General features: G+C 45.6%; 2 protein-coding genes, 1 long non-coding RNA gene and 1 other non-coding gene across 13 annotated transcripts in view; 2 read left to right on the top strand and 2 right to left on the bottom strand.

Moving 5' to 3' along the window:
• The first annotated feature begins 1,515 nt into the window (after positions 1 to 1,515).
• LOC102410880 lies at positions 1,516 to 31,722 on the top strand. Its single transcript, XR_006548355.2, has 2 exons — positions 1,516 to 2,087; positions 31,464 to 31,722. It is a non-coding gene; the product is annotated as an uncharacterized LOC102410880 (long non-coding RNA).
• On the top strand, positions 15,814 to 15,885 carry TRNAH-GUG. The gene has a single exon. It is a non-coding gene; the product is annotated as a tRNA-His (tRNA).
• On the bottom strand, positions 19,855 to 22,331 carry PVRIG (PVR related immunoglobulin domain containing). Its single transcript, XM_006046505.4, has 6 exons — positions 22,218 to 22,331; positions 21,402 to 21,617; positions 20,962 to 21,315; positions 20,753 to 20,876; positions 20,589 to 20,649; positions 19,855 to 20,487 (listed from the first exon to the last, which is right to left on the bottom strand). The coding sequence occupies exons 2-6, from the start codon at positions 21,460 to 21,462 to the stop codon at positions 20,149 to 20,151; spliced, it is 939 nt and encodes a 312-aa protein (XP_006046567.3). The 5' UTR covers positions 21,463 to 21,617; positions 22,218 to 22,331; the 3' UTR covers positions 19,855 to 20,148.
• A 1,867-nt stretch (positions 31,723 to 33,589) lies between the features above and the next one.
• Positions 33,590 to 60,948, bottom strand: part of STAG3 (stromal antigen 3) — a 29,804-nt gene continuing 2,445 nt past the window's right edge. For 4 of the 10 annotated variants that reach the window (XM_025275480.3, XM_044936201.2, XM_044936200.2 and 1 more), the window contains 32 exons: positions 59,638 to 59,740; positions 59,147 to 59,260; positions 56,264 to 56,360; positions 55,496 to 55,572; positions 55,011 to 55,215; positions 54,442 to 54,593; positions 48,134 to 48,207; positions 47,087 to 47,210; positions 46,497 to 46,595; positions 46,210 to 46,289; positions 45,780 to 45,887; positions 45,420 to 45,534; positions 45,162 to 45,267; positions 44,876 to 44,979; positions 44,549 to 44,641; positions 44,350 to 44,439; positions 43,893 to 44,093; positions 43,702 to 43,772; positions 43,522 to 43,609; positions 42,975 to 43,055; positions 42,797 to 42,904; positions 42,484 to 42,652; positions 42,239 to 42,375; positions 41,370 to 41,471; positions 40,708 to 40,856; positions 40,335 to 40,463; positions 40,078 to 40,235; positions 36,010 to 36,184; positions 35,658 to 35,759; positions 35,273 to 35,351; positions 34,182 to 34,241; positions 33,590 to 33,954 (listed from right to left, as the gene is read on the bottom strand). In XM_025275480.3, the coding sequence (XP_025131265.3) occupies positions 33,910 to 33,954; positions 34,182 to 34,241; positions 35,273 to 35,351; positions 35,658 to 35,759; positions 36,010 to 36,184; positions 40,078 to 40,235; positions 40,335 to 40,463; positions 40,708 to 40,856; positions 41,370 to 41,471; positions 42,239 to 42,375; positions 42,484 to 42,652; positions 42,797 to 42,904; positions 42,975 to 43,055; positions 43,522 to 43,609; positions 43,702 to 43,772; positions 43,893 to 44,093; positions 44,350 to 44,439; positions 44,549 to 44,641; positions 44,876 to 44,979; positions 45,162 to 45,267; positions 45,420 to 45,534; positions 45,780 to 45,887; positions 46,210 to 46,289; positions 46,497 to 46,595; positions 47,087 to 47,210; positions 48,134 to 48,207; positions 54,442 to 54,593; positions 55,011 to 55,215; positions 55,496 to 55,572; positions 56,264 to 56,360; positions 59,147 to 59,260; positions 59,638 to 59,740 (3,595 nt within the window). In that variant the 3' untranslated portion in view covers positions 33,590 to 33,909. Of the gene's footprint in view, positions 33,975 to 34,181; positions 34,242 to 35,272; positions 35,352 to 35,657; positions 35,760 to 36,009; positions 36,185 to 40,077; positions 40,236 to 40,334; positions 40,464 to 40,707; positions 40,857 to 41,369; positions 41,472 to 42,238; positions 42,376 to 42,483; positions 42,653 to 42,796; positions 42,905 to 42,974; positions 43,056 to 43,521; positions 43,610 to 43,701; positions 43,773 to 43,892; positions 44,094 to 44,349; positions 44,440 to 44,548; positions 44,642 to 44,875; positions 44,980 to 45,161; positions 45,268 to 45,419; positions 45,535 to 45,779; positions 45,888 to 46,209; positions 46,290 to 46,496; positions 46,596 to 47,086; positions 47,211 to 48,133; positions 48,208 to 54,441; positions 54,594 to 55,010; positions 55,216 to 55,495; positions 55,573 to 56,263; positions 56,361 to 59,146; positions 59,261 to 59,637; positions 59,741 to 60,948 lie in introns of all 10 variants that reach the window. The other 6 variants (XM_025275476.3, XM_025275475.3, XM_025275472.3 and 3 more) reach the window with 6 other exon arrangements.

Below are 60,948 nucleotides of genomic sequence, written 5' to 3'. Positions count from 1 at the left end.
ATCTTTAGGCCCCTGGGGATTGGATGATTGATGGTATCTTCCAGAATATATTCATTTGCAACTTGCCTTTTACTCTTGCAATATTGTGATTGATAAGAAATATATATTTAGTCATTCAGATGGCCAGAACATATTTCTCATATTTATTTGGTTTTCATTTACAGGTCCCCAAACCCTTTGTTTACAGAGCTCCCCAAATCCTCGGAATTTCCTGAGCCATAAGAGCAATAGGAGAATTTTTTGTTATAAAATTTGGTCTCTTATCCTCAGTTCTTATTGTTTCAGAGCCATAAAGGTGAAATGGGCATCTTGTTATTCACAACAAGCCCCTTTTCTCCATAACTGGGTTTGTGTTGATGAGGTGCCTTTTAGAAAGCACGTGAGGATGGGGGCTGGTTGCCAAGGGAACCAATCATGACCACATCCCTTGATTTCTGTGGCGGGCATAGAGGCTGAAGTTTGAATTAATCACCAATAACCAATAACTTAATCATACGTGTGTAATGAGGGCCTCCCTGGTGGCTCAGTGGTAGAGACTCTGCCTGCCAATGTACGGGACTCGGGTTCGATCCCTCATCTGGGAAGATCCCACATGCTTCGGAGCAACTAAGCCCGTGAGTCATAACTATGGAAGAACACAAACCTAGACACCATGCTCCCCAACAGAAGCCACTGCAAGGAGAAGCCCACACACCATCTCCTGGAGTTTAAATTTATGTCCATTGAGTTGGTAATGCCATCCAACCATCTCATCCTCTGTTGCCGCCTTCTCCTCCTGCCCTCAATCTTTCCCCAAATCAGGGTCTTTTCCAGTGAGTCAGTTTTTCCCATCAGGTGGCCAAAGCATTGGAGCGTCAGCTTCAATCCTTCCAATGAATATTCAGTATGTATATTCTTTTTCATATTCGTTTCCATTGTGGTTTATCACAGGATACTGAATATAAGTCTCTGCCATACAACAGGCCCTGTTGTTTATCCAGTCTTCATATAATAGTTTGCATGTGTTAATCCAAGAGGGCTTCCCAGGTGGCCCTAGTGGTAAAGAACCCGCCTGCTAGTGCAGAAGACATAAGCGATGTGGGTTAAATCCCTGGGTTGGGAAGAGCCCCTGGAGGAGAGCACAGCAACCCACTCCAGTCTTCTTGCCTGGAGAATCTCATGGACAGAGAAGCCTGGCAGGCTATGGCCCACAGGGTCACAAAGAGTCGGACAGGACTGAAGAGACTCAGCATGCATGCACAATCCCAAATTCCCAATCCTTCCCTCCCCCACCCCTTAAACCCCCTTGGCAACCACAAGTCTGTTCTCTCTGTCTGCAAGCCTGTTTCTGCTTTGTAAATTTTCATTTGTATCCTTTTTTGAGATGCCACATATTAATGATATCATACAGTATTCGTCTGTCTCTGACTTACTTTGTTTTTATTGGTATGTCCTTGACGGCTAGAGAGAAGAACATGTCTCATGTTTTCCCCCATTTTAGTTTTTTGTAAACTCTTTGTATTTATCTTGTTTATACTGGAAACCTAGGGTGATCGTTAGTTAGATTCACTACACCTGTAACCTGCCCTCACCGCTCAAGCTTCTTTAATTGTCGCTGCAGAAGGTTTGCATGTCCTCCAAGCTTCCCTGTAGCCTAAAGAATAAAGGTGTTTGCGTAAGTTGGTCTTTTAGTAATCCGGAGTCAGCTGTGTCCATTTCAAGCTTGAGCAGGTTACTAAGACCACTGACCTTCCAGCTGGGCATGTCCAGCGAGTGTTCCCTCGGGGACCTTCAGCCACGAGAGGACCCAACCGCGCCCCCTGCCCCCGCATGCTAACGCCACCATTTTCTGCAGGTGCCTCCAGTGAAGCCGCCTTGGCTTGACTGCGCCTGTGCAGAAGGACGATTGCCTTACCCATTTCTCTCCAGTCCCCTTCCGTGTGCTCCCCCAGCCTCAGCTTGGTCGCATCAGAATCCTGAGCCGCTCCGCTTCCCTTTCTGGAGGCAGATTTGGGATATTCTCCCCTCTGCTGGCATGGCTACCTCATGAATACACAAACCTCGGAGTCTCATTCTTCTGCCAGTTACCTGTCCAGCAAACAAACCAGGTTCAGTAACATATTTCCCTATTTCTAAATTGGGTTTGCCGTTCACTAGATATTTGGAATTTTGATTATTTGTTAATATTATATGTTACAAATGTCCTCTTCGGTCGGTGGCTTGTTATTTCACTTTACGTTTTTATTTGGCTGGGCTGCGTCATTGCTATGCACGGGTTTTCTCTAGTTGTGGGGAGCCGAGGCTACTCTCTAGTTGGGGTGGGCTAGATTCTCATTGTGGTGGCTTCTTTGTTGCAGAGCACAGGCTCTAGGGCAGCGATTGTGGCCCATGGGCCTAGCTGCCCCGAGGCATATGGGATCTTCCCAGATCAGGGATTGAACCCGTGTCTCCTGCATTGGCGGACAGACTCTTAACCACTGGACCAGGAGTAAAGCCCTTCACTTTACTTTTGAACTATAGAAATTTAAATCAGATCTCAGATTCATCCGTCTCTCTTTGTGTGTCTTGTAAGAAATTTTGACCGCTTTTAAGGTCATAAACACAACCTCCTGTACTTTGTGTTAAAGATGAAAGGTTTGCTTTTCATATTTAAGTTTTTCATCCAGTTAACTTGGTTCTTGTGTATGGTATGAAGTCGGAATTTGACTTTTTCCAGATGGAGAGCCAATTGTCCTGGCTATTTTCCCCATTGAATTATAATGCCATCTCTCTAATACATGAAGTTTCCATTTCTGGGCTCTTTTCTCATTGCTCTGTTTGTGCCAAAGCCACACTGTCTTAATTTCAATAACTTTAAGTCATATCAGTACGTGAGACCTGGTATTTGAGACCCTCATCTAATTTTGGTTCTTCAAAATCTCATTTAGTCTAGGTGTTTTGTTCTTCTGTTTGCATTTTAGAATCTGTTGATTTCCATGACAAGACCCATTGGGATTTTTATTGGGACAGTGTGCATTCATGGACAGATTTGAGAAGGATTGACGTATTTATGATATTGTTTCTATCCATGACCATGGTGTAAAATTAAATTTCAGTAGTTTCATACATTTTTCAAAAAGGTCTTACATATCTTTTGATTTATTCATTTTATTCCTATTAGCATTTTTTTTAGATAATTGTATCTTTATTAATTCAGGTCTGTCATGTAATTTACATAGAGTAAAATGTCTCTTTTTTAGGTGTTGCAATTCACTGAACTTTTAAAAGGTATAAGGTTCTGTAGCCAGGATTGCAGTCAACACATGGAGAACCCCACTACCCCGAGGTCCTTCCTGCCCCTGTGGAGTCAGTACTCTCCGCCCATTTCTAGCTGTTGGCAATCACTGCTCTGAATTCTGTGTCCGTACTTTTGCCTTTTCCAGAATGTCACATAAATGGAATCATGCTGTATGTAGCCTCTTGAGTTTGGCTTTTTTTCACTTAGCAAAGTACTTCTGAGATTTGCCCACATCTTTGGGTATTGGTAGTTGATGTCTTTTTACTTCTGACTTGTATTCACTGGATGTGCCATGACTTACTGACCCACTCACCAGTTGATCAGATGAGGGACAATCTTCCCTTCATTGTGATTAATTATGAGTAAAGTTGCTATGAACATTGGTGTATTTGCATGAGAACATGTTTCAATTTCCTGGGGTAAATACCTAGCAGTGTGGTTGTTGGGTCATATGATAACATGTATTTACATTTATAAGATATAAATGTAAATTAAATGTATTTACATTTATAAGAAATTGTCAAAACATTTTTCAAACTGGTTGTGCCATTTTTCGTCCCCATCAGTGAAGTATGAGAATTCTAGTTGCTTTGCATTCTCACCAATTCTTGGTACTATGGTCTTGTCTCATGGTGGTTTTATTCTGCATTTTCCTAATGACTTATAATTTTGAACTTCCTTTTATGTGATTGTCATCTATATCTCTTCTTTGATAAAATAGCTGTTCAGGTATTTTTCCAGTTTTTAAAACTTGGGATTTTTGTTATTGAGTATTGACTTCTACATGTTGTGTTACAAGTTCTTTATCAGATGTGTGTTTTATAAGTATTTTCTCCAGTTTGTAAGTGGTTTTTTAATTTTCTTAATAGCATCTTTTGTAAAGCGGAAGTTATTAATTTTGAAAAAGTTCAGTTTATCAATGTTTTTCTTTTATGGGCGGTGGTTTTGGTATTGAATCTAAGGAATCTTTGCCTAATTCAAGGTCACAAAGATTTTCTATTTTTCCCTCTAAAAGTTTAATAGTCTTTTTTTTTTTTTTAACTAGAACCTAAAATTTTATTTCTAGTTTTGATTAAAATCTAAACAAAACTCACTCCCACACACAGTCCCAGGGCTTTTCAAACCCATCAACAGTTCTTTGGCAACATTAGAGAAATGTGACTGCCATGCTAATTGGTATACTTTAAAATAAATCTAATCAAAGTCTAATGAAATAGGAAAATAACCAGAAATGTGTGAGAGAAATTCACTTGGAAATAACCGTCACACATTAAGCCTTGTAAATCTTAAAACCATAAACAAATGATTTTCTCTTATGATATGTGGAAGTTACGTAGCATTTTCTTCCAGTTACAGAAAGGCAACTACCACAAGAAATTTACAGGCCGTAAAAAGTAAAAGTATTACACGAGAAGGTACTAAAGTAATTTCAGTGTCAGTTATGAGAACAGATTAATAGTCAGATGTAGACGGCATTTGACATCAACAAACAAAGGACACACAGAATGGCGCTGCCCATGAAATAAGCTGCTGAATGAACAGTAGAAAGCCTGGCAACAGACCTACTTACGTAACCACCACCCCTCAACTCCAGATACGATACTGCTGCTGCTGCTGCTAAGTCGCTTCAGTCGTGTCCGACTCTTTGTGACCCCATAGACGGCAGCCCACCAGGCTCCCCTGTCCCTGGGATTCTCCAGGCAAGAATACTGGAGTGGGTTGCCATTTCCTTCTCCAATGCATGAAGGTGAAAAGTGAAAGTGAAGTCGCTCAGTCCTGTCCGACTCTGAGCGACCCCATGGACTGCAGCCTACCGGGTTCCTCCGTCCATGGGATTTTCCAGGCAAGAGTATTGGAGTGGGGTGCCATCGCCTTCTCCATTTGAACATCTGCTGCTAAGTTGCTTCAGTCATGTCCGACTCTGTGTGACCCCATAGATGGCAGCCCACAAGGCTCCTCCAGGAGATTCTGGGATTCTCCAGGCAAGAGTACTGGAGTGGGTTGCCATTTCCTTCTCCAGTGCGTGAAAGTGAAGTTCCTCAGTCGTGCCCGACTCTTAGCGACCCCATGGACTGCAGCCTATCAGGCTCCTCCGTCCATGGGATTTTCCAGGCAAGAGTACTGGAGTGGGTTGCCATTATACTACACAAAAGTAAAAAGAAAACTGTCAATTTTGATAATTCGGGCAGAAAACTGAATACACGGGAACTAGAGTTACATAGCAACCCACTCCAGTACTCTTGCCTGGAAAATCCTATGGATGGAGGAGCCTGGTAGGCTGCAGTCCATGGGGTTGGACTGCTTCCGAGGGTCTGCGGCCTCTGTCAAGGAGGAAGCCAGAGGAAGCCAAGTTTAATAGTCTTAAGTGTTTACATTGTCTATAGTCTGTTTTTACATTGTCTATAGCCTATCTTAAATTTTTTAAAATATAAAACGGAAAGTATGGGTCAAGGTTCAGTTTTATTTCTTTGCACCTGGACATCCAGTTGTTTCAGCACCACTTGTTAAAAATACTATTCTTAACTTAATTACCTTGGCACCTTTGTTGAAAATCAATTGAATATACAGTCCTTTGGTATCTGTGGGCTTTCCTGATAGCTCAGTTGGTAAAGAATCTGCCTGCAATGCAGGAGACCCTGGTTTGATACTTGGTTCGGGAAGATCCGCTGGAGAAGGGATAGGCTACCCACTCCAGTATTCTTGGGCTTCCTTTGTGGCTCAACTGGTAAAGAATCTGCCTGCAATGCGAGAGACCTGAGTTCAATCCCTGGGTTGGGAAGATTCCCTGGAGAAGGGAAAGGCTAACCCACTCCAGTATTCTGGCCTGGAGAATTCCATGGACTGCATAGACCATGGGGTTGCAAGGAGTCAGACACAACTCTGCGTATCTGTGGAGGTGATTGGTTCTGGGACCCACCCTGTGAATACAAAAATCTCAGGATGTTCAAGTCCCTTATATAAAATAGCATAGTATTTGCATATAACCTACACAATCTTCTCATACAGCTTAATCTTAATTATTTTATACTTAAATACAACTGACATACAATTTGTTTCAGGTGTACTACATAATGATTTGACATTTGCATACATTATGAAATAATAACCTTAAGTCTAGTAACCATCTGTCTCCATACAAAAGTTTTACAATATTATTGAAAGTGAAGTTAGCCATTTAGACACATCCAGTTCTTTGCGACCCTATGGACTGTAGCCTGCTAGACTCCCCTTTCCATGGAATTCTCCAGGCAAGAATACTGGAGTGTGGGTAGCTATTCCCTTCTCTGGGGGATCTTCCTGACCCAGGCATGGAACCTAGGTCTCCTACATTGCAGGCAGATTCTTTACTGTCTGAGTCATCAGAGAAGCATGCCCATGATTTATAGCTGAAAATTATGTGCCTGTTAATCTCCTTCCCCTATTTTGTCCCCGCCCTCAACCTTCTCTTCTCTGGTAACCATCAATATGTTGTTTGTATCAATTTGTCTTTCATTTTCTTTTTTTTTTTGGATTCCATATATAAGTGAAGTCATGTGCTATTAGTCTTTCTCTGATTTATTTCACTTAGCGTAATTCCCTCTCCATGCATCCACGTTGCTGCAAATGGCAAGATGCCATTTTGTTATGGCTGGGTCATCCTCCATTGTTTAAGTATACCACATCTTCCTTATTCATCTGTTGATGGACACTTAGGCTGCCTCCACATCTTGGCTACTGTAGCGCTGCAGTGAACCTAGGCATGCGAATACTGTTTCCAATCAGTGTTTTCATTCACATAAATACCCAGAAGTGAAATTGCTGTATCATATCCAGTTCTGTTTTTTAGTATTTTGAGGAACCTCCACCCTGATTTTTATAGAGGTTACACGCTTACATTCTCACCAGCAGTGCACAAAGTTTCCTTTTCTACAGCTTCCCCAACACTTCATTTTCATCTTCTTGATGACAGCCATTGTGGCAGATGTGCAGTTTTTTGTCATTTCATTGTGGTTTTGATTTTCATTTCTCTTATTAGTCATATTGAGCAGTTTTCCATGTGTCTGGAGGCCATCTGTAGGTTTTTCTTTGGAAAAATGTCTATTCAGGTCTCCTGCCCACTAAAATTTTTTCAATTGGACTGTTTGATTTTTGATGTTGAGTTGTGTGAGTTCTTTGTATATTTGGATATTAACCCCTTATCAGATGTGCCATTTGCAATGATCATTTCCTGATCAGTAGGAGATCTTTATGTTTTGTTGATAGTTTCCTTCTCTGTAAAAAAGCTTTTCAATTCAGGCTGGCCCCATTTGTCTACTTTTGCTTTTGTTTCCTTTGCCTAAGGAGACAGATTCAAAAAAAAAAAAATTGCCAAGACTGATGTCAAAGAGTCTACTGACTATATTTTCTACTAGAAGTTTTATGGTTTCAGGTCTTGCATTTAAGTCTCTAATCCACTTTGTGTTTATTTTCATACATGGTGTGAGAAAGTAATCCAGTTTGTTTCCTTAGCATGTTACTTTGCTGCTGAGTTTCCCCAATGCCATTTATTGAAGATTCTGACTTTTTCCCCATTGCATAGTCTTGCCTCCTTTTTGATATATTTATTGCCCATATAAATGTGAGTTCATTTTCTGGTCTCTATTCTGTCCCATTGATCTAGGTATCTGTTTCTATGCCAGTACCATACTGTTACTGCAGCTTTGTAGTATGGTTTGAAATCAGGGCATGTGATACCTTCAACTTTGTTCTTACTCAGGATTGCTTTGGCTATTGGGGTCTTTTGTGTTTCACTGCAGATTTTAGAATTATTTGTTTTGGTTCTGTGAAAAAAGTCATGGGTATTTTGATAGAGATTGCACTGAATCTGTAGATTTAGTCTGGTCATTTTAACAATATTAATTCTTTCATTCCATGAGCACAGTGTATCTTTACATTTGTGTTGCCTTGAATGTCTTTTATCAGTGTCTTACAGTTTTCAGAGTACAAGTCTTTTAGCACTCTGGTTAGATTTATTCATAAGTGCTTTATTCTTTTTAATGCAGTTGTAAATGGGATTGTTTTAATGTCTTTTTCTCATAGTTCATTTTTAGTTTATAGAAATGCTGCATATTTTGTTCTGTTTTGTATATTGCACTTCACTGAATTCACTTATTTTAGGAAGGTTTTTTTTTGCTATCATCTTTAGGCTTTTCTGTATATAGTATTATATCATATGAAAACAGTGACAGAGTTACTATTTCCTTTCCAATCTGGATTTTTGTTTTCTTTACTGACTTCTGCAGCTAGGACTTACAATATACTATGTTGAAAAAAAGTGGTACGAGCGGGCATACTTGTCTTGTTTCTGACCTTAGAGAAAGTGCTTTTAGTCTTTCAACATTGAGTATAAAGTTGGCTGTGGGTTTGTCATGTATGGCCTTTATTATACTGAAGTAAGTTCCCTCTGTACCAACTCTGTGGAGACTTTTTATTGTAAATGAATGTTGAATTTTGTCAAAAGATTTTCCTGCATCTATTGAGGTTATCATGTGATTTTTATCACTCTATTTGTTAATGTAATGTAACACATTGTAAATCAATGAATCATCCTTACATCCCTGGAATCAGGGATTTGGGGGTTTGATTTTGGGGTTTGATGCTTTTAATGTATTGTATTTGGTTTGCTAATATTTGGAAGACTTTGCACCTATGTTCATCAGGGATATTGCCCTGGAATTCTCTTCTTTGTGGTTCATTTATCTGGTCTGTGTATCAGCATGATTCTGGGCTTCCAGAATGATTTCAGAAGCATTTTTCAATATTTTGGGATAGTTTGAGGAAGACAGGCTCCTAAATGTTTGGTAGACTCCACCTATGAAGCCATCTGACTCTGAACTTGTGTTTGTTGGGAGAGTTTCTTTGTTTTTATCACTTAATTTCATTACTGGTAATCTGTTCATGTTTTTTATTTCTTCCTGATTCAGTCTTAGGAGATTATACTTTCTAGGAATTGGTCCGTTTCCTCTAGATAGTCCATTTTATTGATATAACTTGTTCATGGTAATCTCTTTTATGATCTTTTATATTACATATTATATCTTTTTTGCTCATTTATTTTCTGCACAGTAGTTTCTATCTTTTAATCTCTTGCTCCTGTCTTGCACTCCCCTCCCCCACTTCCTACTGGTAACTAATAACATCTGTGAGTCTGTTTCTGTTTTGTTATATTCATTTATTTTATTTTTTTAGATTCCTCATACAAATGTTAACACACAGTATTTGTCTTTCTCTGACTTATTTCACTGAACATAATACCCTCTATTTCTATCCACGTGGTTTCAAATGGCAGAACTTCATTCTTTTTTATTGCTGAGTAATACACTGTGATGTGCATGTGTGGGTGGGCTTCCCAGGTGGCTCAGTGGTGAAGAATCTGCCTGCTAATGTGGGAGATGCAGGTTTGATCCCTGGCTCAGGAAGATTCCTCTGGAGAAGGAAATGACAACACACGTCAGTATTCTTGCCTGGGAAACCCCATGGACAGAGGAGCTTGGTGGGCTACCATCCATGGGGTCACAAAAGAGACCCAACTTAGAGACTAAACAGCAACTGTTCATAGTATTCACGTATGATTTTTTTTGTGAGTCTCTGTAATACTAGTTGTTATTTCTCCTTTCATTTCTTATTTTGTTTATTAGGTCCTTTTTCTTGATAAGCCTGTGTAAAGGCTTATCAATTTTGTCTTTCAAAAAAACAGTCTTTTGTTTCATTGATTTTTTTTTTTTTCTTTTGGTCTCTATTTTATTTCCTCTCTGGTCTTTCTTTCTGCCAAATTTGGGCTATGGTTATTATTATAATTCCTTTGGATGGTAAGTAAAGTTGTTTGAGAGTTTGCTTGTTTCTTGAGGTAGGCCTATATAGCTATAAACTTACCTCTTAGAATTGCTTTTCTGTATCCCATGGGAGAAGGCAATGGCACCCCACTCCAGTACTGTTGCCTGAAAAATCCCATGGACGGAGGAGCCTGGTGGGCTGCAGTCCATGGGGTCACAAAGAGTCGGACACGATTGAGGGACTTCACTTTCACTTTCCACTTTCATGCACTGGAGAAGGAAATGGCAACCCACTCCAGTGTTCTTGCCTGGAGAATCCCAGGGACGGGGGAGCCTGGTGGGCTGCAGTCCCTGGGGTCGCACAAAGTCGGACACGACTGAAGTGACTTAGTAGTAGTAGTATCCCATAGATTATGGAAAGTTGTTCCCTCTTCATTTGTCTGGAGGTATTTTCTGATTTCCCCTTTGATTTCTTCAACCCCCCCCCCTTTTTTTTAGTAGCATGTTGTTTAGTCTCCATGTGTTTGTGATATTCCCATTTTTCTTCCTGTTATTGTTTTCTGGTTTCATACCATTGTGGTTAGAAAAAATGCTGATATAATTTCTTTACTCTTCAATTTGGACACTTTTATGGCCCAGTGTGTGATCTGTCTTGGAGAATGTTTCATGTGCACTTAAATGTTGGGTAGTCTACTCTTTTTGGATGTAATGTCCAATAGATAGCTATGAAGTCTAACCGGTATAAGGTGTTATTTAAGACCATTCAGTTCAGTTCAGTCACTCAGTCGTGTCCGACTCTTTGCGACCCCATGAATCGCAGCACACCAGGCCTCCCTGTCTATCACCAACTCCCGGAGTTCACACGAACTCATGTCCATCGAATCGGTGATGCCATCCAGCCATCTCATCCTCTGTCATCCCCTTCTCCTCCTGCCCTAATCCCTCCCAGCATCAGAGTCTTTTCCAATGAGTAAACTGTTCGCATGAGGTGGCCAAAGTACTGGAGTTTCAGCTTTAGCATCATTGCTTCCAAAGAACACCCAGGACTGATCTCCTTCAGAGTGGACTGGTTGGATCTCCTTGCAGTCCAAGGGACTCTCAAGAGTCTTCTCCAACACCACAGTTCAAAAGCATCAGTTCTTTGGCACTCAGCTTTCTTCACAGTCCTTCTCTCACATCCATACATGACCACAGGAAAAACCATAGCCTTGACTAGACGGACCTTTGTTGGCAAAGTAATGTCTCTGCTTTTGAATATGCTATCTAGGTTGGTCATAGCTTTCCTTCCAAGGAGTAAGCGTCTTTTAATTTCATGGCTGCAGTCACCATCTGCAGTGATTTTGAGCCCAGAAAATAAAGTCTGACACTGTTTCCAACACTGTTTTCCCATCTATTTGCCATGAAATGATGGGACCAGATACCATGATCTTTGTTTTCTGAATGTTGAGCTTTAAGCCAACTTTTTCACTCTCTTCTTTCACTTTCATCAAGAGTCTTTTTAGTTCCTCTTCACTTTCTGCCATAAGGGTGGTTTCATCTGCATATCTGAGGTTATTGAAGACCATTATTTCCTTATTATTTTTCTGTTCGAACAGAATGTCCATTGATGTGACGTGTTAAAAGTTTCCTACTGTTATTATATTGTCAGTTTCTACTCTTAAGTTTGTTAACATTTGCTGTGTATAACTGGTGCTCTTATATTAGATGAATATATGTTAATGAATGTTATAGTCTCATATTCATCCCTTTATCATTATATAATGCCCTTCTTTGTCTTTTGTTATAGACTTTGTTTTAAAATTTATTGTCTGATGTGAGTATTGCTACTTTTTTGTCATTTCCATTTGCTTGAAATATCTTTTTCCATTCCTTCACTCTCAATTTGAATGTTTTCAGCTCTGAAGCAAATCTCTTATAAAGAGCATATAGATGAGTCTTTTAAATCCAATCAGCCCCTCTTTGATTGCAGTATTTAGTTCACTGACATTTAAAGCGATTTTTTTTTTTTTTAGTTCTACCAGTTTACTGCTACCGACCCATCTCCCTCCACCCTCATGCACATGTGCTCAGTCATGTAACCCCATGGACTGCAGCCCACCAGGTTCCTCTGGCCATGGACTCTTCCAGGCAAGAATACTGGAGTGGGTTGCCATTTCCTTTTCCATAAAGTGGTTATTGATCTGTATTACTTACTGCGGTTTGTTCCTTGTTTTCTGGTTGTTTTTGTAGTTCTTCTGTTCTTCTTTTAGTCTCTTCCCCTTTGGCTGATTTTCTTTAGTGGTATGGCTGTATTCCTTGCTCTCTGGTTTTTGTGGATGTGTTGTAGATTTTTGACTTGTGGTTACCACGGAGTTCATATATGTTGACCTATAACTAGACTCACTTGTTTTAAACTGGTAGTCATTTAAGTTCACATGAATCCTAAAAGATCTACATTTTAAAAATTCTCGTATGTGGGAGATGTTCAGTGGGGCCCAGCAGCATGCTCCCCCCTGGTCACCAGACCTGTGTGTTCTGGGATGGCCCCTACGCACACTGCCCGGGCCCTTCCAGTGCGGCGAGAACAACCACTGCAGCTGAGCTAGTCGCGCGCATCCCGGCCCAGCGGCTCCCAGGCCCACTGGCGGGCGGGGGAGCCGTACACTGTGGTTGGCCCGTCCGCCTGGGGTGGGGCCTGAGACCCCCGCTGGCCTGTTGGCGGACAGGGCCTCGGCCCCGGTGCTCATAGGCTAGAGGGAGGATTCTGACATGGTGCCCGCCAGTGCGGGTGTTACCCTGGTGGAGTGAACTCCAGAAAAGGCGGCTGCCAGCATCTCTGTCCTTAGGGGGAGACCCGGTTGCCTTCGGCCTCTCTTTAGGAGGCTCGCCAAGATCAGCGCGTGGGACTGACCCAGGCTCCTTTCAAGCTGGGTCAGTTGTTTTCTGGTTGTTCCGTGTTTTCTGGTTGTTTTTGTGGTTCTTCTTTTAGTTTCTTCCCGTTGGCTGATTTTCTTTAGTGGTGCGGTTGTATTCCTTTCTAGTTTTTGTGTGTCTGTTGTAGATTCTTGTGTGTCTGCCTCTCTACTGGGACTCAGTGTGAGATTTTGCACTTGCCCTTTAAGAATGGAGTCTGTTTCCTACAGCCTTCGTGTAAGTCCACTGGTTTTCAAAGCCAGCTGTTCGGGGGGGACTCGTCTTCCCAGTGTAGGACCTCTGGGACTGGGTAGCCTGATGTGCGGCTTGGACCTCTCACTCCCTGGGGAGGACCTCTAGGATTGTGGTATTCCCTCCATAGGTGGGTTGTCAACCTGGGGGTGTGGGTCCTGACTGCCCTGCATGTCTGCCCCTCCTAGCCGTCTGTGTGGTTCCTTCTTTGTCTTTAGTTGTGGGGAATCTTTTCTGCTCATTTTCAGGTCATTCTCATAGATAGTGGCTCTGTAGGTAGTTTTAATTTTGGTGTATTCATGGGTGGAGGTGAGTTCAGGGTCTTCCTTCTACACCATCTTGGTCACCTCTCTCCTGTATAGTTTATTTTTAAAAAATTTTATTGTGATAATTTCAGATGTATAGCAAAGTGAGTGATTCAATTATATGTGTAAATAAATACCTATATTCTTCTTTTACAGTCTCTTCCATTATAGGTTATTCTAAGATGTTTCATATAGTTTCCTGTGTTATACAGCAGGTCATTGTTGATTATGTTTTATATATATAATGTGTATCTGTTAATCCCAAACTCCTAATGTATCTTTCTCTACCCTTCCCCTGTGGTAACCATAAGCTTATCTTCTGAGTCTGTTTTATAAGTGAGTCCATTTATATCATTTTTTTTTGATTCCACATACAAGCAGTATCGTATGATATTTGTCTTTCTCTGTTTGACTTCACATAGTGTGATAATCTCTAGGTCTATCAAGGTTGCTGCAAATGGCATTATTTCATTCTTTTTATGGCTGAGTAATATTCCATTGTATATATGTATGCACCTTTATCCATTCGTTGTTGATGGGCATTTATTTCGGTCGCCTCCGCGTCTTGGCTATTGTGAATAGTGCTGAAGTGAACACAGGGGTACATGTATCTTTAAAAGCATGGTTTTCTCCAGATGTATGCCCGGGAGTAGGATTGAAGGATCATATGGTAGCTCTATTTTTAGTTTTTTAAGGAAGCTTCATAATATTCTCCAGTTTACACTCCCACCAACAGTGTAGGAGGGTTCTTTTTCTCCACATCCTTTCCAGCATTTATTATTTGTAGACTCTTTGCTGTTCTATACTTTCTCTCAACCATCTTGGCCACCTCCCTCCTGTACACTTTAAATCACCTCTGGATTACTTATAATACCTCATACAATATAAATGTTATGTAAAGAGTTGCGAACATGTGGCTAATTCAACTTTTGCATTGTGGAAATTTCTGAAAAATTTTTTCCAAATACCTTTGATCCACAGTTAGTTGAATCTGCAGATGTGGAGGGCTGACTATAAACATACACGTGCGGGGGTCTATTTAAGACTATTCTGTTCCATTAATCTACATCTATTCTTCCCCCAATATTCCTCACTGGCTTGATTTAGCTTTACATAAGTTTTGAATTCAATAATATGAGTCTCCAACTTCGTTTTTTTCAGAATTGTTTTACTTTTTCCAAATAAAGATATAATTGCCATATGGTATAGGAATTTTACTTCTATATTTCCAAATACATTTTAAGTTTTAAAATCAGCTGGGCAGTTTCTACAATGCAGCCTGCTGGAATATCAATTCAGAATGCTTTGACTCTGTAGATACATTGCATGCTATGCTCAGTCGCTTCAGTCGTGTCCGACTCTGTGCGACCCCATGGACAGCAGCCCACCAGGCTCCTCTGTCCACAGGACTCTCCAGGCAAGAACACTGGAGTGGGTTACCATTTCCTGCTCCGGTAGATACATTAGGTAGAAATAATCTTTAAACAATGAGTCTTTTGATCTATAAACATGGTACATCTTACCATTTACTTAGAATTTTTCTTTCTTTCCAATGTTTTGCATATAATTCTTGTCCTTTCCAAAGATGCTGCCTGGGCTGTTAGGAGGCACTGACATGGCTGCACCTCATTCGAGCTCAGGCATCTCAGCTCTCTCAACTTAAGCGTTTATTGGCCCCTTATCACCCTTTCCCTGGGATGTGCTGCCATCAGTCTTCCATCTCAGTGAATGGCATCTCCCCCTACCTAGTTGTTCAAGCTGGAAAACTGGGCTTTACCCATAAGACCATCCTGATTCCTTCTTTCCACAGCCGGGAACAACCCTCAGCCTCCAAAACACATTTTTAATCCATCCACTTCTTTCCATCTACTTTTCACCATCCTTGACTCAGACACTCCATCTCCTGCCTGGATTATGTGGTAGCTTCCTAACTGTTCTCTATTCTCCCTCTCATGCAAGTGTTCTCTACCCAGCACCAGAATGATATTTGTATAAATGTAACTCTGATCATCTTACTGTTCTGCTTAAAACCCAGCAAGAGTGACTCCTGCCCTAACAATAAAATCCAGATCCCTTTTTTGGGTTTTGCTTACTGCTCTCTTTTTCGCCTTGTTTCCTGACCTTCCTTGGGCCATGCTAGCGCCAAGCTCTTCTTAACCATGGCGCCTTTGTACGTACTTTTTCCTGCCTGGAACAATCTCGCTACAATCTTTGCATAGAGAACTACCACTCGTGTTCAGGTTTAATTTTAATTTGGGGGGCAGGTGCTGCACCGTGTGGCATGTGGGATTCTAGTTCCCTAACCAGGGATCGGGCTTCCCTGGTGGCTCAGAGGGTAAAGCATCTGCCTGTGATGCGGAAGACCCAGGTTCGATCCCTGGGTCGGGAAGATCCCCTGGAGAAGGGCATGGCAACCCATTCCAGTATTCTTGCCTGGAGAATCCCATGGACAGAGGAGCCTGGTGGGCTACAGTCCATGGGGTCCCGAAGAGTTGGGCATGACTGAGCGACTACACTTACTTACACTTAACCAGGGATCGAACCTGTGCCCTCTTTCTGGGAATCGTGGAGTCCCAACCAGGGACCAGGGAAGTCCCTCAGGTTTTATTTTAAATGTCATCTTGCAAAGGAAAATGACTATGAGATACCACCTTAATGCCTGTCAGAATGACTGTCACCAAAAGGACAGAAAATAGCAAATGTTGGCAAGGATGTGGAGAGAAGGGAACACTTAGGCACTGTTGGTAGGAATGTAAATTGGTGCAACCACTGTGCAAACCAGTATGGAGGATCCTCAAAAAATTAAAGATATAATTGCCATATGCCCTCAATCTTTCCCAGCATCAGGGTCTTTTCAAATGAGTCAGCTCTTCGCATCAGGTGGCCAAAGTATTGGAGTTTCAGCCTCAACATCAGTCCTTCCAATGAACACCCAGGACTGATCTCCTTTAGGATGGACTGGTTGGATCTCCTTGCAGTCCAAGGGACTCTCAAAAGTCTTCTCCAACACCACAGTTCAAAGCATCAACTAGTACACCTGGAATTACCATAATATTGTTCCTCAACTGCATTTCAACTTTTCCCTTAAAAATGACTCATGTGGTAAGTTTTGTATATTTTGCCACAAGAAAAAAATTTGGGGAAAAAAGGTCATCCCAGAGGAGCCCTCCTCCTCCTCCTCAGAGCACCCTAATCTTTTGTAATGTCTATTTTATCCAAATAGCTTTCTGACCCATTTCATGGATGCTCAAATGAAGCTGCTGAGGGGTCACTAATGGAAATTCCAGATGTCATGCCCACCCTCAGCAGGAACCTGAGTGGAACCTGAGGTTGGAGGGCCTTCCCATCCCTGGCTTTGCCAGCAGACATAGTATCCTGTGCTTTGGGGCATCCCTGTGTTGGGGATGGGGCACAGCCTGTGCTTTCTCTCTGGAGAGTTGCTCCCCGGGGGCCTGGGAGAGGCCCAGAGACCAGCAGGGAGGCCAGAGGCTCCCCTGGCTCCTCAACTCTGGCCCCTTCCAGCCCCGGGCTCATCCAGACCAGCCCTTCTCTCTGGAGGTGCTGGGGCTGGTTAAGCCCTCAGACACCACGTCTGATTTCTGCTCCCTAGGTCCCAGACCCCTCCCTTCCTTTGCTAGGGTCAACCGCAGGTGGTGGGCGCCTGGACTGGACTGGGGGTGAGGCCACAACGTTGCCCAGCCCCTACAGCTAGCCAGCAAGGGTGTGAGGCTTCTCGGACCCACAGGAAGCCCGAGGTCACACCAGCAGGTGGTGGTGATGCCCAGGGTCCAGCGCTCCATCTGGGCGGGCAGCAGCACTGGGCACTGGCAGCCGAGAGTCGGAAGCCTAGAAAAGCCGTGGGCTCCCCGGAGGGAGGGTGGGAGCTGCGGCCCACCGGGACAGGTGGCAGACCGGGTGGGAAGGAGGGCTCCTGAGCGCTGGGGACTAGGGGCGGTCTCAGGGCGGGGCCGCGGGGCGAGCCCGAGGGTGGGTGGGGGCTGAACTGCAGAAGGGGAGCTTGTGGGTCGCCGAGGGGGGAGCAGATTGGGGTGCGTCTTCAGGGGCCCTCTGGCCTCGCTGTGGTGGGATGGGAGCGGGAGGAGGAGCAGGTGGCCGGGGGTGGCAGGCAGTCACGGGGACGAAGGGTCCCCAGGGCTGTCTGAGGGTTGGGCTGGGGTCGCAGGCTCTGGGGCGGGCTCCTGGGCCAGGTGAGGGGGGCGGGGATGCGGGGCTGGCTAGAGAGGATGGGGGTCCCGGATGGGGGCTGGGCCCACAGCTCTGTCGCGCCTTGAGTTCGCTCTTCGCTCCCGCTGGCTGGGCGGGCGGCTTCTGCGGAGGGGCCTCGGGACCGCCTCGCGTGCCGCACAGTCGTGTCGGTGGCGCCACCTGGTGGCCCCCGCACGCCCGGCCGGCGTCTCCGCCGCGGTCTCTTTCTGCCACTCCCCGAGCCCAGCGGCGAGCGTCTCCCCTCCTTCCCACTAAGAACGCCTCTGCCTCCCAGCTGTGGGACCTGGGGCTCTGGCTCTACATCTCTTAAGTGGGCTGTTAAACACCCCGAGTGGCAGGTGTTTTCAAAGTAGTAAATAGGCTGCTCCGGGCGGAGTTGCTTAGTGCCTGGGCCTGGTTCACTATCTCCTCATGCCCCTCGGGCCTTACCTCCCTCCTGGGAGGCGCAAAGTGAGCCTCTTGGAGGTGAAGTGAGCCCCCCCGGGTCTCCCAGGCGGGGCGCGGCGCCTGGGATCAGAACCCAAGCCTTACGCCGCCGGATCGGCTGAGGGCATGTCCCGGATGCCCAGGGGAAGTGCTGGGGCTGTACAAGTCCTGTCCCCTGGTGCCAGTCCTCGCCCCTTTGGGACTCAGGGACCCCAAATGTTGAACGAAGGCTGGGTTTTGAGGGGGCTGTGCGCAGCCACACCTCGGCTCTCAGCCGGGCCCCTCACCACCCCTGGCTCTGACTTGGGGCCGGCTAGGAACAGGCCCGCGGCGGAGACCTCCTGGCTCCCGAGGATGAGGGTTTCATGGCCTCCTGAGCTGGCGGAAGGCCGGCTCAGGCCGCGCGGGTGGCGGGCTCTCCCGACTCATGGGCCGGTGGCCTGGCTGGGGGCCCAGGAGCCCTCAGAGCGGCCCCGTCCTCCCATGAACAGTCTCTTCTAGGCAAGTGAACCTTCCTTTAAGGCCTTCCCTCAGCCTTACTGCCCACCCCTCTGTCCTTGGTCTTGACGTGGTCCCAAGGCTGCCCGGCCCCAGGCTATTCCCTTGCTTACATCTCTCTACCTTGGTTTACCATCAGGGACCTCCTCAGCACCCCCACCTCTTTCCCATGAGCCCCCAATCCTACATGGACCACTGAGCTGACAAGCCAGTGATGAGGGCTCCTCAGAGGATGCCGATGACCCTCAACCACCCCCTCGCCCTATCTGGTTCACCCTCTCCCCTGTGTGGTGTAGAGCTGCTGGCTGGTGGGACTCCCATGGGTTTATTGAACAATGCCTGCAGGAGTAAGTGAGGTTTCTGGAAGATTCTGTGGTTGGACGTAGCCTCTGAGCAGACCCTCCCTGAGCCAGGCAGAGGAGGCGGTTCCTGGGGTTTCCCACAGGCAGGACCCAGGAAGGGGCCAAGCAGCAGGTGCCCCCGCCTGGCTGGGTGCTGTCCGAGCCTGGCTCCAGGCCCATTCTGCGGCCCCCACCCCGCCACTCAGAATCCATCACGGCCCGTGGGTCCTTGCAGTTACAGGGCTCTCACCATGTCTCCTGTGGCAAAGGTGTGAGGAGGCCCAGGCCCAGCTGAGGGCCGCTGGGCCTGTTTACAGGAGGAAAACTGCTCCCTGGGGGTGGGCGGCGATCGTGGGTTCAGGCCGGGTCTGAGCGGCCTCTGCCTGCCCCCACCACCCTTCAAGGTGGCCAGTGGGGAGCAATCCTGGTGCCCAGGTAACAGAGAGGAGCCGGAGGAAGCCAGTGTGGGCCGAGCTGAGGTGGGTCCCCTGCCTCTGAATGTCAGCTCTGGAGGGAGGGCATCAGGGCCCACCCCCAGGCCATCTCGGGGAGCCCCTGACCCGGGCACTTTTCTGAGGTTGAAGCCCCAGAAGCCTTTGCTGCGGTCCCAGGACATAGTGGGATTTGTGGTTGGGCCACCAGACCCCCAACCTGTCTTTGCACCTGGCGTTCCTCAGCCAGACCTGCAGGGCCAGGACACCCCCACTCCCTACCTCCGCCGGGGGTGGGGCAGAGGACAGGTCCCCATGATGACGCCCCCTCCCCTCCGGTCCTAACCTGGCCCCTCCCAGGGGTTGAAACGCCGCTAAGCTCTTACAAACCTGCCCCCCGCCCCTGCCCACACCCCCAAAGAAGAAAAGGCAAGGTCAGAGAAACCATTTTTGTTGACAGTTATTGCCCTCACCTGGGGAGCTGAGGACTTGAAAACAGGAAACCACCTGGGATGGGGTTTTGTCGCCTCACACATACACCCGCGTGCCCACGCTTGCACACGTGCTGCCCACATCCGCAGCCCGCGGGGTCTGTGTGGAGACGCTCGCTGGAAGCCTAAGGATAAAACAAGCTGTGCAAAGACGGTGGCCCCCAGAACGCAGACATCCAACAGAGGGGGGTTCCCAGAGGCCCGGAGAGAAGAAAGGCAGAGTGACCCGGGGTCCCTCTCATCGCACTCCTGAAGGCCCCAAAGCGGCTTTGCGCCCCAGACTGTCCGGGAGCGGGATGCGGTCGGCGCGGGCGTGGAGCGGCCGCTTTTCCGCCTGAGCGTAGAGTCGGTTCTCCACCGAGACGAAACTGCTGCGTGCGGAGGCCGGCGGGGGCGCCCAGGGGCCGGGGCTCTGGGGTCGGCGCGGGGCGTGGGTGAGGGGCGGCACCCACCCAGGCAGTGGCTGGGGTTGGGGGACCGGGTGCAGGGTTGCCGGGCTGAAGTAGTTGGAGGTCGTGGCGGTGGCGGCGGTGGCGTAGGGGACGTGGAAGGAGGTCAGGGAGGCTTGGCCGGCTGCCTGCAGGGATGATGGGGACGGAGGCCCGAGTGAGGCTCCATCTCCTGGCCCCCCAGCTGCAGTTCCCTCCATTCCCCTCCGAAACCAGCCCCCATCCTCACACTGGCTCTCCCGTCTGTCTGGGGACTGCTGTGTCTCGGCGGCTGAAGCTTCATGACGGACCTGGGGAGAGTGAGGATGGTCAGAGGCAAAGCGTGTGGCTGGCCTGGGATCAGGGGGAGATGGGGGGCGGGGTGGACTGGGCTCAGCGGGGGCTGCATCTCACCAGTGCCTCTGCCGACGCAGGAGGTAGAGAAGGTAGACGCAGCCAGAGAGGAGGACCCCCGAGACCCCCAGGATCCCGGCCAGGTCGGCCCGCAGCACGGAGGCTGGACTGGGAGCAGGGAGCTCTGTGCACAGAGAGGCATACCAGTCAGGTGGCTGGCGTCCCAAGTCCCTCCCTGTCCCTCCAGCCCCCCTCCTCATCCGCCCCACCTTGGTCTGTGCTGAGGGACAGGTTCCCACAGGCCTCCTGGGAGCCCTCAGGGAAGGACGTGAACTTGCAGCAGAAGGTGGTGTTGGGACTGGAGCCCCCCGCTGCGGTGGGAGCCCTTTCCAAGGTGAGGGAGATGCTGGTACTGGTTTCCCAGCGGGCCCGGCAGGCAGCTTTCCAGTTCTTGGTGCCGAGGGTGGGGTGCAGCACAGCCAGCGTGGTCCCCCCAGCACCGTCAGGGCCCCCATAGCTCACAGTCACCAGGGAGATGGAGCCCGAGCCCAGGAATCCACAGCGGATGGTGAAGGAGGCCTCGGTGGCCTCCCTCTGAACCTGCAGCCACACCTCCGGAGTCCCTGTGGGAGAAGGTGCAGGGACGAGGTCCGGGCCTGGGTCCCCACCCGCACCCAGGGCCTCTGCTCCTCTGCGGCCCCCCACTCACCAGCAGTGAGGCAGAGAGTCAGCAGCGCCCAGAGCAGGCCCAGGGCCCGGGGCCTGTCCATGGCTCCCCTCTGGCCCGGGCTCCAGGGGGCTGTGGTCGTGGGGACAGCACTTGTATTTCCGGTGTCATCGCAGGAAGTTTTACGTATGAGGACGAGCCAGTCCTGGGAGCAGCTGCTGGGTACTCTGCAAACCTGCCCCACTTCCTTCTATGAATCTGGGGTCGAGAAACAACCCCCCCCAAGAAATTTAAAGTGACAGTGACAAGGTTTTCCCTGTTCCCACGCTGCGCTCCAGTGTGAGCGGGACGGTGGCTCAGGTTCCCAGCCCTGCCCTGCCTGTGTGTACCAGCCCTGGGGTGGGGGGCGGCTCTGAGGGGAGATATGCTGCAGGGGGACCTGAGACGATGTCCTTCCCTGGAGAGGGACGGACCCCCTGGTTTGTCTTTAGGAAGAAGGCTGAGACACACACCACCCCCCCAGCCTCCCTGAAGGGAATGTGGCAGAACCTGGGGAGAGGAAGCGGAGCCTGCCAGGCACAGCTGGGCTGTGACCTGCCTGCAGAGCTCTGCTCCATCTGCACCTTCCTCCCCACAGCTGAGGGCAACTGGCTTCCAGCTGCTAAGGCCAAAGGCGCAGTCGTCTAAACTCTTCACTCATCTCAGCCCATCAGGAAATTCTGAAGGCTTCCCATCCTGGCCACCTGGCCTCTCTTTAACCACCCTCACCCCCACCTCGCGGGCTCACGCCGTCTCTCCCCCTAAGAATCGCTCTAAACCGCTTTCCTGTGTACCTTCGTTTACAGAACACACACTGACCAGAGTGCTGCTGTCAGCAGTGACAAGTGCTCAGGATGCTTTGCGTCCTGTCTTGTCTTCTGCTGAACTTGCATCTGGGCTGAGAGTGGCTGTTGAGCTTAGGGGATAGAGCCATGGGTCTGTGTGGAGGACTCCTGTCCGGGGTGTGCTGAGAACTCAGAGGGCAGTGCTGCCGAGGCCTGCCCTGCCCACATGCCCCTGATTCAGCATCTCTTCAGACTCCGTGGTGCCAGCCATCAGCCTGCCAGTCTCAAGTGAACCATCCACACCCGAGAGCCAGAATAAGCAGGGCCTCCAGGCCAGTCACTTCATGGCGCCCAGCGCAGGTGGCGTGCATTCTCTTACCCCTTGACCTTCTCTCAGGCTGGGTGCTGGTCTCCAAACCTGACTCAGACCTGCTCTCACCCGCTTTCTCCCCTCCTGTTCCCCTGAGGTGAGGGAGACCTGTGCAGAGCTCGCCCACTCCACGGAGGCCCAGCCCAGCGCGGGTGCCGAGCACCAGGGCGCATGGGGCCACCGACTTCAGCCTCTCTAGCCGGGAGGACCCTTTTCTTCTCCCCGCTTTGCAAGGCCCAGGTCAGACCCCACCCACTCTAGGAAGCTGTCTCTCCAGAGTGCTTTTCCTTCATGGATAACCTCCCGCCCAGATGGCGGGCCCTGGTGGTGGCTCTTTTATTAACCTCCACACGGTCCAAGTACATAGAGGAGCTCAACACTGGGTGACCGATGAATGAAAAGCCACAGCACAAAGTTAACTATTCAGCATTTTGGGTTTTTTTCAGTCTTGCAAGTCACGTCGTCCCCAGTAAGTTCTCATCGTACGAGATTCAGACGCCACAGTGTCGTGTTGTTTGTTGTTGTGTTTCAAGAGCAGAAAACATTACTGTTCTCAGCCGCCCGCTCCCTTTCCCTCTGCATTTTAATTTTCAGTAAGGTTAAGAATGTCCATCTTTTATTGTTTCTGGATTTTGTGTGTTGCTTAGGAGGGCCAAATTATAACTTCATAGTTTTGTTTTTATGCTTAACTCTTATGAGGGTTTACGTTTGATCCATGAAGAATTTTAATTTGGAGCTGGTATTATTTTACAATTTAGGATGCCAGCCAATGTCTCCAAACCCCTGTTGAATAGTCACTTGCCATCTTTTAAAATTATTATTGGTAGTTGAGTTATAACATTAGTTTCAGGTATACAGCATAGTGATTTAAATTTTTTATAGATTTTACTCCAGAGGGATGGTACAGGGAGGGAGGAGGGAGGAGGGTTCAGGATGGGGAACACGTGTATACCTGTGGCGGATTCATGTTGATATATGGCAAAACCAATACAATATTGTAAAGTTAAAAAAATCAAATAATAAAAAAATCAAATAATAAAATAATATTGTAAGCTAAAAAAATAAAGTTACAAAACATTGGCTATATTCCCTGTGCTGTACAAACCTTGTAGCCTTATTTTTTAAATTGAGTTATAGTTTATGTACAATATTATATGTTTCAGGTATGCAACATAGTGATTCACAATTTTAAAGGTTATATTCCATTTGTAATTATAAAATATTGGCTATATTCCCTGTATTACATACTAATAGCATTCTGGCTTATTTAATTCATAGTAGTTTGTACCCCTTAATCACCCACCCCTATTTTGCCCCTCTACCATCTCTCTCCCCACTAGTAACCACTAATTTTTTATCCATGAGTGCTTTTTTGTTATATTCAGTAGTCTGTTGTATTTTTAAAATCCCATTTATAAGTGATGTACAGTATTTGACTTTCTCTGACTTATTTCACTAAGCATTAATACCCTCCAGGTCCATCTATTGTGTTGCTGTCAACTTCCCCCTTTATGTCGGTTAATACTCAGTTCAGTTCAGTCGCTCAGTCGTGTCTGACTCTTTGCGACCCCATGAATCACAGCACGCCAGGCCTCCCTGTCCATCACCAACTCCCGGAGTTCACTCAGACTCATGTCCATTGAGTCAGTGATGCCATCCAGCCATCTCATTCTGTCATCCCCTTCTCCTCCTGCCCCCAATCCCTCCCAGCATCAGAGTCTTTTCCAATGAGTCAACTCTTCACATAAGGTGGCCAAAATACTGGAGTTTCAGCTTTAGCATCATTCCTTCCAAAGAAATCCCAGGGCTGATCTCCTTCAGAATGGACTGGTTGGATCTCCTTGCAGTCCAAGGGACTCTCAAGAGTCTTCTCCAACACCGCAGTTCAAAAGCATCAATTCTTCGGTGCTCAGCCTTCTTCACAGTCCAACTCTCACATCCATACATGACCACTGGCAAAACCGTAGCCTTGACTCAAGACGGACCTTTGTTTGCAAAGTAATGTCTCTGCTTTTGAATATGCTATCTAGGTTGGTCATAACTTTCCTTCCAAGGAGTAAGCGTCTTTTAATTTCATGGCTGCAGTCACCATCTGCAGTGATTTTGGAGCCCAAAAAAATAAAGTCTGACACTGTTTCCCCACCTATTTGCCATGAAGTGATGGGACCGGATGCCATGATCTTCGTTTTCTGAATGTTGAGCTTTAAGCCAACTTTTTTACTCTCCACTTTCATCAAGAGGCTTAGTTTATGTATTTAGGTGTTCCTATGTTGGGTGCATGTATATCTTTAATTATTGTTCTTGGAGTGATCCCTTGATCGTTACATAATGTCCTCCTTTGTCTCCTATTCGGTCTTTGTTGTAAAGTTGGTTTTGTCTGATATTAAGTATTGGTGCCGCAGCTTTCTTTTGATTTCCATTTGCATGGATACCTTTTTCCATCCCCTCTCTCGGTCTCTGTCTCTTCAGATTAGAAGTGAGTCTCTTGCAGGCAGCACATATATGGGTCTTGTATCCATTTAGCCACTCTATGTCTTTTGATTCAAACATTTAGTCTATTGACATTAAAGTAATTACTGATAGGTATGCACTTATTGCTGTTTTATTAACACATTACTGACTGGGGAATCTGCAGAAACTAACACCCGTGGTGTTAATGTTGACTGGGGGATTTTTGCAGAAACTAACACCTGTGGCATTAATGTGTCTCCAGTCCAGGTGTTGTTTTCTGCTTGTTTTTGTAGTTCTTTTGTTCTTTTTTTGCCTTATTCCCTTGTGAACTGATGACTCTTTAGTATTTGGATTTCTGTGTGTGTGTTATGGATTTTTGGTTTGTTGTTACCATGAGGTTTACACATAGCAGTCTATATATATATATGTGATTAAGTTGCTGATGTCTTGATTTCAAACACATTTTAATATCTTTTTTTGTATATCTTTAACTACTTATTGTGAGTATAGATGATTTTTACTACTTTTGTCTTTTAATCTTACTAGTAGCTTTGTATGTGGCTAACTTCCTACTTATCTGCCTTTACGTATGAGGTTTTTCCTTTTGTAATGTTCATGTTTCTAGTGTTACCTTTTTCTTGCTTGGGTAAGTCCCTTTAAGGTTTCTTGGTTTGGTAGTATGGAAATCTTCCAGCTTTTGCTTGTCTATAAAACTTTTGATCTCTCCATCAAATCTGAACAAAAACCTCGCCGGGTAAATTATTCTTAGTTGTAGGTTTTCTCTTTCATCACCATTTCACGCATTTCCCTTCTGGCCTGCAAAATTTCTGAAAACTCAGCTGATAGCCTTACCAGAGTTCCTTTGTATGAAACTGGTTCCTTTTCCCTTACTGCTTTCAATATTCTCCAGTTTTGCCATTTGAATTACAATGTGTCCTGGTGTAGTCCTCTTTGGGTTGATCCTGTTTGGGACTCTGTGTTTCTTGGACCTGAATGTCTGTTGCTATCCCCAGATTATGGATGTTTTCAGCTCTTATGTCTTCAAATATGTTTCCTGCCCCTTTCTCTCTCTCTCTCCCCCTTCTGGGACCTCTGTGATGTGCATGTTAGCGTGCTCAGTGTTCTCCTGGAGGTCTCTTAAAGCTGTCCTCATTTTTTATTTTCTGTACCCCAATGTTCATCGCAGCACTGTTTATAATAGCCAGGACATGGAAACAACCTAGATGTCCATCAGCAGATGAATGGATAAGAAAGCTATGGTACATATACACAATGGCGTATTACTCAGCCATTAAAAAGAATACATTTGAATCAGTTCTAATGAGGTGGATGAAACTGGAGCCTATTATACAGAGTGAAGTAAGCCAGAAAGAAAAACACCAATACAGTATACTAACGCATATATATGGAATTTAGAAAGATGGTAACAATAACCCTGTGTACGAGACAGCAAAAGAGACACTGATGTATAGAACAGTCTTATGGACTCTGTGGGAGAGGGAGAGGGTTGGAAGATTTGGGAGAATGGCACTGAAACATGTAAAATATCATGTATGAAATGAGTCACCAGTCCAGGTTCGATGCACGATACTGGATGCTTGGGGCTGGTGCACTGGGACGACCCAGAGGGATGGTATGGGGAGGGAGGAGGGAGGAGGGTTCAGGATGGGGAACACAGGTATACCTGTGGCGGATTCATTTCGATATTTGGCAAAACTAATACAATATTGTAAAGTTTAATAATAAAATAAAATTTAAAAAAAAAACTGTCCTGATTTTTTATTTTCTTCTGTTCAGCTATAGCAGTTTCCACTGCTGTCTTCCAGCTCACTGATCCATTCCTCTGTATCATTTAATCTGATTTTTTTCTAGTGTATTTTTCTCTTTATTATTCAGTTCCAGTTTATATTTTCTAACTCTTCCTTAAAAACTTCTAACTTCTTACTCTGTTTTTCTATTTTTCTCTGAAGTTCTTTGATCATCTTTATGACCATTACCTTCAACTTTTTATCCAGTAGATTGACTGTCTCCACTTCACGTAGTTCTGCAACTTTGTCTTTTTCCTTCTTTTGTAACATGTTTCTCTGTCACCTCACTCTGCTTAATTTGCTGTTTTTATTTCTATGTAGGGCCAAACTCTTTTTTATGAATGTATTGGAATTCCTGGGCTTCTCTGGTGGCTCAGACAGTAAAGAATATGCCTGCACTGCAGGAGACCTGGGTTTGATCCCTAAGTTGGGAGGATCCCTTGGAGAAGGGAATAGCAACCCACTCCAGTATTTTTGCCTGGAGAAGTCCATGGACAGAGGAACCCGGTGGGCTACAGCCCATGGAGTCGCAGAGTTGGACATGACTTGAGTGACCAGCACACTATCTGGTAGATTGGTTACGTTTCCTGGTCTTGGAGAAGTGGCCTTTTGTAGGAGACGTCCTATGTATCCCAGCAGCGCACTCCCCTCTGGTCACCAGGGATGCACGCTCTAGGGGTGGCCCTGTGTTGGGTTATGGTGGCAGGCTAATTACTGTGGGCAGTCTGGTAGGCATAGCTGGCCCCTAGTTGGGCTGGCTTCTAGGCCCTGTCTTGTGCAAAGTCTACCAGCTTCTAGTTGGGGCCTGATCACAAGGCAGCTAGCTGACTGCAGAACCCCAGGGGTCCTGGGGCCAGTGCTGGTTTACTGGTGAGCGGAGATGGGTCCCAGGGTCTCCGGTTACTGGGCCCTGTGGATCCTGACATTGGTGTCAACCTGCTTGCTGGGCGGTGCTAAATCCCAAGTTCTCTGGCCAAGGGCCCAAGGTGTCCTAGAACTGGTGAGCAGGGCCCAGGGGGACGGCAGGGCTGTGCCTATCTGCCTGCTGAAGGGTGGGCTGGGTCCCACTATGGCAGGCTATGGGGCTGCAATGGTCTGGGGCTAATATCTACCTGTTGGCAGGTGGGGCTATGGCCTGCCAGCTCGCTAGTAGCTGGACCCAGAGCCCAGGGGTATTGGGGCTGGTACTCGCTGACTGATGGGCGGAGTTGCATCCCAGAGTTGGCGTGTGAGGTGAAGTTGGGTCCTGTGCCCTTCAGTGGACAGTGGCTGTGGGCTCTGGGGGTCTTAAGGCAGCCTGCCAGCTGCTGGGAGGCGGGTGCCCTGGACCCCCGTCCAGCCCACCAGTAGGCAGACACCAGCTCCAGGACCACAACCCTGCAGCTTGCTATGCCAGGACCCCATGAGCCCTGGCAGTTGCCTGGCCTGAGGCTCCCAGCACTGGTGCCTGCAGGCTGTCGGGGGTGGGGGCAGTGGTGGGGCCAAGTCCCAAGGCTGATGAACTAGAGGGAGGAGTCCACATGGAACTTGCCAGCGCCAGTGTCCTTGTGGTAGAACAAGCTCTTCTGCCAGCACTTATGTCCCCAAGGTGGACGCCGGTTGCCACCTGCCTCTCTGGGAGACTCTCCAAGGTGGCTCTGCCTCAGACTCTTCTGTCCGGAGTCCCCCACCATGTGTCTGTACATGCCCTTTAAGAGTGGAGTCCATTTCCCACAGCCCTCTGGCTCCCCCTCAAGCAAGCCCCATCAGCCTTCAAGGCCATTCTGCAGGCCCATCTTCCCAATGGCTCTGGCGCCTGATGTGGGCTGCCAATCCCACCCTCCATGGGAGAACCTCTGCAACTATAACTACTTTTGTATTTGAGGGTTGCTTGCTCTGGGTCGACTCTGTCCTAACTCTGTCCCTCTTACCCATTTTGTGATTCCTTCTTTATATCTTTAGTTGTAGAAGGTCTTTTCTGGTAGATTCTGATCTTTCTCATTAATTCTTCTGTAAATAGTGGTAATTTTGGTGTGCCCATGAGAAGAGGTAAACTGAGGGTCTTTTTACTCCATCTTGGCCAAGTCCCCTCAGTCTCCTGGTGTCCTAATTATTAATTCTCACAAAGGGGCCTACTTCTAGATTCTTTCCTAATCTATCCATTGATTTATTTGGTTATTCCAGTGTCAATATTACATGGTCCTAAGTAGAATGCTTTTATGTTCTGATGTATGTGAAGGTGCTCATCCTTTCTCAGAACTTTCTTGGCTATTCCTGAACAGTCTCCAGAATTTTGAGCTCAGGAGACACAAAGGTCATTAAAATCTTTTAAGTACAGTGAGCCCTGTATTCACCACTGTTGGCCTTTGCCCTCTGGCCTGGAGGTACAGGTTAGATAACACAGGTCTGGTACTGGCCACCTCCTGCTCTGACATCTCTTGGTGAAACCCCTGTGGCCACAGCCCTAGTCTTCCTGCAGAGCAAGCAGCGCCTATGGTCAGTCTCTGGAAACCTCGAGGGTTTGAACTGGGGCTAGGATTTCCCAGGTCTTCACGATCGGGCAAAGCAGCGGGAAAGCTGCTGGAGTGTGACTGGAGGACCAGGTAAACGGCGCGGGGGGCAGCACTCTGCCCACGACAGGCTCCAGCCCTCTCAGTGGATCCTCGTGACCATCCACAATGAGGACCATCCTCATTTTGAGTTGGTAGAGACAGACTCATTTTTACATCTGCTTTAAATGTGTGTAATAGGCCACTTAAGTTCTTACATCAAAATAATGTAAAAGGTTATATCTGAGTGTATACTATGTGCTAAATTTGTAACTATGAAACTAGCGTATGTGAATTGCTCACAACTACCACCTTAAGAGCAAATACTTTATCCAGCATCACAAAGCTAGCAGGACACAGCAAACACAAGTTGTAGCTCCCAAACTCACTCGACTAACCACTATGCTCAGCAGCTTGTCCCAGGGAAAAATTTAAGTGGAATTATAAGGTTTTTGTCACAAAAGCCGCAGCATCTGCCACCTCAGCAGAGAACCTGTGCTGAGTTCCCGCCTCAGGCGCCCTCGCCATCCTGATGGGGAGGCCAACACACGACCCTGTTTTTCCGCTTCTACCACCCCACTCAGCCCATGACCGGGTCTAATCTACTCAAGTAAATGGACTGTCCTTTGGGTCTCCCCCAGCATTCTGAGCCCTGCCCTCTAGTTTCCTGAGGTTCCTGGGTTCATCTCTGGTGAGTTTGCTGGCTTTCCATTTCTCCCTTCCTGCCTGAGCACTCTTCAGGGCCTATTTCTCAGCAATCCCGCTCAACACACAGGGTTTTCAGGGAATCTGTGCTAGAGATTGAATTGCTTTGTGGCTTCTTCTCAGGATCCTGACGTTCCCCTCCTTTTCCCTGGGAAGGAACTACAGAGAAGGCCTTAAAATGTATTTATGAAAATACCACCCCATTCTCTCATGTCATCCAAGCACAAATTCTTTCATCCTGTAACCCCCAGGGTCAGTGTTGCCTGGAGTTCAAAGGACAAAGTGAAAACTTTAAATGTTTCTTAGCAGAAGGCTTTTCTCAACAAACTGGAAAAACCCTCTTCACTTTAGAAGAGAACATCAACTCCTCCAGGGCTTCCCTGGTGGCTCAGATAGTAAAGAATTTGCCTGCAGCTTAGGAGACCTGGGTTCGATCCCTGGGTTGGGAAGATCCCCTGGAGGGAGGGCACGGCAACCCACTCCAGGCAAGTATTCTTGCCTGAAGAATCCCATGGACAGAGGAGCCTGTACAGTCCATGGGGTCACAAAGAGCTAGACATGACTAACACTTTTTTTTCCAACAACTCACCTTCTGACAGAGTTCACGGTTGCAAGGGAAGAAAAAGTCGTACTGAAAAATATTTAAAATGATTTAAGCAGTGATTCAGCAGCCAGGACAGGCACAGCAATGCCAGTCCCCTGCAAACATTCCTATCAACACGGCAAGGTTCAGCCGTGCAGAGGCCTCCACCTCTCCTGCCGGGACTGGCCTCAGCTGTGGTTCCATCCTGACCTGGGCCTGACTGACCGGAGCTGCTGCTTAGAAGCCCCAGCCCTGCCTCTGCCAGCTCGGGGCTTACTGGCACAGAACTCTCCCGAGCTGCAGCTGTCAAGGGGGGTGCCTGCAACTCAGGTGGTACAAAATATCCACTGGTGTCATGCAGGAAAAATGAACATTTCTACAGATGACTAATAAAAAGTTAAGTTCATTGTACTTTCGAGCGACACTGGCGCCCTCACTTGGGCGCACATGCCATGACTCCCGGCTAACGGCCAGTGTCATAAGGTCGGAGAAGCAAACTCAGCTTCGTGACCAACTGCAACTTCATGTGCTACAGGATGTAGTGGGTTTTTTGTCCCAAACAGTGTGTTTCTCCCTCTAAGAATACTGTTATTTCAACTTGGAAATCACTTTCTCACCTGTTGACAAGTCTTCCAAATGAAGGATCTCAGTGGGTTTTGACTCATCTGTTTAAAAAGTAACAAATGCAGCCAAAGAAGCACGTGTTCCATTTGGATTTAAATATGTTTGAAAGATAATCTTTTCAGTTAAGAAGTTCAGTTTGATAGTTTTAAACACACTTTTAACTAGAACTTCAGAAAATAAGCCATGATTTTAAAAATGTTTCTCAAAATAGGGGCGGAGATAAGATGGTGAAGGACATGAGCTTACCTCCTCTCATAAAAATGCCAGAATCACAGTGAACTGCTGAACAACCACTGGCAAACGCTGGGACCTGCCAAAGAAAGATGCCCTACATCCAAAGGCCAAGTGACCACAAAGCGATGGCAGGAGGGGCGCAAGCACAATAAAAATGTTTTCTCGTGTTTCTCCCTTTGCTCTCAGTATAATGTTTCTTTTAGAGCAAAAAAGGGGTTTTTGTACTGTTAACCAATAAAATATTTTAAAACATTCCCTCATAAATTCATCCATTACATGTGAATGCATAGACGAGATGGTAAATTTTCATTTCATATATAAATAATTTTTAAACGGACAAATATGCCCAAAGCATCTTATGACTAAGGTTCTGTTTCAGTTACTGATGCTACATAATGAACCCCCCAAAATGGTGTAAACACCATCGTTCAGTTATGCTCTAGGATTCTGTGGGTCAAGAATCTGGAAAAGGTACTGGGAAGATGGCTTGTCTCTGTTCCCCGGTGTCTGGGACCTTAACTAGAAGACTCAAAAGCTGAGCATTAGAATCACCTGATTCACATCTGAACCACGTCTGGCAGTTGGTGCTCAGTATGGGCCAGGACCTCGGCTAGGGCTACTGGAGGGACACCTCCATGTGACCTTGCCACACGGCTGCTGGGCACCAAGAGTGAGTGTCTCAAACAGGATGTGGAAGCTGCCAGTTTCTTCAAGGTCTGGGCTCAGAAATTGGCCCAGCATCACTCCACCATATTCTGCTTACCTAGCACTCACAGAGCCCGTGTTCAAAGGGAAAGGACTTAGACCCAAACTCTCAATATATGAAGAGTGGCCAAGAATTTGGGGATCATGATATAAAACATGCATAGATTCTCAGGTTGGGACTCAACCTCCTACAACTGGTCTGTTGGCTGCATAAAGATCTCCACATTTACAGAGCTTCCAACTTTCTTTTGATCTCATGAAGTACCAGCTTGATGGGTATTTAAGTAACTTGGGATTCTTTCTCCTCCTAGACCCCTAGTGACCTCTGTATCTTCACCTGGTCTTCCCACTCTGCTCCCAGACCCCACAGAAAAGGCTCCGCTCTGGAACTGCTCCACTGAATACAGGTGAAGGTGCCCGGGGCACTGGCACTCCGCCTCTCTAAAATGGGACTCACAAACCCAACTTCTAGCTTTTATCTGGAGGGAGGGAGGAGGAGGAAGAAATGAGTTTGGTTGAGTGACCTCATCACAGGAAATTATGCATCCTTCTGCAGAAACCACTAGACCGGCTGGGCAGCCTGGGACACCACACAGCGAGAACTTGAGATTACAGCAGATGCCCAGGACAGGGAAGAACTGAAGTTGTATCTAAAAGGAGAGGCTGAAGAGTTCCTTAAACCACACAAGGAAGCAGTCACAGCAGAAAAGTGACAACAGTTTTCAGGTATTTGATTACTTGTTAGAGGGAACAGAGAACAGTGTTTCAAGAAGCAAAATGAGAACAAGTCAGCTTCAAGAAGGCCAGTAGCCAGAGGCTTTTCTATGGAGTCTGGGTGAGAGAGGACGGCAGCACTGACAGGAAAGAGATCAGAGAACTTCTGGAGAATGGCTTGCCAGGACTTGGTGAGGAACTAGCTGGGGAATGAAAGGACGAGCAGAGGGCGGTGGTGAGGGTTTGGGGTTGGACATTCAGAATATCTTCCGAGTTTCTTCCCAACTCTCAGATGGATACTGAGACTCTGTAATAAAGTTCAAGTTACAACAGCTGTCTCTGGGATGAGGGCGTGAAATTATCCCTAGAAAGCAGCACATGGGTGAAGGCTGCCAAGACACGGGAACTGGCCTGGTCTCAGTGGAGGCACGTGGTCCGCCCTTCGGGATGCTTCCCCTACCTTCCCTCTTCGACCTAAACTCGTTCCACCGGACAAACTACTCGGAGGCAGCCAGTCTCCCATTGACTAAGCAACACATCCCCGAGGGCCAGTGCACAAAGCACCTTCTGGGGGCGGGGGCAATGCCAGCACCTGTACATGGGACCACAGGGCTGGGCAGAGCTGCTTAAGGCTCCAGCAAAGAACCTGACCTCCCATCAGTTTAACAGTCTCAAGCCACATCCTGCAACTGACTCATACGTGTTTATTGAGCTAAATCAATAGGGCACAAAAGCAGCTCAGAAACTTTCCCACAATACAGAAAAAATTATGGGCTCCTTATTTTCAACACAGGTGTGCGATGCCCCTCTCCACAACTGAGGTGATGCCCCCCCGCCAACTCCAAACAGCAGAAAATAGGCACTCTGCTCAAACAGAGGGATGGAGCCCCAAGGACAGGGGCTTCTGACTGCCCCAGCCTAGCATCGTCAGAGAAGGCCGGGGAGCAAGGCACAGCCCAGCTCTTCCCCCTCAGAGACCAGGGGTGGGGAAGCAACGATTCCTTTCATTCCATCTTCTGCTGGGTCATGTTGTGGAGATGGGGAAGGACCTAGGGTTACATCAGAAATCCTGTAATGAGAAAGATGAAAGTAAAATACAGAGACCTAACAATGGACCAGAGGTCAAAGAGATGACTGCAGTGTCCTCCAGGTGACACACTCCTCTTCCCGTACCGCCCCTCCCCCAGGACACGCTAAAGCCCCAGGTGACTGAGACGGCAGCCCGGGGCTGAGGCCTCTTAACCTGCCTTCTGCAGTCTGTTCTGAGGACACTCACCTCAGTGTTCAGCTCTGTAGAATCTAAAAGGTCCAGCCTGTGCTCACTGGAGGAGGAGGACTAGAGAGAACGGGGTCAAATGTCAGAACAGTCCTCCCCACTCCCATCACCTGCAGACAACAGAGGGTCCTTTCCCTCTCACATGGCAAATTTGAGGCCAAGTGGGTCCCTGAAGCAGCCAGGAAGGGCAGAGAAGCAAAGTGAGAGTCATCAGGGCAGTGCCCCCTCTCCTGGCCTGCCGACGGAGACCTCCATTTGCTCAGTGCTGGAACCAGAGGTCGGGTTTTCCTGGGGGAACTTCAGCACTAAACACCTAACAGAGGTCCTGCTGTCTAGGCTCTGGGTGAACATTTTTTCTGGTTTTGCCTTCAAGCACAAGACCCCCCAACCCCCACCCCGCTCCGCTGTGCCCGTTCCTCCTCAAAGACCAGAGAAGGGAGCAAACAGCGGCAGAAACACAATCCTCTTCTGTTTATAAGGTTCCTCTTCTCTGTATCTTGCGTAAAAGGTCCATTTTAAAGATGAGGCTGAGAGGGGTTATGGAGTTAACTTGATAAAGTAGGGGAACCTAGGACTCCTATGAGACATCTCATTTGAATTCAATGTGTTTCCTACTGAACTGGCAGCATTTCCTCCTGCGAAAGCAGGCAGGCAAGGGCAGAAGAGTGAGTGGAGGAGGGGCTTGGGCAGCCCTCTCAGGAGAGGAGGTCAGTTGAGCCTGCGCTGGCACAGGAGAGACTTGTTGCCAGGCTCTAAGCACTGGGTAACTGCCCATCTCTCTCTAGCTTGAGGGCTCCTTTTAGTTCTGGAGCAATTAACAAACAAAATACTTACATGGGGACTGAGAATGGGAGTGTGGTTCCAGTCCTTTTTGGTACTTTACTTTTTTAAGAGGATAGGGGAGAAAGATTTTAAGTCCAAGCAAAGTGAATAGAAACTTACAAACTGTTACTCTTTTATGGCTCTTTCAAAACGTCTGGGGCAGCTTCCAGGGACAAGGCATCATCAAAACAAAGGAGAATCACTCTAGGTTCTCTCCCTCGCATCTGCTTCCAGTTCTAAAGGCAGAAGGGACTGTTGGGTCCACTCACCTTGCCTGAACCTTGCCAATCTTCACTCAAGTCGTTCTGAATTTCTAATTCTTCCTCATCCTCTTCCATCAAGCTGAGCCTGGAAGCAGTGGCCAAGAGTAGAGGTTTTCAAGGACCCAAGAGTTTCTTGGCACTCCAGGGGAATGGGGAAGCGGGGACAGGGCAGTAAGCAGACCAGGGGTCCAGATTCGCACCCCTGCTCCCATCAGAGCAGCTCTACTTCCATCCGTTTTATACACTAGGGCTCCACATTACACTGGAAGGAAGTGCTGTGTGGTTAAAACCAGTCCAGAAAGCACCAGCACAGCAGCACTGATTAGGGAGAATCCCCTCATAACGGGGGACAGACTTGAAGTGAAGACAGAAGATGATGAGAAAAGCTCACCGGGTCAGCTGCTTGCCCAGACCAGGACCTGAAGGGTTGAGCGGAGTCCGGAAATGCTGTGGACTCAAGGACCTTGACCTTGGGTTGCCTAAAAGGTACAGGCTGTTGGGAATGAAGTTGGATCAGTGACAAGGGATAAAAATATAGGGTAAAAAGAGGAGATAAAGTGGCCAACATTAAAGCCAGCAGAAAGTTCAGAGTGGAGGGAAAAAGAGAAAATGAAAAGCTGAAAAAAGGGGAAAGGACCTGAGAAGAACCAAGAATGAGGGGGTCCTGTGGCAAGGAACAACACAATAGAAACGGGGAGACACCAGACTGGGAAATCAGAGCCAGGTTTCCCCGGGGGACACACCCTTGGGGAAATGCCAATTCTGAGCTGCCGCCTTCTTCCATCTCCTCTGATGCCCCAAGGGGCTGCCCACTCTTCACAGCTGTGGAGGTGAGGGTAGGTGTGGCTGGGATGCTGTTCGGCTGTAGGCTTTCCTCCTGGGATGCAGAGACGTCTTCTCTGTGCTGCCTGGAGGGCCCTGCAAAGCAGCAGAGGCACATGCTTACTGGCGACCAGGTACCACCAGACACTTTAGTTTTTCAAGATCTGCTCAGTCAGGATTTGGTAACAAAAAGTTAAATAAGAAGGCAATAAAAAAAAAAGAAGGCAATGGAAAATCTAGATGGCCTCATTACGACATGACTAAAACTGAGCACAGCCCTACGTACTAAAAAGTAGGGTTTATAGAATTGTATCAAGGGCTTGCCCAGGAGAAATTCATACATAGCTTAGAAAACAAGATGGAAAGAGACATACATTCCACAGATAAACATAATATACAAACACAAATGTGAGAGAAGGCTGGAGTCACTGAGACTGACAGATCTCAGTTAATCAATGAAGAAATCTGAGATTCCATTCATTCAAGGTTTCTGTAGTGAGAAAAAGTTTAGAATGGCCTGAAACGAGGCAGGAAGCATGCGAGTTAAGGAGAAACAGAAAAGTGAAAGACTCGGTTTTCTAAAAGCCAGAAAAAAAATGAAACCGTAATGTCAGCATAGTTCTAATACGAAGGGTAAGAGGAAAACCTGGGGCTCAAAATATTAAGGACTGTCTATAAGAGATGGAGGAAGGCAAAGGAGAAAGAAGCCAAAATGTTTAAAAAACCCAGGTAAAGCTATTTTAAAACATAAGTCGAATTGACATTAGTATTTATCAACTGGAAACACTCATACAACCATTGTCTCCCTCCCCACAGCCTTGTTTGCACTCTGAAACCAGTAACCGGAAAGTGAGCTGCTTCTGGTGTAAGTATTAGAACATTCCCTAAACAGGGAAGAGCCACACCTGTGAGCTTGTCTTCCCAGAGAATAAACCTGAGCCCCCAGGTGACTCCTAATCTCCCAGCCTATTTAACTGGTGTCATGTCCAAGGATTCAGCCCTAGGACCTCTCCCCATGTCCATCCTCAGTGGCTTTCTTAGCCCTTCAGGTTCATGACTTTAAGTACCAACTCGTACATCTATCTCAAGCTTCTCCCTCCCCCGGCCCTGCACTCCAAACTCCTGTTCTCCAGCATCTCCACCTGTAACATACCAAAGTCCTGGTCTCACTTCTTACACTTTCCCATCTCAGCTGCTATCAACTCCAGTCTTCCAATTGTCAGGCCAAAACCCTGGAGTCATCCGCAACTTCTTTCTCTCTCATATTTTACATTCTCTCTTATTATGAGGCCCTATTAGTGACAGCTTGGAAATATGTCCAGAGTCTGGTCACTTCTCACATCTGCCTCTCCCCAGTTCACCCGCTCCCGCCTGTCTGGGCCCCTACAGCAGCCTCCTCAGCAGTTATTTGCCTTCAAACCCTGCCTCTCCGTCAGTCAGTTCTGCACACAGCACCCAGGAACCCCTTAAAATGTGAGGCGGATCCTGTCACTCCTCTGCTCAAATCCCTCAGTGTTTACCCACTTCACTCTGAGTAGAAGCCAGAGTTTTTATTCTGACTTATGCTTGGGACCCTGACAACCTCTTTGGTCCTGTATCCTACACAATCTCTACTCAGCAATACTGGCCTTCTTAGCTATTCCTTGAACAAGCCAGAGACACCCTGCCATGGCCTCTGGACCACTTGCACCTGCCTGTCTGCTATTCCCTTAGCTGCCCCTTTTTCTAACTTTTTGGCTGTGTTGTATGTGGGATCTTAGTTCTTCGGCCAGGGATTGAACCCACAGCCCCTGCACTGAAAGCACAGAGTCTTAACCACTGGACCTCCAGGTTAAGTCCTCGTCTGCTATTCTGATATACACCAGGCACCCCCTCTCTCTTTCTCCAGTTTTTGCCCTGCATTCATACTCTCTGTGGCTTTCCCTGATCACTTTTTGTAAGACTTTCCCCACCCTCTTCCACAGCGCATCGCTATCTGACACTATTCCAAAGAAAGCTCACTCCTGCATTCCAAGCACAGTAAGTATGATGAACAATGGAACCAATTTTTTCAGTTTTATCCTAACTTTACAAACCCTCTGTTTTAGGCAAACCAATCTATGTATTCATGTGCTTTGGCAAACACTGACCTCTGTTTTGCTTGTGCTGTTCTGCTTGTCCATGGTACTTATTGTTCTTCTGTTCAGCTTATATAAATCTTACCCATTTTTCAAGATCTAGCTTAAATACCATCTTCTTGATAAAGCCTTCATAAGATCAACGGAACATAAAAGGATACCTTTCTTCTCTGAATTCTATAGCAGTCATCTGTCCAACCCCGGGGAAGTTATCACTTACTGGTGACTTCACAGCTCAGATTTTCTATAAATGTATTTTCTTTCTATTAGATGATAAGCTGCTTGAGAATCTGTCATGGCCTCTAAAACACCTAATACAGTATCTTGCATATGGTAGGTCCTTAACAAGTACTACTTTACTGGTTAAAAGCAGAGTTTCCCAGTGGTATGAAAGATAACTTTAGGTGGTATACAGAAGACCTTAAAAAGAATTCACACCATATTTCACACCACACACAAAAATTAACTCAAAAAGGATCATAGACCTAAATGTATTAGCTAAAATTAGAAAACTCTCAGAAGAAAACACAGGAATAGATTTTTGTGACTTTAGATGAGGACAGTTTAAGATATGACATCAAAAGCACAAACAAAAAAACGGGTAAGGTGAATTTCATCAAAATTAAGACCTTTTGTATTTCAAGGACACCATCAAGAAAATGAAAAGACAACAAAAAATGGGAGGAAATTTTTTCTGTATATCTGGTAAGAGACAACTCAACAATAAAAAGACAACCCTATTTTTAAATTAGCAAAGAATTTGAATAGATATTTCTCTAAAGAGGATATATAAATAGCAAATAAGCATGTGCAAAGATGCTCAACAGTATTAGTACTTATAGAAAAATTTAAGCTATAATAGATGAGATACCAATTTAGTCACTAAGAGATGGATAAAATAAAAGACAATAACAAGTTTGGCATGTAGAGAAACTGGGGCCCTTGTCAACTGCCGTAGGAATTGCAAAACAATGCAGGCACTTTGGAAACTAGTTTGGTAGTTCCTCATAAAGTTACACATACTCACCATACAATCCAACAATTTCATTCCTACATACATCTAAAGAGAAGTGAAATCCTACATCCATGTGAAAACTTACACATGAATGTTTACAGGAGCATCATGTGTTAACAGTCAGAAAGTTGAAACAATCTAAATGTCAAGTAACTGATGAATGGATAAAATGACATATCCATACAAATGGATTATTCAGCCATGAAAAGTTATGAGGTACTGATAAATGCTAAGAATGGATGAACCCTAAAAACATGCTCATTAAAAGAAGACATAGGCCACAGACTATGATTCCAATTACATAAAATGTCTAAAATAAACAAATCCGGAGACAAGAAATAGGTAAGTATACTACCTAGACCTGGAGGAATGGGGTATGACTACTAGTATTTTAAAATGCACACCAGAATACTAACTTACACCTCAAGTTTGTGATTTCTAGGGTATTATCACAAGACGAGACTATATTTTTAAAAAATCACTTTAAAGAAAAAACTTATGTAAACATGACAGGTATGATCTGAAGACTATAAAAATCATGAAGACCGTATAAAATTTTTAAAAATTGCAAAATAAGATGTCAACAAGAGGCATCATAAATGTACAGATTCCTTAGTTCAATCTTTGGTTTTATCATTAGTTTCTGTTTAATTTTTCATAGAAGTTGGCTATTTTTACTTGGCTAGATAAACCTTGAAGAAAATGAGGAGCCTTAATGATAGTAGGGGCTACATGAATATTTATTTGACCAAATCCAAGACTCTGAAAGAGGCAAGGACCACATGCTGCTTTACTAAGCAGTGGCTATCAAGGCAGTAGCGCTGAGCACCCGGATACCCACACTCATCACACTTTACCTTCAACTCGCCTCTTCTTGGAGCGGGGGTAGCCCTGAGGGCTGACCTCGACTGTGTTCTCTCCGGGGCTGAGGGAGTGGCAGTAGGTGGTGACTGGACCCCAGGGACGACCAGGTGCCTGGGAGACACGCTGCAGACACTTTTCCAGGTAGGACAGTCTGAGAGAGAGGCGGGATGGAGCCTGTCTCAAGTGGTCAAAGCCCTCACCAGACCCTTCCTCTCTCACCCACGTCTTTATCCACCCACCCCTAACTTACAGCAGCTGCTTGTCCTGATGGAAGAGTCGGGGGGAGAACTCCGCGAGGAGCTCCAGGAATGCCAGATTTGGGGGCTGACTGGAGGAGCCAGCTGGAGGAACCTCAGACAAGGAGAACTTGATGCCTTCCCTTGGTTGAGCAGAATCATTTTAGGAAGACAGGCCCCTCCCAACTCTCTCCCAGGGCTGAGGCATCCTGTCCCAGTGCTTCTTCCTCCCCATGGACCCAGCCTGTCGCCCAGGGATACCCGCTCACCCACGTGACTGCTACTCCTGGACCTGATGACCCTCCCTCTGAGACCTCACTCCCAGCTGGTCCTGTACACACAGTCCGGAAGATTCAAGTACCTTGCCTTCTACCAATACTTCCTTACTTGTGTAGCATGACCACAAGGTCACGGTTCTGTAGCTGCTGGGGTCCAAAGCTCAAGGCAAATCTCCTGGCCAGGTCCCTCATCTCGATGAAAGCTGGAAGCTCATTCAGGCCCTGGGGCCCTTGTTCCTGCAGCAGTTCTGTGTATAACTGTCCAGGAGACATGGCACACGGGAAAGGGAGGAGCAAATAGAACAAGCAAGTACAGCATTCCTTTCTCTGTCCTTTAGAAATTCTAAGGGGCTTGGGACATCATCTGCTGTTTTTACTTTCTTTCCTCTGAGGACACTGACCCTATTCCTGACTGCCTTGCACCAGAGAAGGCTTCACTGTGCTCTGTAACAATAAATTAAAATGTCTGTAGTAACTGAAGGATCTGAGAGACAACAGACAGAAGAAAATTAGGAATTCCCTATCACTTTACTGTGGTGCTCCCATGTGCTAATTCACATAGGAGATCTATGGGATTGGGGTAGAAACTGCCCTGACGGTTAAAATAAATTACTTTTTATGGATCTACTAGTTATGAAGGAGACTGTCACGTGAAATAAAAGTCAAATTAAGTTAGAAACGTCCTGCTCTGAAAGAGCTCACGTTCTGAACAGCTGGGGGTGGGCTGCAGTGGGCGACACAGGCCTGAGGCCCCCCAGGCAGAAGGGGTACCTGCTTGAGGCTCAGCAGCAGGATTCGGGAACAGTGGCTTCGGTCAATCTGCCTTGCTCTTGTTAATGTTTCCTTGATAATATCACCATAGTCATTGTAGAACTGATGGGAAGGAAGTAGAGAAAATGATGTTGACCACAGGAAAGGACTGTTTCTGTTTTGATTTTTTCTTCACAGCCCTAACTACTACATCCTTCCAAAAGGACCTGAGGTAGGGAATATGAATCTACACATGAAACAACTCATACTAGACCACATCTCTAGCCAGCAGGGACAAAGCCCCAGAGAAATCACGGTTTAGGCAAATAATGAAGAGAAGAAACCCTGCCTGGAGTCCATTTCTCAGAGAAGAGTAGGAACCTGCCAGAACACACTGCCACTGCACTGAAACCTTCGCTGTTTGTCTCCCCCGGAACAGAAGCCTAAGGAGCAGGAACAGTTGACTTTTGTTCACTGAGGAGCCCTTAGTGCCTGGGATACTGGGTACTCAATAAATAGAAATCAACACGATGGTGGGTTGAGAAGACAAGGTAGGTATCTAGGTACCTTGGAAGGACTGAACCCTCTTCTGTTCTTTTTATTCCCCTTCTTACATTACCCCATTACACAGACTAGGCTCACAGAATGAAAAAAAAAAAAATTCTGGACAGGAAGATTAAGGTATTTTCCCTCCAATGAATTTCTTCCTAACAGCTTTTTCTCCACAACTGTTTTCTAAGTCTCTTTTCTTTGTCCCTTTATTCCAAACCACGGGCCTTCCCCCGACTTTTCCTTTAAGCTTGGTACTATCATTTCCCCACCCTTTCTGTAGCGCTACAGGGTCTGAGGTCATGGGTCAGAGCCGTCCTCAGCCTGGCGCCCTGCTGTACCTTGTTGTAGTGTTTGAAAACATCCGAGGCTGCGTCCATCTCCAGCACCCCATAGAGCAACAGCTTGCAGAACCCAGCCAGGAGGCGGCGCCGCTGGTGCAGCCGCTCAATCTGCAAGTGATCCTCCTGGGAATGACCTGGCTCCCCACAAGCACAGAGTGGAAGCGTCAGAATCACAATTCAGGCCTCCTGACCTCCAAGCCCGAGGCAGGCCTGAGCCCCAAACCCTTCCTGAGCCCCGGTACCACTCCTTAGCTCCCCAGGCTGGATGAAGACATGGTCCATGAGGAAGCTGGCCAGCTCAGACTGCAGAGTGGCTTCAGGAATAAAGACAAGGGGCCTGAGAAACTCTCGTCCCCCTACAATCATCTGAGGGCTGAAGATGAGAAGCAGATCACTTAACAAGACAAAAGCCTGTTGGGGGAAAAAAGAGAATGCTTAAAAAGGACAGAAAAGTGACCATGACAGAAATTATATTGCTAATTTCCCCTCAGAATGGGTTTCCTCAGACCATGGGAGCCGGGCTACAGACGATGTGCGTCCTTGACAAACGCTTACCTGCTCCTGGATCTCAGAATCCACATCTGAGAGGCAGCTCTGGCAGAGTTCGCAGAAGGCCACCATCCTGCCCTTCAAATCCAACAGCTGCTTCTGTGGAGACAACGACTTCAGGGTCAGGAATGAAGGAAGACACTGGTACTCCATTCCTGTTCCCCCTCCTCAGACCCATATTCACCTGGGAAGCATCTGATCCAGAAATGTGGGTTAGTGTCCAAAGAATGGAAAAATAGACAAGAGTCAAGGCTGGCAGGGTCACCTGTAAGAACCACATGTTAAAAAGCAAAGATCAGGAGAGTAACGGGCAGGCAGGGAGAAACAGAGACAGGCAGATACACATGAAGGAAAGAAGGAAGAAAAAAGCAGACCAGAAGAGAGAGAATGAGATGAGAAGACACCTACTTCCTTTTCTGGTGAGGAAAAAAGTGATTCTTGACAGTCTTCAGAGGATTCTGCCCTGAGCAGGAATGCCATCTCTTCCTGATTTAAAGTCTCCTATAATCCCTCAATATTATCCTTGACTCCCCAGAAGCCAGAGAAAATGACTGTTTTCAGGTGCTGGGAAAGTACATTCACTTCCGAGAGTGGGACAGAAGGAACAACACACACGCTGGAGCTCTCTCATCCACTCCACACCCCTGGGACTGGAACAACCTGCAAGGTGGCCAGCTGGGACACGGGGCCCTTAAGACTCCTGCTTCCACATTTCCAACTTGTCTACTTGCCTGGTGAGGAACTTCTCCTGTGTCCACAGCCTTTCGGAGGAGTTGGTAGCAGGGCTCGTAAAGCTCCCAGCGGGTTAGGTCGTGGGCACTTTGTGGGGGGTGGGGGGCAGAAGAGGGAAATGTTACACTGGAACGGACACTGGCAGGAATAGAAGAGGGAGCAGGCGGGGAGTTGCTCACTTGTAAAAGGCAGAGAGGCGCTTCAGAGTGGCTGCCAGACTATACACCTCATCTTCATCTAAGAAGGACGACTGAGGAAGAAAGGAGGTCCATGTGGCATTTCCCTGAGAACTCGCGGATCCACACCCCCATATCTCATGGCCTCTCCCACACAGGTCTGGGGGGTCCTGTCACATAGCCCTACTTCCAACCTGAAGTAGTTCTTCAAGCTCCTGCTGGAAGCGGTCGGTCAGGAGATCCACCAGCTGGCTTCGGGCAAAGTCCACGCGGGTGAAGAATGTGAACTCAGGATTACACAGCAGATAGAGGGCGTGAGCGCCTGCCTCAAGCACCGCAGGCTCTGCATGCTTCACCACCACCTCCTGGAGCTGCTGCAGGAGCAGCTCCAGGTGCTGAGAAAGAAAGGTGGGAGAAGACAGTGTCATGGGGGAGCTGGGGAAGAGAACTCCTCCTGAGGGGACTAGAGACTGGGAGAAAGAAAGAGCATTGACAACATTAAACTTCAAGGATAAGATGCCTAAGAGAAGGAAGGCTTATTGGTTTTTCTAGAATCCATGTCCTTAAGAAAAAGCAGGTACTGGCAGTAGAATCTTTGGCTCTGGGACAAAAGCAGCAAGCAAGAGGGAATGTGTCGTCCTTTCCCCTCACTTTCTCCAAGCGCCTGGTACAGTAGATGTTGAGGTCGAAGTAGTTGAGAAGCTGCAGCAGGGGAGCCACCTTCTCTGCATCAGCTGAGAACTGTGGTGATTCAGAGGGAAGCCTACTTACAACCTGCCACACTGCTAATTTGGAGGCCACTTCCTTCCACCCGCTCTTTCCCAGAGGCTGAGCGATGAGGCACCTCTACCTTGGCCAGGAGCTGGGGGAGCAGGGGGATGAGGTGCTCAGTCAGCTTCACCTTGTCATCGGCTTGGATCTTACGTTCTTTTGGGGTTAAGCCCTGAAATTAATCATTTGGGGATGGGGGAAAGGTGTATGTATGTGTATTCCTCTGCCTGATAATCTTATCTTCCTAGAAAGATAAGCAGCTCCCTTCAGATTTCTTTTGCTAGAAATGGAATTCTTTGAGAGGCTGAGGAAGGAGCACCCTAACTTAAGACTTGAGGGTAAGGACAGTACCTGCCTGGATTTAACATTGCCAACAACCCTCACCCCCGCACCCCTCACGCTGTACCTTCTTCCCTGTGACCCGTCCCACAGGTGGGTGGCCCTCTGAAGCTTGCCGGACACTGGATACAAGGATTTCTATCAGCGTACTCTCTTGTATATCGCCCAGGTCTGGGTTGGCAGGTGGATGGAAAACACAGATTCATAGATTATCCACACCTGATCCCTAAGAACCCCCTCCATCACCCCCATCACCCATTACCTATGCCTTTTACAAGTCAGGAGAGAAATCTCTCCTGGTTTCCTACAAGGAGAGGAGAGGGCCCCTTCCCTGGCTACCAGCTGGCACATACTCTGGTCCTTCTCCAGCAGCAGGCTTGTCAGACTCTCCCAGTCCTTCAGCAGAGACCCTGCACAGTCCCACAGGCTGTCAACTAAGTACGCGGCGTGGTCATGGAGCTGTGGGAGGAGGCAGATGTTAAGTCACCAAAGCCATATGTTAACACGCTAGAAGTGGCTCCCGATGAATCATTTCTCCACCGCATGTAGAGCCAGCTCCCATCCTTCTCTACCTGCACATCTTAGCACAACAGCTCCTTTCCATACGTCACCTCACTCTCCACGAAAAAGGACAGCAGAAGGTAGAAGAAAGTCCTCTGGGGGCGTGGACTTCGGCGACGCTCTCTCCCGCCCACTGCTCTTGTCTCACACTCAGGGTAGAAGAGCCTGGTCAAAGGGGCACAGGGAAAGGGCACAGCACAGGAGAAAGGAAGGAGTACAAGTTACCGTGGAGGGAGAGGATTAAAGGAGAAAGAGACAGAGCTAAGGAAAGTCTCCAGGGATTGAGGTGGGAAGGAGACACCAAGGGAGACTAATGGGTTGGGAGGGGAGCTTAGAACAGCAGCAGATGATGGAGAGAAACCAAGAGAAGACGGCGTTATAAAGAAACAAACAAAAGGAGCCCCACTCACTTCCAGTACAGAAACTCCCCTGCAGCAGAGGCCAGGGCTCTGTTAGAGGCGTACACGACAGGGTAGATGCTCTCGCAGTCTGCATCTGTCAGCACCCCGTCCATGCTCCTGCCGGGAGAAAAGCAGAACGAGCAGGTGGATGTGGATGTCGTCCTCTGGCACAACTAAGGTTAGAAACAAGGCAAAGCCAACAAGGATTAACTCACAAAGAACTTGCAAATAGAAGATTGGGAGACAGAGGGATATGGAGTTAGAGAAGATGGGAAATTTCCCCCCGGAGCTCTTGCAACTTGGAAATGATCTCAGTCTTTCAACCTGTACAGACAAGAGTCAACCTACAATGCGTGAAGGGAGAGAGACTCTGGAAGGGCCTGTCTGATACTGAAAAGATAACCCTGAGATCCCTGTCTCTCCACTGCCCAGGACTCACTTGAGGATAACTATCAGCAACCTAACGGCCTCCACTGCCACATCATACTCTCGGTCCATGACCATGGAAACCATCCGGTCCTGTAAGAAGGAGAACATCACTTAGTACCTCCTAGCATCCATCCTCAAACACCATCCTCTTAGACTCTGAGAGATTCCTAAAGATGGGGTGTAGAAGCAGATACTGGGATAGCCACAGATACATAAAAGCAATAGAAGTGGGAAAATGAGGTGTGGAAATGGGAACCACAGACAGAGCCAAGCACAGGAGCACAGTCCTGATTCTACCTTAAAGCGGCTGGTAAAGAGCTCCAGGCGCGCAGTCAAGTCTTGGTTGCCATACAGCCCTTTCAGAGCCTTCAAGCACTTCAGACGCACATCTCGATGCTACTGAGGAGAATGGAAATATGAATGACTCCTCCTCTACTTACCCCTACTGGATCTCCATACTTCCCTCTCAGATTGCTCATCCTGGGCCTGGGTATCCTCTATATTGAAGACTCTGAGATGTCTCAAAAAGAATGAATGACTGTCTTCTCACTTAAAACCCCAAATTATCCTTTTCAGCAGAATTAAGCAATCCTGATTAAGAGGATCTTTTGGCTACCACCCCGGCACTTGTATTACCACCCTATCAATAACTGTCTTGCCTTTTCATAGGGAAAGTCTTTCTTCCCTCAACTCTGTTTTAAGGCATTTACTCCCCTACATATACCCTTCTCTCCCCTAGCTTCTCTTACCCTCCCCAGGACTTGGGGAGTTTTGAGGTTCAGTGCCTTGATGAGTTCATCACTGATCACTAGTGAAACACCTAAGTGGCAAGACCAGGAAGAGCTGAAGCACCCTGGGGCAGAGAAGAGGACTAAGTCAACTCTCACCTTATCATGCAGGGTCCAGCCAATGTATTTTAAGTAGCTGTCAGTGAGGAAAGAGGTGCTGTAGCTCTGCATCCAAGACCCAATCTCCTCGATGCAGATAGCACGGATCTCAGGAAGGACATCCCTAGGCACACAGAGAAAGCTGACCCTTTTCACCTTCTCTCCAAACTGACTTTCTATCCTAGCAGATATCTGTTTGTCACAGAAGAGTCTATTTTCTTGACTAAACATCAAGTACTAGCCCTTTCACTTCCTCCTCCCAATGTAAATAAAATACATTAAAAAGTGAACAGTTCCCTTCCGTAACCAATCACTAAAACTTATCCTCTATGCCCCTTTTAAAAACTGATTTTGGAATCTTAACTATCGGCCAAACTGTATGTGTGGTGAACTGAGATACAGCTGATGTACAACATAAGTTTCAGGTGTACAACAGTGATTCATAATTCTTAAAGATTATGTTTCATTTATCCTAAGACGATCGGTTATATTCCCTATGTTGTACAACATATCCACGTGTGTGTGTTGATTCCACTTCAAGAAAAGATTAAATCAGCTGAAGGGTTCTGAAAAGGCAGAGGTTGAAATCTAGGTAAGAGTGAGACACAAACATGGACACTCTTTAACTTAATTCTACCAGCTATTTACCCAGTATAAAACTCCCCTGCCTTTAGCACAGTGAAAGGCAGGGTGAAGTGGGCTGGGGAAAGGCCTGCAGAACTGTAAACCCTCAGAAAGGCCCTGCTTTTGGCTCTCTCCTCTTGTCCTCTCAAGGCTCAAGCCCCAGGAAGATGGGGGAGGGGAGGTTTTGGGCAAAGTTGGAGCAGAATACTCATCAATGCCTGATACTCTTATCTTCCCTCCCAGAAGAGTTTATACAATCATTTGTAGGCAGGAATAAATTAAACCTAATTTGGAACATTTGTTAACGAGTTTTTTCCGAGCTGTGGGACTACAGATAACAGGGTTAGGAGGGGACCTTGTTATTTCTATAGACTCCGTAACTGAGGACCCAGCTGCTTCAATGAGAGGAGCCCAGTAACTCACCTGTACCGATGCACAAAGACACCCCTGAAAAGGGCATTCATCATCCCTTCAATCTCCTCTTGATGCTCTTGAAGCTGGAGGATGGGGAGGAACAGGTCAATCTCTCATGTCCCCCAGCAGTATAAGGCCACAAAAATATTAGAAAAATATGACATTCACCTGTTTCCTATTAATTACAGGGCACAGTCTGAACCTCCTGTATCCTATGTTCCCTTTTAAACCTTCTTTTTTTATTTTCAGGTCATGTGGCTTTATTTCCCACATGTTCACAATACTTCTATCTCCCCAAATCACTTTTTTCTCCATGTGAAAAATACACATCTATAAATAAGGTATTAAAGTTACAAGCCACTCTCCCTCTTTCCTTTGAGGGTATGGATTAGATACCTTGGAAAAGAATACCACCTACTCATCCACATGTGATAGTGGATAGCCCGGTGAAGTTAGGCAGTCAGTAAGATACCTCTAAAATACAAAGCTGATGAGAAAGCTGGAGTTGGCAAATGAAAGTAATTAAGCTAATCAGTCTAAAGCAGAGAAAAAGAAAATGAAGCCAGTAAGTTATCAGAATAGAAAAAGGTTAAACCTTCTAATTCTAAAAGAAGCTATATAGTCAACTAATGCCTCAGAGATTTGTTTTGAAAAAATATCCCTTCTGTGTCCTGTTATTTTGACCATCTTTGGCTATTCAGAGGTCCTAACTGGTAGTTATACAAGTTTTTTACGAACATCAACTGGGGAAATTTTTTAAATAAATGCAATTTGTTTGATAAAAGAAATAGAACAAAAAAAGAGAAGGAAGCAATTAGATTCAGTTCAGTTCAGTCGCTTAGTCGTGTCCGACTCTTTGAAACCCCATGAATTGCAGCATGCCAGGCCTCCCTGTCCATCACCTACTCCCGGAGTTCACTCAAACTCACATCCATCGAGTCGGTGATGCCATCCAGCCATCTCATCCTCTGACAGAATGTGGTCCACTGGAGAAGGGAATGGCAAACCACTTCAGTATTCTTGCCTTGAGAACCCCATGAACAGTATGAAAAGGCAAAATGATAGGATACTGAAAGAGGAACTCCCCAGGTCGGTAGGTGCCCAATGCTACTGGACATCAGTGGAGAAATAACTCCAGAAACAATGAAGGGATGGAGCCAAAGCAAAAACAATACCCAGTTGTGGATGTGACTGGTGATAGAAGCAAGGTCCAATGCTGTAAAGAGCAATACTGCATAGGAACCTGGAATGTTAGGTCCATGAATCAAGGCAAATTGGAAGTGATCAAACAGGAGATGGCAAGAGTGAACGTCGACATTCTAGGAACCAGCGATCTAAAATGGACTGGAATAGGTGAATTTAACTCAGATGACCATTATATGTACTACTCTGGGCAGGAATCCCTTAGAAATGGAGTAGCCATCATGGTCAACAAAAGAGTCCAAAATGCAGTAACTACTTGGATGCAATCTCAAAAACAACAGAATGATCTCTGTTCGTTTCCAAGGCAAACCATTCAGTATCACAGTAATCCAAGTCTATGCCCCAACCAGTAATGCTGAAGCAGCTGAAGCTGAATAGTTCTATGAAGACCTACAAGACCTTTTAGAACTAACACCCCAAAAAGATGTCCTTTTCATTATATGGGACTGGAATGCAAAAGTAGGAAGTCAAGAAACACCTGGAGTAACAGGAAAATTTGGCCTTGGAATACAGAATGAAGCAGGGCAAAGACTAATAAGAGTTTTGCCAAGAGAACTCACTGGTCATAGCAAACACCCTGTTCCAACAACACAAGAGAAGACTCTATACATGGACATCACCAGATAGTCAATACCGAAATCAGACTGATTATATTCTTTGCAGCCTAAGATGGAGAAGCTCTATATAGTCAGCAAAAACAAGACCGGGAGCTGACTATGGCTCAGATCATGAACTCCTTATTGCCAAATTCAGACTTAAATTGAAAACAGTAGGGAAAACCACTAGACCATTCAGGTATGACCTAAATCAAATCCCTTATGATTATACAGTGGAAGTGAGAAATAGATTTAAGGGCCTAGATCTGATAGATAGAGTGCCTGATGAACTATGGACAGAGATTCATAATATTGTACAGGAGACAGGGATCAAGACCATTTCCATGGAAAAGAAATGCCAAAAAGCAATATGGCTGTCTGGGGAGGCCTTACAAATAGCTGTAAAAAGAAGAGAAGCGAAAAGCAAAGGAGAAAAGGAAAGATATAAGCATCTAAATGCAGAGTTCCAAAGAATAGCAAGAAATAAGAAAGCCTTCCTCAGCAATCAATGAAAAGAAATAGAGGAAAACAACAAAATGGGAAAGACTAGAGATCTCTTCCGGAGAAGGCAATGGCACCCCACTCCAGTACTCTTGCCTGGAAAATCCCATGGACAGAGGAGCCTGGTGGGCTGCAGTTCATGGTGTTGCGAAGAGTCGGACATGACTGAGAGACTTCACTTTCACTTTTCACCTTCATGCATTGGAGAAGAAAATGGCAACCCACTCCAGTGTTCTTGCCTGGAGAATCCCAGGGACGGGGGAGCCTGGTGGGCTGCCGTCTATGGGGTCGCACAGAGTCGGACACGACTGAAGCGACTTAGCAGCAGCAGCAGCAGCATCAGAGATCTCTTCAAGAAAATCAGAGATACCAAGAGGACATTTCACGCAAAGATGGGCTCGATAAAGGACAAAAATGGTATGGACCTAACAGAAGCAGAAGATATTAAGAGGTGGCAAGAATACACAAAAGAACTGTACAAAAAAGATCTTCACGACCAAGATAATCACAATGGTGTGATCACTCACCTAGAGCCAGACATCCTGGAATGTGAAGTCAAGTGGGCCTTAGAAAGCATCACTACGAACAAAGCTAGTGGAGGTGATGGAATTCCAGTTGAGCTATTTCAAATCCTAAAAGATGATGCTGTGAAAGTGCTGCACTCAATATGCCAGCAAATTTAGAAAACTCAGTAGTGGCCACAGGACTGGAAAAGGTCAGTTTTCATTCTAATTCCAAAGAAAGGCAATGCCAAAGAATGCTCAAACTACCCCACAATTGCACTCATCTCACACGCTAGTAAAGTAATGCTCAAAATTCTCCAAGCCAGGCTTCAGCAATACGTGAACCGTGAACTTCCAGATGTTCAAGCTGGTTTTAGAAAAGGCAGAGGAGCCAGAGATCAAATTGCCAACATCCGCTGGATCATGGAAAAAGCAAGAGAGTTCCAAAAAAACATCTATAAATGACTATGCCAAAGCAATTAGAATAGTGATTCTCAGTTTGGGGTTCCCACAGGACTTCAGAAAAGTCTGAAGACAGTTTTGTTTATTACGACCTGGGTACTACCGCCACCTAGTGGATACAGGCCAGGGATGCTGTGGGTTTGATCCCTGGGATGGGACGATCCCCTGGGGGAGGAAATGGCAACCCACTCCAGTATTCTTGCCTGAAAAATCCCATGGACAGAGGAGTCTGGGAGGCTACAATCCATGGTGTTACAAGGAGTTCGACACAACTGAGCACATCTGCTGAATCAATGCCAGGACTGCCTCCTAAATGGCATTGTTGAGAAACACTAGACTACATGTTATCTGTTACCCTAACAGGTAACAGGGAAGCAGAATTGCAAGGTGACATTGTTGAAGACAACTGACCCAACTCAATAAATCAATATCCTGAGGGGAAAGTGGAGGCCGGGGCAGAGATTCTGTACAAGATTAAAAGAGACTTAAGAAACACAAAAGACGAAATGAAATGCACAATCCTTAACTAAGCCACAGTCTGGCTGGAATTAACCAGATATAAAAGTCATGGAAACAGTGAGAGATTTTATTTTCTTGGGCTCCAAAATCACTGCAGATGGTGACTGCAGCCATGAAATTAAAAGATGCTTGCTCCTTGGAAGACTAGCTCTGACCAACCTAGACAGCATATTAAAAAGCAGAGACATTACTTTGCCAACAAAGGTCCATCTAGTCAAAGCTACAGTTTTTCCAGTAGTCATGTATGGATGTGAGAGTTGGATTATAACGAAAGCTGAGCGCCGAAGAATTGATGCTTTTTTTTTCTTTTTTTTGAATTGATGCTTATTAACTGTGGTGTTGGAGAAGACTATTGAGAGTCCCTTGAACTGCAAGAAGATCCAACCAGTCCATCCTAAAGGAGATCAGTCCTGAGTGTTCATTGGAAGGACTGATGCTGAAGCTGAAACTCCAATACTTTGGCCACCTGATACAAAGAACTGACTCATTGGAAAAGACCCTGATGCTGGGAAAGATTGAAGAAAGGAGAAGGGGACAAAAGAGGATGAGATGGTTGGATGGTATCACTGACTTGATGGTCATGAGTTTGAGCAAACTCCTAGAGTTGGTGATGGACAGAGAAGTCTGGAGTGCTGCAGTCCATAGGGCTGCAAAGAGTTGGACATGACCGAGCAACTGAATTGAAAAGGCATTTTGGGGACAAATGGAAATTTTTAAATAGGAGTTGGGATTAGAAAATATTAGGGAATCACTGTTAATGTTTTTGGATAGGAAGATAGTATAATACAGGAACATATTTTTTTAGAGGACATATTCAAATCTTTAGGTTAAAATATCCCCAGGTGGCACTAGTGGTAAAGAATCTGCCTGCCAATTCAGGAGGTGCAAGAGATGCGGTTCGATCTCTGGGTTGGGAAGATGCCCTGACGTTAAGAAATGGAAGCCGGCTCCAGTATTCTTGCCTGGAAAATCCCATGGACAGAGGAGCCTGGAGGGCTCCAGTCCATGGGGTCGCAGAGAATTGGACATGACTGAGCACACACATATACATCCACAATTTAGTAAAAAAAAATATCAGGGGAAAAAAAGTAGATGAAGTATAGTGAAATATACAACTGAGTGATTGAACGAAATAATAGTTGTTAAATCTAGATAGTTCATATGTTGTGTTCATTCTACCAATATATCTTTTTGAACATTTGAATATTTTCAAAATTAAAGGAAAAGGAAAGAGAGGGAAGGAAGAAAGGTGGGTCTATCAATACCAAATTTTATGTAAGTCAAAAAGGGAGACTGATAAAAGGCCATTGGCTATAGGGATTAAGAAGTTACTGGTTTGGAGAGAAAAACTGGAAAGGAAAAAATGGGTATAGAAGCTAGGTAGCAAAAAGGATTCAGCTGGATATTAAGGAAGGAAGGAAATACTAAAAGGATAGAAATGGAGTAACTGATAGAGAAGGATTAAGGATAGATTCAAACGCTTATATACAGTTATAACTGGAAAGAGGAAACCATTGGGGAGGGAGAAATTAAAGACAGAAAAGTAAAACTACAACTGATGAAGCAAGAGCCAGGGAAGTCCAAATAAAACAATCACATGAGTGTATATAAGATTTGAGACAGACTTAATACATATACTGTTTAAGATCACACTGACAGTGAAAACAGCAAAAGAGAATCCGGGAAGTAGAACGTTCCCTCCTCTAATGATTTAGCATGGAAGAGATCTTTGATGAGAGCTGGAAAACAGTCAGTTGGCACAGTTAGACATGGTGAGTCCTGCCAACCTCATGGTTGGGGAGGTCTCAGATACTCTGGAGAAGTAAGGGGAAAAGCAGTGTTAAGTTTCATGACATACACAGCTGTTTGAAGGTTTATACAGTGTTAGAGATTTTGTTGGGGGTTATGTCCTCTGGTGGTGGTCTTCAGGTTTAAAAGGAATCAAAGCAAGTACCTACTATGTGCCTGGGTAGGCAATTTACTCGTCTCATTTAGTCGTCACAAAAACAATTACCTCCTTTTGAAAGGAAAGGACACTGAAGCTTAGAGGTTACATAAGGCCATGGAGCTAGTAGCTAACTGGAACAGAATTTAAATCCAGGAGTGAACGACAGGCCTGTGTCCTTTCCATTCCTTGAAAACTTGGCCTCCACCAGCAGTTGGCCTCCCAGCACTCCTGCATACCATACACTTGAGATGAAAGTCAATGCTTAATTCCTTGCACAAGATGCAGGCACAACACTTAAATACTTGTGATAATGAATGCAGACAATAGAAACTGAGCAAAAGTGGAATTACAGAGAACTTTTAAAATTTACTCTAACTAGAAATGCTCTCTTGAGCCCTAATCCCAGAAACAAGCTAAACATACAATGACCTCTAACAGGATGGGTCTATTAAACTACTGCCAGACTCCATCATCACAGTCTGAAAGCTTTCCTGGGAGAGAGAAGCTTGGGGGCTGATAAGGCGGTGTGATAAGCAGCTGTGATGGAAGCACGGGAGCGGAGCAGGAGGCAGGGAAACAGCTCACCTCTCTGCGTTTCTCCAGCAGGCTCTCGAGGCGCTCAGGTGCTCTCTGTCCTAGCCCCTTGTTCCGTTCAGCCTCGTACTGACGCTGGTTGTTGTCCTTGTGCAGACTCAGCTGAAGGGCAACTCTTACCAGGGAGGTCATCAGCTTCATGGCTTTGAGTCAGTAAAAACAAGGTAAGAAAATCATTAAGTGAGAGGAGGGATGGTATGTTCAAAAAAGAAGGAAAAAGGGGCAGTGAAAAAGAAAAGCTAGAGCAGGGTGACCCTAAAATCCTAAGACTCACTGTACTGGAGTGGGCTTTTTCTCTCCCTCTTTTGGGCTGCTTTTAATCCTTAGCCTGTTCTCAGTGAGCTCTGAGAAACATGTTAAAGCTGGAAACTATCACTGTGATCCACCCCTTTTAACAATCCCACTAGTGAGAAACTGGATGAAGGTTCAGGACAAAATAAGCATGACCTTGAAGTAAACAGCTAGAATGCAGGCAGGAAAGAAGACCCAGGGCTAAAGAACAGAGGGAAGTTCTACCAACCCCCATGAGAACATCTACCGAGTTAACAGTGACTGCTTACCAGCCAGGGTGCTAGTGTGACGGAAGGCACGGACCTGGGAGTCTGAGAGGCCAGTGAGCAGGGAGATGAGGTTGTCCATGGGGAAGCCATCATAGAGGAGGCCGTACTGGCACTGGTAGACCAATGTTCTCACAAATTCACAGAAGCTTCCCTGGAACTTCTTCCAGGATGGGCCTGAAGCTATCAGAGGATAGTCTCCTGAATCCTAAAGAAGAGTTCATGAAAAAGATGGGAGCGTTACTACCAGATCCATGGAGTCATAGGGACTGGATGTCAAAACCCAACCATATAGTAAAAAAAATATATATCTTATTCTCAACTCTGTAGGCATATTCGGATAATGTGTATAGGTCCCTTTTGCTCCCAAGAGATTAAACCCCTCCTTCCAAAAGCTATCCTATTTCCCAGAATCGAAAAGAAGAGGGTTATGGGCCTTGTATTTTGCAGTAACAGTGGCTAGAGGATCCTGGATAGTCTTCCTCCACCTCATTAAACTGTTCAGTTAGGTGCCGGATGATCTCTGAGTTAGACATCTTCTTGAACATCTCAGGGGTCACAGTGCCTGAGGAATGGAGATGAGATACTTAGAAGGAAAATAACAGATACCATGACCATTTACATAAACATTTGAAGATGATCTTAAAAATATATTGAAAAGAGCTCAGGTGGGGAATCAGAAGACCAGAATCCTAGTCATAAATGTGCTACCATCTAACTGGAATATCTGATATAAGGCAACCTGTCTAGAAAACCCCAGGGAATCAAACAGCAGAAAACTACAGTTAAAAAAAAATATTCCAAACAAAAAGAAAGCAAGAAAACTATGCCAGGTTCTTATAATACAACCTGCAGTCTTATAAGACCATCTGCCCCAGTAAATTAGGTCATGGCCTTTGGGGACCTGGGGCCACAGTTTCAGTAGAGAAATATGAGGTGAAATGGCTGAGAAATAAGGGATAAAAAATAAAAGATTATTTAGAGGAAAGAAAGGTCTGATGGTCCAAATCTGTAAACATCATCACTTTAGTATGTTTATTTTTCTCCAAAGGATTCTGTCTCCAAACCAATACATTTCATTACTGGATCACTTCCCTATTTACCAATCAACAGTGTAGTTGATACTAGTTAAATAAGGGAAACTTTTCTTACACTTTACCCTCTCTTTTTAGGAATGCCTAATCCTACTCATATTCACAAATAAAAAGTTTTATGAGAGAGAAAGGCTGGGGGTTAGAAAAGGGTAGTTTCCTCACCTTTACATCCACAAGACCGGATGAAAAAGTTAACGAGCTCCAGGAATGCTGCATCCTGGTCCTGCTTGTAGCTATCCAGCCACTCATCTACCAAAGACTAGGAAAACAGTGTGGATAATTTCTATTTCTGGCAATATGATAGACTAGAAATTCTGTATAAGCTTCCTAACTGAAACATCTAAACTTCTGATTAAAATATTAAAAACATCTTTTAAAATGATGTACTACTAAATGAGAATGAAAGGTAGAATTCCATAAAACCAAAAATGGAAGTGAAGGTAGCAATTCTGGGAGATAAGCAAGCTGACTTTTGCTGAGGGTCTACTAAACCCCGGGAACCCTAACTTTCTGTCCAGATGGATGCATCGAATGTAGAGCACAGGAGACAAAGACTAAAGGGCTTCCAAAGAGAGTAGTCCAAAAGGAGGCTCCTGCAAAGAGGCATACCTTCATGAAAGCAAGAATGAGAAATAGATTTACAGGTCAGAAGGGAAGCAAGACAACTAGCTTGTTATGACCTTAGTGTGGGGTAGAAGAAAAAAAGAATTGTTCCTTCAGAATTCATAACCATAAGCCAGTTCTCACATCTGGATTTGCAGTCCAGATCCACCTTACCAATAAAATCAAAATAATTTCAATCAAATTTAATTAAAAGTGATTCTTCAGACTTCCCTGGTGGTCCAGTGGTTAAGAATCCACCTGCCAATGCAGGGGACACGGATTCAATCCCTAGTCTGGGAATATTCCACATGCCATGGGGCGAATAAACCTATGCATGCCACAACTACAGAAACCTGCACTCCACAACCTATGCTCTGCAACCAGAGAAGGCACCACAATAAAAAGCCTGCGCACTACAACTAGAGAGCAGCCTCTGCTTGCCACCACTAGAGAAAGCCTGCACCCAGCAACAAAGACCCCAACAAAGAAACAAGGCACTAAAACTAACAACTAGCCGAAAAACAGACAGAATTACACTCACAGGCTTCAAACACTGAAGTTATCACAGATTATAAAATTATTATTTCCATGATTAAATAAAAGAGAAGCTTGAAAATACAAGCAAAGAACAATTAACTTTGGAAAGGGGTCAAACAAAATGTGTAGAAGTGCATAATATAATAAATAAAATTTGAAACTTCAATGAATGGATTAAAAACAGATTGGATACAGCACAACATGAGTGAAGTAGAAGATTAAGTCAGACTTAATATAGCCCAGACAAATAAAAATAAGGAAAAAAGTTATTAAGACATGGAAAAGAGCAAGAATTTCTAATGATGTCTAACTGAATTCCAGAAGGGGATTAACAGAATGAGAAAGAGGCAACATTGAAAAAGAATTCTGCATAGTTGTCAAAAGACACCAGTCCTCAGAGCCTGGAACCTAACTGATCTCAAGCATGAAAAGAAAAGTTTATACCTCTGAACATCTGATAATACATAAGAACACAAAAGCAAAACAGTCTTGAAAACTGTTAAAGTAAAAAAATTACTTACAAAGGACATGCATTTAACATTTACAAACAAAGCATTTACAGGTTAGATGTGCACAAAAACAGTCCCAGCTGTATATGGTTATTAAATTAAATCAAACATTAAAAATGTAGTTCCTCAGTCACACCAGCCACATATCAAAAATCCATATGTGGCTGGTGGAAGACTGTACCAGACAACAGTGCTACAGATGTCTCCAGCATTAGAGACTGTTGCATCAGACAGCGCGTAGACTGACTGCTGATGTTCAATAGCAATACAGGAAGTTAGAAGGCAGTGGAATAATCTTTTTAATGTGCCGAAAGAAAAAAGTCATCTTAGAATTTGATACCCAGCAACCTTTTGAGAATAAGGGTAAAAGACATTTATACAAGCAAACACTGAGTTTGTTAATAAACTCTATCTAAAAGAAATTTTAAAACATAAACTTTGGACAGCAAGAGAATGATTCTGTGTGGAAGATTTCAGATTTGAAAGGAAATGATGCAACTAAGAGTTTGCATACTGCAATGAAGATTGAAGATCCTGAGAGCCACAACTAAGACCCAGCACAGTCAAATAAATATTTTTTAAAAGAAGAAATGATGAACAAAAAATGATTAAAATGTAGATAAGTATAAACAAACATTATTTAAAACAATGATGTCTACTTGGAAGAGAAGGAAAGGACAGAACTAAAACACTGCACAACAAACAGGATGTAAGGGGACTTCCCTGGCAGTCCAGTCATTAGGATTCTGCATTTCCACTGTACGGGGCACGCGTTCAGTCCCTGGTCAGGGAACTAAGATCCCGAAAGTCATTTGGCACTGCCAAAAAAAACCCCCAAACAGTATGTAAACTGTAAGGTCTAATTGGAATTAAAATGTGCTTAGGTTCTTGTATGAGATAAAACATTCAAAAGGAAAAAAGAGAAGAGGAAAGAGAAACAGAAAAGGCAAGATAAAGCGAAACCACTTAAGATGGTAGAAATAAATTGAAAAATATCAGTACTGACAAAAAATATAAATCAATCTCTCTTATTAAAGGAGACACAGGCAGAATGGATAGGTATAATTGTCAAAGTGGAGCTAAAAGTGAGAGGGGTGAACACGTTGCCACCCGAATCCAAGCTGCTTCTCTAAATTATCCAATGCCTTTCCTTGCCCCTTCCATCAATCAATAAAGGCAAGACCTACCCTAATCTGTGATACTATTATGAAAGGAACATTCTCCCTCATGCAAGATCTCCCTTACATCACTCTACGGATTCACCCTGTGGCCTAATCTGCCTTTCTTGATACCAGTTATGTTCACTAAATCAAGTTTGTAGACATTTGTTCTTATCATTCCACCCAGCAAGGAATGCGATGGTATCAAGAAACAGAGGTGAGATACTCTGTTTTACCTGCATGTCACTTTTGGCACCTTTCACAGCATCAAAGAGATCACTGGCTGGTGGCTCTGACTCTTTCTGACCATGAGCACGTACTGTTTGGGACCTCTTCTTCGGAAATTTTGCCTAGTTAGTAATAAGAAATCATGAATGTTTTTAAAAAGTAAAAGTGACATTAACACTTACTCTCATCAAAATCACAGTTAGGCTTAAGCTGCCAATTCCACAGCAGAGTTTGAGTTACTGTCTCAGCTTAGAAATTAAGCATTTTTATATTGTAAACTTTATTTCTAGCCTTATCTCCTTTTAAAAGTTCCTTAACCCCATTCCTGTTCCTCTATACCCTAATACTGTATTCTCTGCTCTTCAAAATCTGCCTTCTTTCTACTTCTGTCCCTTAATACTCTTTAAGCCCTCTCCTTTCATCAAGCATGTCACCTGAACCTCTTCTAGGTTTTCTTTAGCTGCTTCCCAGACCAGGTTCAAAAACAAAACTGACTCACTGGGGTTGGTTTGAGTGGACGTTTTGCTGCTCTCTTCTTCCCATTTCGTCTCAAGCTGTCTTCGAAATCACTGCCTTCACCAGCTGATAAAGATTCACTATCCCTATGAAGGAGTGTGGTTCTGCTTAGATACAACACCCTAGTCCCTATATATAAAAGGGTAAATGAATTATAATTTCTCTAACTACACCCCTCTCCATGAGAAAAATATATTCAGATTTTAAGGAGAGATGAGCTGACTGTTGCCAGGAAGTAGAGACAATGTCTTAAAGGAAAACTTTCACTTAAAGCATTGGAAATGAAGAATGAGGCACTGAGGGAGATGAAGCACAACTCTTTCCTGCTGCTGCCGCCAAGTCGCTTCAGTCGTGTCCGACTCTGTGTGACCCTATGGACAGCAGCTCACCAGGCTCCTCTGCCCACAGGATTCTCTAGGCAAGAACACTGGAGTGGGTTGCCATTTCCTTCTCCAAACTCTTTCCTAATATCCACATTAAAAAAAAAAGATATTCACGTAGGCAGTCAGGGGGATAACTGCTGTGCAGAGAAAAATTAGCATGGGTTAGGAAATCGTGTTTGATTAATACTAATACACAAACAGGATATTAATATGTGCCTGGTGTTAAATTTCAGCCCTAAAAACAAATTCACCTCTTACTGATTAAAATGTACAAAATATATATAACCTGGTCCTAAACAGCACAATGATTTACAAGAGACTAATTAAAATTACCAGGGGATATTTTTATAACTGAAATATAAACTTTAAAAATGGTGAATCATTATGTTGTATATCTGAAATTTATATAATATCATGCATCAACTATACCTCAATAAAAAAAAATTACCAGGGGATAAATTAGACCTTGTATGAGACTTTTTTTTTTCCTGGAAAGATTAAAAAAAAATTTTTTTTAACCCAGGATGTACTCTTATAACTGTCACAGAATAAGCTCATAAATGCTAACAGGTGATGACTTGTTTCTATAACCCTAAATGAAGGAATTACAGGACACCAACTAAAAAGGATATACTAGTTTTCTGGCACCAAATAAAGAACTCTTTTCCCTTTCCCCCATGTCTGGGCCCTTACCAGAGTCTGTCCCTGTTGAACATACAAACGTGTTCAAGAAAAGTTTAGGCAAGATGGATGATGGATTTATAACAGGATGGATTATTCTCGAGGCTTCCAACACCTAAGGCAGCAGAAAGGCAACCAGCAGAGCTGGCGGCAGGTGTGGGTCACAGTTCTGAACCAGCACAGCATCTCCTAGCGTTTCAGTCACACCTGTTGCCAGTTTGCTCGTTTGG

The sequence above is a fragment of the Bubalus bubalis genome, chromosome 24 (assembly GCF_019923935.1).
Source record: "Bubalus bubalis isolate 160015118507 breed Murrah chromosome 24, NDDB_SH_1, whole genome shotgun sequence".
Lineage (NCBI taxonomy): Eukaryota > Metazoa > Chordata > Mammalia > Artiodactyla > Bovidae > Bubalus > Bubalus bubalis.
Note: the sequence above shows the minus strand (reverse complement) of the source record. Positions and strands in the feature narration are given on the sequence as shown.

Bases quoted from the DNA above. Each gene is read 5' to 3' on its own strand.
- PVRIG (XM_006046505.4), bottom strand. From the start codon at position 21,462: ATGGACAGGCCCCGGGCCCTGGGCCTGCTCTGGGCGCTGCTGACTCTC. The intron at 21,316-21,401 runs GTGAGTGGGGGG...CTTCTCCCACAG, and splicing joins GACTCTCTGCCTCACTGCTG to GGACTCCGGAGGTGTGGCTG. The intron at 20,650-20,752 runs GTGAGATGCAGC...CACTCTCCCCAG, and splicing joins CTGCGTCGGCAGAGGCACTG to GTCCGTCATGAAGCTTCAGC.